Source organism: Macaca nemestrina, chromosome 6, assembly GCF_043159975.1.
Source record: "Macaca nemestrina isolate mMacNem1 chromosome 6, mMacNem.hap1, whole genome shotgun sequence".
In the NCBI taxonomy this organism is placed as follows: Eukaryota; Metazoa; Chordata; class Mammalia; order Primates; family Cercopithecidae; genus Macaca; species Macaca nemestrina.
Window position 1 is genome coordinate 137,596,449 of NC_092130.1, and position 71,867 is coordinate 137,668,315.

The 71,867-nt window shown below is 41.8% G+C and overlaps 1 protein-coding gene, 4 long non-coding RNA genes and 1 pseudogene across 5 annotated transcripts; 2 read left to right on the forward strand and 4 right to left on the reverse strand.

Annotated features, from left to right (window-relative positions):
* Positions 1-740: 740 nt before the first annotated feature.
* LOC105487479 (C-C motif chemokine ligand 28) lies at positions 741-33,628 on the forward strand. The gene is made up of 3 exons (XM_011750935.3): positions 741-880; positions 23,896-24,022; positions 30,668-33,628. Exons 1-3 carry the CDS (start codon positions 817-819, stop codon positions 30,858-30,860), a joined length of 384 nt encoding a protein of 127 aa, XP_011749237.1. The 5' UTR covers positions 741-816; the 3' UTR covers positions 30,861-33,628.
* On the reverse strand, positions 13,631-16,669 carry LOC105487478 (uncharacterized). The gene is made up of 3 exons (XR_011625034.1): positions 16,114-16,669; positions 15,718-16,006; positions 13,631-15,248 (listed from the first exon to the last, which is right to left on the reverse strand). It is a non-coding gene; the product is annotated as an uncharacterized lncRNA (long non-coding RNA).
* Positions 33,629-40,951: 7,323 nt separating the features above from the next.
* On the reverse strand, positions 40,952-45,631 carry LOC139363885 (uncharacterized). The gene is made up of 3 exons (XR_011625036.1): positions 45,494-45,631; positions 44,337-44,408; positions 40,952-41,091 (listed from the first exon to the last, which is right to left on the reverse strand). It is a non-coding gene; the product is annotated as an uncharacterized lncRNA (long non-coding RNA).
* A 2,508-nt stretch (positions 45,632-48,139) lies between these two features.
* On the reverse strand, positions 48,140-48,803 carry LOC105487480 (uncharacterized). The gene is made up of 2 exons (XR_011625035.1): positions 48,665-48,803; positions 48,140-48,498 (listed from the first exon to the last, which is right to left on the reverse strand). It is a non-coding gene; the product is annotated as an uncharacterized lncRNA (long non-coding RNA).
* LOC105487481 (uncharacterized) lies at positions 48,495-55,957 on the forward strand. The gene is made up of 3 exons (XR_011625037.1): positions 48,495-49,251; positions 53,696-53,911; positions 54,814-55,957. It is a non-coding gene; the product is annotated as an uncharacterized lncRNA (long non-coding RNA).
* An 8,778-nt stretch (positions 55,958-64,735) lies between these two features.
* On the reverse strand, positions 64,736-65,095 carry LOC105487482 (large ribosomal subunit protein P1 pseudogene; annotated as a pseudogene).
* Positions 65,096-71,867: the final 6,772 nt, after the last annotated feature.

The window sequence follows — 71,867 nt, forward strand, 5'->3', positions numbered from 1 at the left end:
GTTCCTGTGGGTAGACGTCAGGCTTGCTTTTTAGCACCAGGGTAACATAATACCCTCCCATAAGGTTGTAATTTCAATGGTGGTAATTTCATGAGTGCTTTAATCGTTTTGGTTCTATATGTTATAGCAACTGTCTTCTAGTAACCACTATCCAACCCACGATCCCGTTCTAGTGCCCCCAGGAAGCTGTGGATGAAAGGGAGAATGCTAACAACCCAAGGAGGAGTCCCTTTGCTTTCCAAGTCCCTGGATTAGCTGTGAACCAAGACCAGAATGGGCTTTAATAATTCCGTATCTTTCCACAAAGATAATTTTTTTATGACTTGTCACCCTTGTCCCCAGAAACTCATGGTTTCCATAAGCTACTTAAAAATTGATTATGCAATGGGCCTCAAGTGTCCATTACAATCACCTGTGGAGCTTTTACAAGCTTCAAATGACTGGTCTCCTACCCGAGAGTTCTGGTTTACAAATCAGGGAAAGGGGAGAGTCATGTAGACTGATTTTTTAAAAATGTTTCCCAAATGATTCTGTTGCACACCCCAACTCACAGTGACCCTGCCAGCTGCCAGATCTCCACTGACATCCCCTGACCCCCAGGCAGGGTGAACACAAGTTAGGAGCTTGATAAGTCGGGGAGGAGCTGGCCTTAAGGAAAGAAACATGAGAAACAGATACTCTGAACACCTCCCAGGGCGGGGCCACCTGGCTTACTTTTCCTCTACACTTTCTCTGTGCCCAAGGACACTTTTAGCCTCATTTCCTGATTGAACAGCCTTACTTGTGTTGCTGTCAGTACCAGTAGGGCAGGCAGGAATGCAGCAGACAGGACTTGCCATCATGGCCTTGGCTGTCTGTGCAGCCCTACATGCCTCAGAAGGTGAGTGGGGGCACTGGCCACTTAGGCCTCCACTGGAAGGGTGGTATCTCCCAAATCTGTGCTGGAAGGATTGAGGTGGGGCAAGAATAGCTATCTCTTCAAGCAGGAATTTCCAATTGATTTCTGATTACCTACCAGGGAATGACATAGGTTTAAATTCTAGATCTCCCATCAGTTTCAGGAAGGAACCTCATTCTAACAGGGCATACTAGAAATTTTTGCCACCTGCAGGATGAGGTCCTTCCATATAGGTGCAACTTCGGGCTATATTTCCTTTTCTGATGACGGTATCTTAGAAAATCCCCAGCTAGAAGCTGGAGTAAAGCTCCTACTATTCATCTGTCTTCCTCCACACCCCAACCTGCTAAATTGTCTGAACACAAGTGTGCACATTCCTGGAGGGAAAGACAGACTTGGCCAGCTGCATTCAAATTAGGTAAGTTGTAAATTTCCTGAGCAAAGTCAGCCCTATGGATACAAAAAACGTAAACTTCAGTCTGATCTTTAAAAAGGGAGGGCAGAGCTGAGCACAGTGGTGCATGCCTGTATTCCCAGCTACTCGGGAGGCTACAGCTGGAGGATAGCTTCAGGCCAGGAATTCGAGATTGCAGTGAGCTATGATCGCACTGTGGATTGCCACTGCACTCCAGCCTGGGCAACATAGTAAAGCCCCATCTCTTAAAAACAAAAAGAGGGGAGGGGAGGGGAGAGGGAAGGAAAGGAAGAAAGGAAAGAAAAGAAAGAAAAAGAAGGATGAGGGAGATTGAACCCTACAAATCATGTCAAAGAGAATTTAAATTGTGAGTTGCTAGCATGTATATGGAGACGGTAACTGCATTTGAACTAGAGGGAATCTCTTCTAAAGTAGCACTCACTACTATATTCAGGAAACCCTAAGTGTCAGTACTTAACACTTGACCAATGGCTCTTTTCCATTGTCATCTTTTCTTTAAGCTTTATCCTGAACAGATTCTCTAAGTCTAGAGCAAAGGCGGAATATAAGTCTTCTTTGGTCTGCTTTTTAAAAATTTGAGCCAACATTTCAAAACTGAAAGCTTTCTCATATACATATTCATACATACACACATACAAATTGGATTTTAAAGCTTCTCTTGAAAAATCAGATGTGGCAACAATGATTCCACCATACCGAGGCAAGAACTGGCTAAAGCAGATGAGCCTCTGAAGTTTGCTGTATTAACTGCCTAGTCCCTGCAGACATTTGCTTAGGGACTCCAATATAGTCCATCAATGTACTGGGCTTATACAAATAAGCAACAGAAAAAAACTGGACAGTCTCTTCTCAATTTCTACTAATCAATCTTATCAAGATAAAGACAAAAATTTGTCACTTTATGTTTCTGTAACATTTCTCAGAAAAATTCACCACTGAGATTTTGGGACTCATTTTCACTATTTCTGAAAGGTCTACCTGCTAAGGCTTCACTCCTAGTTCTGGTAATTCCACTAACTCAAATTTTTTACATAAAACTTTGAAATGTGTGCCTCTATCCAGCTTCCTGACCTACTCCCACCTGTCCCCGCAGCAGCAGCTCTCTTACAGGAAAGAAGGGAGGGAACAAGCGGGTCGAGGAGGCAGAGTGTAATGAGGAAGGCTCTGCCATACCCAGGACCCAAGTTCACATGGGACTGAGTCCTGGTAGAGACGGTGGAGTGGGAAGGCAAAATGCAGAGGCGTGTGAAAAGGTATGGTTGCTGGCGATAATAAAGAAAGGGAGCCGAGAGACCCAGCAATAGCCTTTTGGCTTAGTCTCGATGCTTTACCTAAGGCAGTTTAGGCCACAGGAAAATCACATTGTCTGAGAAGCTCCAACCTTCTGCCATTTAAAAAGAAGTGATACTGGGTAAAAATACACATGTAGTCCTGAGAACAGTTGTGGAACAGAGGGGCAACGCCACAGCTATTCTTAGCAAACTTCCACTCAAGTGTCCATGTAAGCCAGGTGCCCTGTGGGAGGCACTTAAGTGATTCTGGGTCCAGGGAAGGGGTGGAAAACCAAGTGAGGAGGGAGGAAGGTAGAGAACACTCAACAACTCAACAGTGCAGAGAAAAGGACAGGTGGCCTTGGCAAGGGGAATAGGGAAATGGCCTGTGCCAGTTTGGAACTTTGGGAAATATATTTTGTTTTCTTCAGGCAGAAAGCTGTTCCTTATCTTAATGGTGTCTTAAATGGCTAACTTGTTGTGATGGCTCAATAACTGGCATTCCCAAAGTGTTTTGCATAAATCAGGAAGCAGGTGACTTTATCTATAATTAAAAGCCTTGGATTCTGCCCAAAGGTAGGGCACACTCCACCTCTGCTGACGTGGCTGCCGGCTCCCAGAACTCAATACTGAATCCATAAACATGTCTTTCATCCTGTTTCAGTGGCCCTGAGCCCGATTATTTAAACCCACAATCTAGGGCTTTGTGGGCTTGGCTGTTTTATTGTACATTAAGATCAAGGCTCACTTGTGCCCAGCAGATTCAAGTTAGGAGGTTTTGCTGCAGTGAGGCCCAAATTGTCTTCCCACTGACAACCTTCTTTCTCAGAGTACAATGGCTACTGAATCACACCAATACTTGCTAGAGATTTGCTGCTTGCATCCTAAAATATTTACTTTTGTTTTAATCATAAGACACTGGCTAGGGAGGATTACCAGGAATACACATTTGTGACTCAGTGTTGTTCTGCACAACTGGGACTCTCCAATTGTGGTCCCTAAGAGGTCTGACATAGGTGGGACTACAGGTGCATGCCACCACACCTGGCTAATTTTTTGTTTGTTTTTGGAGATGGAGTTTGTTGCTCTTGTCGCCCAGGCCAGGCTGGAGTGCAATGGGGCAATCTTGGCTAACTGCAACCTCCGTCTCCTGGGTTCAAGCAATTCTCCTGCCTCATCCTCCTGAGTAGCTGGGATTAGAGGCTTGCACCATCACACCCAGCTAATTTTTGTATTTTTAGTAGAGACAGGGTTTCACCATGTTGCCCAGGCTGGTCTCAAACTCCTGACCTCAGGTGATCCACCCACCTTGGCCTCCCAAACTCCTGGGATTACAGGTGTGAGCCACCTGCCCAGCCACACCTGGCTAATTAAAAAAAAATTTTTTTTGTAGAGATAGAGTCTCACTATGTTGCCCAGACTGGTCTCGAACTCCTGGCCTTAAGTGATTCTCCTCCCTTGGCCTCCCTGCCTGTAATCCCAGCACTTTGGGAGACTGAGGCAGAAAGATTGCTTGAGCGCGGGAGTTCCAGGCTGCAGTGAGTCATGATCACACCACTGAACTCCAGCCTGGGTGACAGAGTGAGACTCTCTATAAAAAAAAAAAAAAAAAAAAAAAATGTAAAACTTTACCAAAAAAATAAAATTACCAAAAGGCACAAAAATTAAAGAATATATACTAATATTATGAAAGTTAGAAATACTTAGTGTATTTTTAAATATAAAAATATAAAGAATAAAAAAAGGAAAGTCCCACTTCATCATTCCTTTAATCCCTCTCCCCTGTCCAGAGGGTTCTGTATATCCTTCCAGAATTTCCTCTAGGCATTTAGCAACACAACCCACACATATATCCATACCAATATTTTTTTATCATTATTCTTTAAGATCTAGGGTACATGTGCACAATGTGCAGGTTTGTTACATATGCATACATGGGCCATGTTGGTGTGCTGCATCCATTAACTCGTCATTTACATTAGGTATATCTCCTAATGCTATCCCTCCCCCTCCCCCCAATCCACGACAGGCCCAAGTGTGTGATGTTCCCCACCCTGTGTCCAAGTGTTCTCATTGTTCAATTCCCACCTATGAGTGAGAACATGCAGTGTTTAGTTTTCTGTCCTTGCGATAGTTTGGTCAGAATGATGGTTTCCAGCTGCATCCATGTCCCTACAAAGGACACGAACTCATCCTTTTTTATGGCTGCATAGTATTCCATGGTGCATATGTGCCACATTTTCTTAATCCAGTTTATCATTGATGGACATTTGGCTTGGTTCCAAGTCTTTGCTATTGTGAATAGTGCTGCAATGAACATATGTGTGCATGTGCCTTTATAGCAGCATGATTTATAATCCTTTGGGTATATATCCAGTAATGGGATGGCTGGGTCAAATGGTATTTCTAGTTCTAGATCCTTGAGGAATCGCCACACTGTCTTCCACAATGGTTGAACTAGTTTACAGTCCCAACGAGAGTGTAAAAGCGTTCCTATTTTTCCACATCCTCTCCAGCACCAGTTGCTTCCTATGATCACCATTTTAATGATCACCAATTCTAACTGGTGTGAGAAGGTATCTCATTGTGTTGTTGATTTGCATTTCTCTGATGGCCAGTGATGATGAGCATTATTTCATGTGTCTGTTGGCTGCATAAATGTCTTCTTTTGAGAATTGTCTGTTCATATCCTTTGCCCACGTTTTGATGGGGTTGTTTGATTTTTTCTTGTAAATTTGTTTAAGTTCTTTGTAGATTCTGGATATTAGCCCTTTGTCAGATGGGTAGATTGTAAAAATTTTTCTCCCATTCTGTAGGTTGCCTGTTCACTCTGATGGTAGTTTCCTTTGCTGTGCAGAAGCTCTTTAGTTTAACTAGATCCCATTTGTCAATTTTGGCTTTTATTGCCATTGCTTTTGGCATTTTAGTAATGAAGTCCTTGCCCATGCCTATGGCCTGAATGGTATAGCTTGGTTTTCTTCTAGGGTTTTTATGGTTTTAGGTCTAACATTTAAGTCTTTAATCCATCTTGAATTAATTTTTGTATAAGGTGTAAGGAAGGGATCCAGTTTCAGCTTTCTACATATGGCTAGCTAGTTTTCCCAGAACCATTTATTAAATAGGGAATCCTTTCCCCATTTCTTGTTTTTGTCAGGTTTAGCAAAGATCAGATGGCTGTAGATGTGTGGTATTATTTCTGAGGGCTCTGTTCTGTTCCATTGGTCTATATATCTGTTTTGGTACTAGTACCGTGCTGTTGTGTTTACTGTAGCCTTGTAGTATCGTTTGAAGTCAGGTAGTGTGATGCCTCCAGCTTTGTTCTTTTTTGCTTAGGATTGCCTTGGCAATGTGGGGTCTTTTTGGTTCCATATGAAGTTTAAAGTAGATTTTTCCAATTCTGTGAAGAAACCCGTTGGCAGCTTGATGGGGATAGCACTGAATCTATAAATTACCTCGGGCAGTATGGCCATTTTCACATATAGATTCTTCACATCCATGAGCATGGAATGTTCTTCCATTTTTTTTGTGTCCTCTTTTATTTCATTGAACAGTGGTTTGTAGTTCTCCTTGAAGAGGTTCTTCATATCCTAGGTATTTTATTATCTTTGAAGCAATGTGAATGGGAGTTCACTCATGATTTGGCTCTCTGTTTATCTTTTATTAGTGTATAGGAATGCTTGTGATTTTTGCAAATTGATTTTGTATCCTGAGACTTTGCTGAAGTTGCTTATCAGCTTAAGGAGATTTTGGGCTGAGATGATGGGGTTTCCTAAATATACAATCATGTCATCTGCAAACAGGGACAGTTTGACTTCCTCTTTTCCTAATTGAACACCCTTTATTTCTTTCTCCTGCCTGATTGCCCTGGCCAGAACTTCCAACACTATGATGAATAGGAGTAGCAAAAGAGGGCATCCCTGTCTTGTGCCAGTTTTCAGAGGGAATGTTTCCAGTTTTTGCCCATTCAGTATGATATTGGCTATGGGTTTGTCATAAATAGCTCTTATTATTTTGAGATACATCCCATCAATACCTAGTTTATTGAGAGTTTTTAGCATGAAGGGCTGTTGAATTTTGTCGAAGGCCTTTTCTGCATCTGTTGAGATAGTCATGTAGTTTTTGTTTTTGGTTCTCTTTATATGATGGATTCTGTTTACTCATTTGCGTATGTTGAACCAGCCCTGCATCCCAAGGATGAAGCCGACTTGATTGTGGTGGATAAGCTTTTTGATGTGCTGCTGGATTCGGTTTGCCAGTATTTTACTGAGGATTTTTGCATCGATGTTCATCAGGGATATTGGTCTAAAATTCTCTTTTTTTTTGTTGTGTCTCTGCCAGGCTTTGGTATCAGGATGATGTTGGCCTCATAAAATGAGTTAGGGAGGATTTCTTCTTTTTCTATGGATTGGAATAGTTTCAGAAGGAATGGTACCAGCTCCTCTTTGTACCTCTGGTAGAATTCGGCTGTGAATCCGTCTGGTCCTGGACTTTTTTTGGATGGTAGGCTATTAATTATTGCCTCAATTTCAGAGCCTGTTATTGGTCTATTCAGGGATTCAACTTCTTCCTGATTTAGTCTTGGGAGGGTGTATGTGTCCAGGAATTTAGCCATGTATTCTAGATTTTCTAGCTTACGTGCATAGAGTTGTTTATAGTATTCTCTGATGCTAGTTTGTATTTCTGTGGGAATGGTGGTGATATCCCCTTTATCATTTTTTACTATGTCTCTTTGATTGTTGTCTCTTTTCTTCTTTATTAGTCTTGCTAGCAGTCTATCAATTTTGTTGATCTTTTCAAAAAAACAGCTCCTGGATTCATTTATATTTTGAAGGGTTTCTTGTGTCTCTATCCCCTCAGTTCTCCTCTGTTATTAGTTATTTCTTGCCTTCTGCTAGCTTTTGAATGTGTTTGCTCTTGCTTCTCTAGTTCTTTTAATTGTGATGCTAGGGTGTCAATTTAGATCTTTCCTGCTTTCTCTTGTGGGCATTTAGTGCTATAAATTTCCCTCTGCATACTGCTTTCAGTGTGTCCCAGAGATTCTGGTATGTTGTATCTTTGTTCTCATTGGTTTCAAAGAACATCTTTATTTCTGCCTTCGTTTCATTATGTACCCAGTGCTCATTCAGGAGCAGGTTGTTCAGTTTCCATGCAGTTGAGTGGTTTTTGAGTGAGTTTCTTAATCCTGAGTTCTAGTTTGATTGCACTGTGGTCTGAGAGACAGTTCGTTATAATTTGTGTTCTTTTACATTTGCTGAGGAGTGCTTTACTTCCAACTATGTGGTCAGTTTTGGAATAAGTGTGATGTGTTGCTGAGAAAAATTTACATTCTGTTGATTTGGGGTGGAGAGTTCCGTAGATGTCTATTAGGTCTGCTTGGTGCAGAGCTGAGTTCAATCCCTGAATATCCTTGTTAACTTTCTGTCTCATTGATCTGTCTAATGTTGACAGTGGGGTGTTAAAGTCTCCCATTATTACTGTGTGGGAGTCTGAGTCTCTTTGTAGGTCTCTAAGGACTTGCTTTATGAATCTGGGTGCTCCTGTGTTGGGTGTACATATATTTAGGATAGTTAGCTCTTCTTCTTGAATTGATCCCTTTACCATTATGTAACGGCCTTGTCTCTTTTGATCTTTGTTGGTTTAAAGTCTGTTTTATCAGAGACTAGGAATGCAACCCCTGCTTTTTGTTGTTGTTGTTTTCCATTTGCTTGGTAGATCTTCCTCCATCCCTTTATTTTGAGCCTATGTGTGTCTCTGCATGTGAGATGGGTCTCCTGAATACAGGAAACTGATGGGTCTTGACTCTTTATCCAATTTGCCAGTCTGTGTCTTTCAGTTGGAGCATTTAGCCCATTTACATTTATGGTTAATACTGTTATGTGTGAATTTGATCCTGTCATTATGACGTTAGCAGGTTATTTTGCTCGTTAGTTGATGCAGTTTCCTCCTAGCATAGAGGGTCTTTACAATTTGCCATGTTTTTGCAGTGGCTGGTACCGGTTGTTCCTTTCCATGTTTAGCGCTTCCTTCAGGAGCTCTTGTAAGGCAGGCCTGGTGGTGACAGAATCTCTCAGCATTTGTTTGTCTGTAAAGGATTTTATTTCTCCTTCACTTATGAAGCTTAATTTGGCTGGATATGAAATTCTGGGTTGAAAATTCTTTTCTTTAAGAATGTTGAATATTGGCCTCCACTGTCTTCTGGCTTCTAGAGTTTCTGCTGAGAGATCTGCTGTTAGTCTGATGGGTTTCCCTTTGTGGGTAACCTGACCTTTCTCTCTGGCTGCCCTTAACAATTTTTCTTTCATTTCAACTTTGGTGAATCTGACAATTATGTGTCTTGGAGTTGCTCTTCTTGAGGAGTATCTTTGTGGCATTCTCTGTATTTCCTGAGTTTGAATGTTGGCCTGCCTTGCTAGTTTGGGAAAGTTCTCCTGGATAATATTCTGAAGAGTGTTTTCTAACTTGGTTCCATTCTCCCCGTCACTTTCAGGTACACAAATCAGATGTAGATTTGGTCTTTTCACATAGTCCCGTATTTCTTGGAGGCTTTGTTCGTTTTTTTTTTTTACTCTTTTTTCTCTAAGCTTCTCTTCTCGCTTCATCTCATTCTTTTGATCTTCAATCACTGATACCCTTTCTTCCACTTGATTGAATCGGCTACTGAAGCTTGTGCATGCATCACATAGTTCTTGTGCCATGGTTTTCAGCTCCATCCGGTCCCTTAAGATCTTCTCTATGCTGTTTATTCTAGTTAGGCATTCATCTAATCTTTTTTCAAGGTTTTTAGCTTCTTTGCAATGTGTTCAAACATCCTCCTTTAGCTCAGAGAAGTTTGTTATTACCGATCATCTGAAGCCTTCTTCTCTCAACTCGTCACATTCATTCTCTGTCCAGCTTTGTTCCATTGCTGGTGAGGAGCTGCATTCCTTTGGAGGAGAAGAGGCACTCTGATTTTCAGAATTTTCAGCTTTTCTGCTCTGGTTTCTCCTCATCTTTGTGGTTTTATCTACCTTTGGTCTTTGATGATGGTGACGTACAGATGGGGTTTTGGTGTCGATGTCCTTTCTGTTGGTTAGTTTTCCTTCTAACAGTCAGGACTCTCAGCTGCAGGTCTGTTGGAGTTTGCTAGAGGTTCACTCCAGACCCTGTTTTCCTGGGGTATCACCAGTGGAGGCTGCAGAACAGCAAATATTGCAGAACAGAAAATGTTGCTGCCTGATCCTTCTGCTGGAAGCTTCGTCTCAGAGGGGCACCCGGCTGTATGAGGTGTCAGTCGGCCCCTACTGGGACAAGTGTCCCAGTTAGGCTACTCGGGGGGTCAAGGACCCACTTGAGGAGGCAATCTGTCTGTTCTCAGATCTCAAACTCCATGCTGGGAGAACCACTGCTCTCTTCAAAGCTGTCAGACAGGGACGTTTAAGTCTGCAGAAGTTTCTGCTGTCTTTTGTTCAGTTATGCCCTGCCCCCAGAGGTGAAGACTACAGAGGCAGGCAGGCCTCCTTGAGCTGTGGTGCGCTCCACCCAGTTCGAGCTTCCTGGCCGCTTTGTTTACCTACTCAAGCCTCAGTAATGGCGGACGCCCGTCCCCTAGCCTAGCTGCTGCCTTGCAGTTTGATCTCAGACTGCTGTGCTAGCAGTGAGCAAGGCTCCGTGGGAATGGGACCCTCTGAGCCAGGCACGGGATATAATCTACTGGTGTGCCGTTTGCTAAGACCATTGGAAAAGTGCAGTATTAGGGTGGGAGTGTCCTGATTTTCCAGGTACCATCTGTCACAGCTTCCTTTGGCTAGGAAAGGGAATTCCCTGACCCCTTGCACTTTCCTAGTGAGACAACACCCCACCCTGCTTTGGCTCACACTCCGTGGACTGCACCCACTGTCCAACAAGCCCCAGTGAGATGAACCCGGTACCTCAGTTGGAAATGCAGAAATCACCCATCTTCTGCATCGCTCACACTGAGAGCTGTAGACCGGAGCTGTTCCTATTCGGCCATGGAACCAGCACACACCAATTTTTTAAGACAGAAACAGGATGGCCGGTTGTGGTGGCTCGCACCTGTAATCTCAGCACTTTAGGAGACTGAGGTGGGTGGATCACGAGGTCATGAGATCGAGACCATCCTGGCTAACATGGTGAAACCCCGTCTCTACTAAAAATACAAAAAATTAGCCAGGTGTGGTGGTGGGTGCCTGTAGTCCCGGGCACTTGGGAGGCTGAGGCAGGAGAATGGCGTGAACCTGGGAAGTGGAGTTTGCAGTGAGCCAAGATCGCGCCACTGCACTCCAGCCTGGGCGACAGAGCAAAACTCCATCTCAGGAGAAAAATAAAAATACAAAATAAAAAAATTAAAAAAAAACAAAACAGAAACGGGATCACAATCTACATATTGTCTTAACATGTATTTTAATCATAGATAACAGTAAATCTATTCAACACAAAAATTCTGAAAATCTGCAGCTTCATCTTATATAAAACATTGAAACTTCTCAGAACAACTGGGAATGTTAATGTTTCATTTATTATTAATATCAATCAGGGTCCTATCAGGAGACAGAAACCAGATAATTTGAAAGTTTAATATGAACAAATTATTAACTATAACAATAAATAGGCTAGAAAGAAAGATAATTTTAAGGAATGTAGGAAAAGCAGATATTCCAAGGGCAAAAACAGATCACTCAAGGAAGAGTTCCTGCACCCTTACCCTCTCCAGCTGAGATCCAGCCATGGCTCACCAAATGGCAGAAAAGTCACCTGATCTGTACTGGCAGAATATGCTGGATATCCACCTTCTAGTTTGTAGGGGAAAGTCTGTCACAGGAAAGCATCTCACTGGAGGCACTGGGCTACAAACCTGCCTGTAGGGGTGCTACTAATTGCCATGCACTGAAGAAGCTAAAGCACTGCAGGAGCTGGGTCTACAGGAATCTGATGAGAGAACCCTGGAGCCAGGAAGGAAAACCCGCTCTTCCTGCAATGTCCCTTCAATATCTTCTACAGATAAAGTTTAACAACGTGCCAGCTAGCCAAGGAAAAATATTTAAGGGCCCATCTCAATTTCATAGAACAGGGTGAGTTTGAAACTGAGGGAAAATAAATAAACAAGTGGCACATTCCACAAACACTTAATGGGCACCTGTATACTTACTGAGCCAGGGACTGTACTGCATATTGGCCCACATATGTCCTTTTTGTTTCCGTTTATTGAGTGCTATCTGTTGTCACTCCTGTTCTAAGCACTTAAATATACAAACTCATGCAATCTTCACAATAACCCTGAGGTAGATGCTAGGACCACCCCCATATTACAGATAAAAGGATTGAGACACAGAGAATTAACTCACCCGAGGTCAGCTAGTAGGTAGCAGAAACAGAATTTAAACCTGGTAGTCTCCACATGTTTAAGTACCATGCTACAAAGCCTCTCAGGATGTTTTTATGGCACAAAATTATCCAAACCCCTTCAAGACTATCCCCTGACCACTCTAGTGTCTGTATCATGTTAAAGCAAAGAAAAATCCCCATCCACTCTCCATGCCCCCAAACATTATCCCAGGGTTCCAAAAAGTATCTTGGAGGACTTTACTTGGGAATAGCAGTTCCACATATCATGGATTATTGAGTCTTTCCTGCCCACTTAGTGACAGCAGGGGCCATCTGTCAGCACCCACCGCACGATCTGGCTACATTAAGGCGTGAGGTCCACGAGAATGGAGGGATGTGTTCTAACCACATTCTGAACATTATGTGTTGCCTTTTTTTTCTTTTTTTCGATGGAGTCTTGCTCTGTTGCCCAGGCTGGAGTGCAGTGGTGTGGTCTCTGCTTACCGCAACCTTTGCCTCCCAGGTTCAAGCAATTCTCCTGTCTCAGCCTCCTGAGTAGCTGGCATTACAGGCGCCTGCCACCACGTCCAGCTAATTTTTTGTATTTTTAGTAGAGACGGGGTTTCACCATGTTGGCCAGGCTGGTCTCGAACTCCTGACCTCATGATCCACCCACCTCGGCCTCCCAAAATGCTGGGATTACAGGTGTGAGCCACTGCACTCAGACTGCCCTTCTTAAATTGCAGTCAGTCTTGAGACACTGCTAGTAGCTAAGTGAATCTGTCATTTTTATCTTTAGTCTGCAAATCCTTTCTGCAATAATTGCATGTGCCTTTCTTTACTGTTTCTATTTTGCTGTGTTCTGTATACAGTACCAGTGCTTTTCAAACTGCATTTCTAATCAGCTCCCAGGTGATGCCATTGTTGTGGCTCTGGGTACCACACTTTGAGTAGTGAGATCCTATACAACTAAGCGAGGAAGCGGTTCACCTCTCTATAATAGCAGGATCCTTTCCTTAAAACCCAAAATCTGCCAGGCACGGTGGCTCATACCTGTAATCCCAGCACTTAGGGAGACAAAGGTGGGAGGATAGCTTGAGTCTAGGAGTTCGAGATCTGCCTGGGCAATAAAATGAGATACCGTTCTCCAACAACAACAAAACCCAGAATCTAATTTTTGTATCACAAATTTTATGTGCAGTGCCAACAGTTCTTGAGCACTGAGAGATCTTTACAGCCGTCTAGTGACCAAAACCGGATCATAGACAGAACCAAAACAGGGACTCACATTCCTGGAAAATCATCCATACACTTAATACTGGGAATAATAATGACAACAATCCAAAGCTAATAGAAATAACACCAGAATAAGGCGAGGTGCAGTGGCTCATGCCTATAATCCTTGCACTTTGGGAGGCTGAGGTGGGAGGATCGCTTGAGGCTAGGAGTTTGAGACCAGCCTGGGCAACACACAACACCCTGTTTCTGCAAAAATTTTTAAAAATTAGCCAGGCGTAGTGGGTGCACCTGTATTCCCAGCTACTTGGGCAGCTAAGGCAGGAGGATCACTTGAGCCTGGGCATTCAAGGCCACAGTGAGCCATGATTGCACCATTGTGCTCCAGCCGGGGCAACAGAGCAAGACCATCTCCCAAAAAAAAAGAAGAAGAAAAGAAAAAAGGAAAGAAAAGAAATAACACCATAATAAGACAAATAGGAATGCTTTTATTCAGATACTAAAAACATCTTTAAAATATTACACATAGTGAACAAATGATTTATTATATTTACTGACCCCTAATTACTTCAATGTGCAGGGATGGTACCTGCAAAGGATGGTACCTGAAAAGCACTGTGTAATTGTAGGTAATTTGGGACATAAGACCTTGACCAAAAACTGAAAATACTATTCCTAGAAAAAAAGCAAAAATATTTTATACATTAAAAGCCTTAAAACAAGATAAAAATGAAACACTGATAAGATCAGAGCTTAGTTCAGTCTAAGAAACTTACTTAGCACTAATACCAGACAATGTGCTATGTGGTGGGGGGTTACAAAGATGCCCTGTGGGAGTTTACAGTCAAAAGACAGTCATAGACTCTTAATTTCATACATGGTAAAGACAAAGATATAGGAAAGCACAAGGTACTGTGGGACTTCAGATTCAAATGGGGAAATGATATAATTGGAAAAAAGTAGACAACTGAGAGGTTCAGCAGTCCAGAAGCCAATTAATGAGGTCCTGAACTAAGAGTGGTAACAAGGATGAAGAGGAGACAGATGTGAAAAGCGTTAAGGAAAATACAATCTACAGGAGTTTGACTGGCCATGGGAGTGCAGAAGGAAGACAGAATTACACTTCGATAACAGTACAAAGTGATTAAATGAGATGAGAAAAGGAAAACAGAAGTAGATTTAAAGTGAGATGATGTCTTCAGTTGGGGCTCTGTTGAGTTTGGGGTGCCTGTGGGATATCCAAGTGCATGTTCAATAGCAGGTGGATATACATCAGAATATTTGGGTAGAGGTAAAAAACCCATTTTGAAGTTACCAACATAGTAAAAATTTTAAACATGAGATGTGGAAAGAAAAGAGCAGTAGGTTAGGGATGGAACTTTGAGAATGCTAACTATTGAGGAAAGGGCAAAGGAGGACGCATTCAAGAAGCAGAGAAAGTAATTTCTGGTTTTTGTTTTTGTTTTTTTTAATGAGATGGAGTCTCGCTCTGTCACCCAGGCTGAAGTGCAGTGGCGCAATCTCGACTTACTGCAACCTCCACCTCCCGGGTTCAAGCAATTCGCTGCCTCAGCCTCCTGAGTAGCTGGGATTACAGGCGTCTGCCACCACGCCCAGCTAATTTTTTGTATTTTTAGTAAAGATGGGGTTTCACCATCTTGGCCAGGCTGGTCTTGAACTTCTGATCTTGTGATCCACCTGCCTCAGCCTCCCAAAGTGCTGGGATTTCAGGCGTGAGCCACCGCGCCTGGCCATAGTTTCTCATTATTCAGAAAATTAGAAGAGACTGGTAATTAAGAATATGGAAATTTTCAAGGAAGGAATGGGCAAGTGTTAAATGCAGCAGAGATGTCTAATGAGATAATGTTAGAAAAATGTCTGCTCAGCCTGGGTACAAAGTGAGACCCCATCTCTACAAAAAAATAAAGAAAGTTAGCCAGGCATGGTGGTGTGCACCGGTGGTCCCAGCTACACGGGAGGCTGAGGCAAGATGATCACTTGAGCCCAGGAGGTGAAGACTGCAGTCAGCTGTGTTTGTACCACTGCACTCCAGCACTCTGGCTTGGGTGACAGAGCAAGATCCCACCTGAAGGAGAAAAAGAAAAAAAAAAGTCTGCTAATTGTAGGTGCCCTGAGAGTAGGTCTATGACTTATTAATTCTTATATACTCGGTGTCTGTTACAAAGACTGATACAATGTAGGCAGCACTCTATAAATGCTTCTAGAATTTTACTGACATGACTATCACTTTCATTAGTAAAATAACACACTTCTACGATTCAAAAAGAAACATGTCAGTACTAGATACTGCAGACATTTTCCCAAGGGAGATTTTTCTTGACTCAACTCAGGCTAAATTTTTAGTAGAAAAATATTAATAAAGGAAATATAGAAAATACCTTTCCAACAGAAAGAATAAAAAGCAAAGAAAAAGGATTTAAAATCGTAAAAAAGATAGAATAAATGAATACAAACCAAAAGATCAGTGTAGCAATGTCAATAACAGAAAAATACTATTTAAGCAAAAAGCTACAGTAGAAACAGAGGAATCTTACCGAAAGATAAAAAAGTTCACTTCACCGAAAAGCTATCTCTAGGGCCCAGACTCCTGTGAGGCAAGAGAGGTGATCGAGTCGTCAAAATGCAGTCAGATTTTTTTTTATTTAAAATTGCAGCATTTTACTAATCATAGACTTTTTTGCATTAATTTTTATTTTGAAAAATATTGCATCCAAATATTGCTCATCTTCATTACGGAGCTCTTTTGGCGGTTCCTTAAATTCTGCACCTGAGGCTCCTGCCTCATTCTAATCCTGGCTGTGGACCAGCAGTGTACTTAGGCGTCTGAAAACATAACCCCAAGTGTTATATCAGAAAAGTAGACAGAATTGCAAGGAAAAAAAAAAAAAAAAAAAAAAAGCTGGCACAATCCCAGTAACAGTTTAACATACCCGCATCAAAAACTGATCAATCAAAAAAAATACTAGTAAGGGTTAAGGAAATGCGTGCACAATACAACTAGATTTCTCCTGCAGCTCTGCGAAGGGCAGCCCGCGGTAGGCCAGGCCTGGTCCTGGGCGCCCCAGCCGGCTGCCCTGGGTCCAGGCGTGCGCTTGCGGGAGACGTGGGCGTCTCCGCGTCCGGCCGTCAAGCAATGCCTGGGACTCCACCCTACCCTTCGCGTAGTACTTGTTATACTTCGGCAGCTTCTTCACGCCCGGTCCTCTCCCCGCGCCGGTAGGAACCGTCCACGGCCTTAAAGAAACCTGCTCACCAGGTCAGGGGCGCCAACCAGGTTGCGCACGCGCAGAGGCCGCAAGGGCAGCTGGACGTCGCCCAGGTAGACGACGTCCCGCGCCACCGGTTTCTTGTTGCTGTCGCTCTGCACTTCCCACTCTCTTCCTTGGTCTCGGCTTCCGCTACCGCCCGCGGTTTTCCACTTCAGTCTCTCCTAGTCCGCAGTAGCCACGACTACAGATATCAGTAGCGCGACAGCCCCGAAGCGCCATAACGTCGTGCTTTTCTTTTTTTTTTTTTCTCGTGCTTTGTTTCTTCTGATTTTCCTTTTCCGGGTTTTTAGTTGAACACAAGTTTTTTCCGTATATGTGTTTTAAATAAATGCATTTAGGGCTAAATTTAACTGCATCCCACCCATTATAATAAATAGTACTTTCACTATTTTCCAGAATAAGATTTTGTGGTTTCCTCTTTAACCCATGAGTTGAATGCTTTGTTTCTCAGCAACTTACACTTGTAAGTTTATAAATATATATTATTATTTATATCCAAACATGTATTTATTATCAGAGACAAGGTCTCTGTCGCCCAGGCTGCAATGCAATTGTCAGAGGCGAGTGAACCAGAGCAACTCCATCTTAAAATAGGAGCTAGGTAAAATGAGGCAGAAACCTACTAAGCTGCCTTCCCATCTAAGTCACAGGATGAGATAGGTCAGCAAAAAATACAGGTCATAAAAGACCTTGCTAATAAAACAGGTTGCAGTGAAGAAGTCAGCTAAATCCTACCAAAACCAAAATGGCCCCAAGAGTAACTTCTGGTCGCTCTCACTACTACACTCCCATCAGCGCCATGACAGTTTACAAATGCCATGGCAACGTCAGGAGGTTACCCTATGGTCTAAAAAGGGCAGACATGGGCCGGGCACGGTGGTGGCTCACGCTTGTAATCCTAGCACTTAGGGAGGCCGAGGCGGGGGGATCACGAGGTCAGGAGATGAGACCATCCTGGCTAACACAAACCCCATCTCTACTAAAAATACAAAAAAAATTAGCCAGGTGTGCTGGTGGGGGCCTGTAGCCCAGCTACCGGGGAGGCTGAGCCAGGAGAATGGGGTGAACCCGGGAGGCAGAGCTTGCAGTGAGCAGAGATCGCTCCACTGCACTCCAGCCTGGGCCACAGAGGAGACTCCCTCTCAAAAAAAAAGGGGGGGAGGGGGAGGGGGAGGGCGTGAATAGTCCACTCCTTGTTTAGCATATCATCAAGAAATAACCATACAAATGAGCAACCAGTCGCCCTCAGGGCTGCTCTTTGAAGTAGCCATTCTTTTATTCCTTTGCTTTCTTAATAAACTTGCTTTCACTTTGCACTGCAGAGTTGCCCTAAATTCTTTCTTGCATGAAATCCAATAACCCTCTCTTGGGGTCTGGATGGGGACCCCTTTCCTATAACGCAGTGGCGGATCAAAGCCTCCAACTCCTGGGCTCAGGCGATCCCCCTGCCTTAGCCTCCGAGTAGGTGGGCCACAACGCCTGGCTAATCTTTTAAATTTTTTGTAGAGACAGGGTCTCACTATGTTGCCCAGGCTGGTCCTGAACTCCTGGCCTCAAGCAATCCTCCCACCTCAGTCTCCCAAAGTAGTGGGATTATAGGTATGAGCCACCACACCTGGCTCAAACTTTTAAACTGTTACTTTGCACAGGAAACTTCTCTTCAAACACTAAGAATTTAAAAAAAGAGTCATGACTGCAAATACAGTAAGATAAACCTATGAAATTTTGTGAGAATAAAGTAGAAATTATGGATAAAATGAATAATTTCTTGGAAAAATAATAAATATATATATGTAAATATATATATGTATTTATTTACACACACACACACAAGTTAGCCAATAACAAATCCAACTTAAATTTTATCTTTCCTCAGACACCAGGCCTAGATAGTTTTTGAAGTTTTACCAAAAATTGGAGGAACCGAAAATCTTTATCTTATACAAACTCTTTCAAAGGATGGAAGAACAGAGAAGAATACCCAATGCATTGTTGAGATTAACATACCCCTTAATACCCAAAACATGGAAGGATGGTAACAGGGTGTAAAAGTGTAGATGAATTTATGAACAGAGGTGCAAAAATATTAATAAATAGCAAATCTTATACAAGATATAAAAATTAATATGTTATGAATAAGTATGGTTTATCCCAGGAGGGCAAGGAAGAAAATAGATTGATCCACCACAGCAATTTAAAATTATGTGTTGAACTTTCAATGGGCTAGGCACTGTTCTAGGCATTTAGCAAAGTAACAGATTTTAAAAGAGAAAAAGCCTTTATTTCCTACACAGGAATTGAGAAAGAAAGAGATAAAAATGACGATTTACCTATAAAACTGGAATATCTATTCCAAACTATCACAAATAAAAAAATTCAGCAAGGTTGCTGGATACAAGAGCAACATTAAATAATCAATAGAATTCTTATACATAAAAATTAACTAATTAGAAAAAAGTATTTTTAAAAAGCTCATTCACAATACAACAAAATTTAAAAGGTACCTAAATATAGATCTAAGATATACAACATTATCTTATCATTCTTTTCTTTTTTTTTTTTTTTTTTTTTTTTTTTACAATTTTCAGTTATAATTTACTGTCTGTTATGGGAAAAATTACATGTTTCAGTAGACAGTTCGTCAAACTTTTCTTTTTTTAACTTATGTCTTCTAAAATACTATCTCAGTTTGTCTTCTCTCTATTCCCACCAGTTAAGGTTTTCACTGACCTCTGTGTTCTAAGACTTTTTTTTTTTTTAATTTAAGTTCTAGGGTACAATGTGCACAACGTGCAGGTTTGTTACATATGTATACATGTGCCATGTTGGTGTGCTGCACCCATTAACTCGTCATTTACATTAGGTATTCCTCCTAATGCTATCCCTCCCCCTCCCTCCCCACAATAGGACCCGGTGTGTGATGATCCCCTTCCTGTGTCCAAGTGTTCTCATTGTTCAGTTCCCACCTATGAGTGAGAACATGCGGTATTTGGTTTTCTGTTCTTGCAATAGTTTGCTGAGAATGATGGTTTCCAGCTGTACCCATGTCCCTACAAAGGACACAAACTCATCCTTTTTTAGGGCTGCATAGTATTCCATGGTGTATATGTGCCACATTTTCTTAATCCAGTCTGTCATGGACATTTGGGTTGATTCCAAGTCTTTGCTATTGTGAACAGTGCCACAATAAACATACGTGTGCATGTGTCCTTATAGCAGCATGACTTACTTATCGTTATTTTCGTAAAGATCTTGGAGGACCAGGAAAATCTGAATAGCTAGAGAGATAATTCCATATTTATGAATGGGAAGACAATATTTTTCAGATCTTAGTTGTAATAAAATAAATAAATAAATAAAGTGTAACCAAAAGGTCTAAAAAGTGCCAGAATGCATATATTCAAATTCCAGCCCCACCAGTTATTTCTTGGTCCTTTGATCTCCGGGAAGTTATGTAGTTTTTCTCTATATTATTACCCATTTGTAAAATGGTGATTAATATACTTCCTTCTATATATAGTTGCTGTGTAGATTATATAAATTAATTCACACATGGCAGTTACACTAGTGCCTGGCACAAAGTAAGAACTCAATAAATGTCTGTTATCATTAGGACGTTTGTTGTAGCCTTGCTTGTTACAGTAAAGTACTGGAAACAGTTACTTAAAAATAAGACTGAAGGCAAATATGGAAAAGATTTAACATTAATAACATTTGGGTGATGAGTATATAGGTGTTTTTATTATTCTTGGTAGTTCCTCTGTGTTGAAATATTTCACGAGGAAAGGAGAATAGTAGTAAAGTCATCATTTATTTATTCATATCTACATTTCCACAGAAGTATTAGTTTAGGTGAATTATCATGTCTTGATTTTTAAAGTTTCCATAGAAAGAGGTTACTGAACTTATGTTATTGGTATAAAATATAAAGCTGTCTGGTCTCAAAATGCTTTTCATGTCATCCTCCTACAACTTACATTCGTAAATTCTATATTCCAATCAAATTGGCATGAATCTGCCTTTTTCCACATTTGTATCTTTACACCCACTGTCTCCTCTATATTTACTGCCCTATTCATATTCTATCCATTTTCAAGTTTTCAGCTCAAATGCCACCACCTTGATAAAGATGAACCTAAGTCTCTATGTTATAATTTATTGCTTCTGCCTTTTAGTGTTCCAGATATCATTCTGTTTATCACATAGCCCTTGCCACATTTTCTCTTTTGTTAGAAATATTTTCCCCCTACTTTCTTTCACACACACTCTACAGAAGCACACCAGTATTTTTAATGAAGCAAAAGTTGATACAATCTCAAAAGTGCCAGAGCAAACGGATTCAAATATGATTTAAATACTGATTTCAATTCACTGCATAGACACATCAGATGCTGCCCATGGAACTCCTATACTCTGGGCTTCACTGGCTGGTGAGTAGAAATTGTGATGTTCCGGGTCCCCACTTTCTTGCCTGGCAGTAATTACAAAGTTGCTGCAGGATTTCTCAATCCAAATATTCTTGACAATTCTCAAATAGTGGGTTCCGGAGAGGGGTACTTTCCCTCTAAGAGTCTGGGGGAAGTTGGTCTGATACTGTAGGAGGGATGATTCCTTGCCTAATCAGAAACCTTACTCCCAGTTTTGTGGTTCCTCTGTTGGGCAGCTGCTCTGGATCCATTTGAAACCCACTGGTGGTTGCCCACTTCCTCCAGAGAGCTAACCTCAGTGCCTGCTTCTGAGGCCAGCTGGGAAACGCATCTGCTGATCTCACAAATCACTTTTCAGAGAAATTCCCAGGTGGATCTGCTGGACTTTGTCCTTCCCAAAGCAAAGGGAGCACCTCTAGGAGGGGTTAGAGAGGCAGTTGGGGGTGGATCAGGCAAAGTCTTGCAGCATACCTCCGATCCTTGCTCGTTCATACCTCTAGACTCCGTTGCTTTATCAAGCCCACTCTGCAAGACTTCTCTTATTTTCAGTAATAGTCACATATTTCTCTTCAAGGGAACCCCTTCTCCATCATACAGGTTTGTGTTTGTGTGAACTCCAATTCTGGAACATAAACTGATTATTTTCCATTATATTCCGACCAAGGTGGTTTTTGCAGACAGGTTTTGGCCTCCCTGATCTCTTAGCAGCTTGCCTCCCCAACAACCATTGTTCAGTATCATCTGAACAAAACTATGTAAATACTGAAGAAATGTCACATAATCATCTTTTTCAGCCTAATTGACACACCACAATCTCTACTATATGGAAATTCTAGAGTCATAATGGAAATAAACGGAAGTAGCTGATGGCTTTTTAAAAATGGAAATATTCTTTCTGACAGGAGGCTACAGGAGGGAACCTCTAGGGGGCGATGTTACCTAACAGAATTTTACAGTTGCCCTGTTCGGAACTACCCAGTTTACGTTCTCCATTGCCTAACTTCCCGTGTTCTCTCCAAGGTTGTTTATATTTTCTGCTTCCTCTGGAGGGCACTAGTTGCACCTACTAACATGTAATAAATGCTGGCCTGCTTCTTGCCTTTTTATAGTTAATCTGACTTAGATCAAGTGATCTCCAGCTGAGCCCATCCTACGTTTATATTAATATTTGAGAAATGCAATCCATTTTACTAAGTATATATATAGGTCCCTGGTACTCTTCGGGCTTAAGACTGTTTGAATTCATATCAGCACTCAGATAACTCAAATTCCTAAACACACAGATTTTCTTGTGATTCTTAATTGCTACCATGCTTCTGAAAGTACGTTTCCTATTAGAGTTGCTTGGGTCACAACTAATCTTTGAGGCTAGTAACTCTTCATCTTTCTACCTTCAGGGTCTAGCATAGTGATTCGCATATAGTGAGATGGGTGAATGAATGAATGGGTGGATACGTGGATAAACCCAACACCATGTTCAGGATATTAAGAGTTTGACTTAGGCAGCACAGCATAGCTAAATAAAGAAGCAATTAGTTTTAGGAAATAAATGCATTAATAAATGTAGGAACAACTGAATAAAATTCTCCATTTTAAAGTATAAAATTCAGTGGTCTTCAATATATTCACAGAACTGTGCGATTACCAATATCTCATTCCAGCACATTTTCATCACTCCAAAAAGAGATCTTGTACCTGTTCGCAGTCACTCCCTGTCCCCTCCTTTCATTCGTCCCTCTCCATCCCTTAGCCCCCCAGCCCCTGGCAACCACTAATCTACTTTCTGTCTTTATGGATTTGCCCATTCTGGATCTTTCATATAAAGGGAATCATACAGTATGGCCTTTTAAATCTGGCTTTTTTCATGTGTAATCCCATAACACTTTTAACATAACTCTTTAACACTTATTTTACTGTGTTGGGATTATTTGTTTATGGCCTGCCTCCCACTGCACTACTAAGCATCACAAGGACAGATTATGCCTTGTTTATTTCGACTTTGAATGTAGAGCTCAGGGCCTGTCACAGAATGGGCAATCAATAAATGTTTGCTGAACAATTGATGCTTTTCCAGCTCCAAAATGCATGAAACACTGTGCAGACCTAACTCCTTTCATCTTTGATCAGTTTGCAGTACCACCAGAATCCTTGTCTGTAACTCTTTTCATCTCTTTCACTTGTTTTATGTCTTTGCCTAAATTTACATTTTCTCTTTCACAAATATAGCTTAAATTCCAGAAAGTGGGGACATGTCCTGTGAAGGGGTGGCCTGCCCCTCCACACCTGTGGGTGTTTCTCGTAAGGTGGAACGAGAGACTTGAGAAAAGAAATAAGACACAGAGACAAAGTATAGAGAAAGAAAAGCGGGGGCCCAGGGGACCGGCGCTCAGCTTACAGAGGACCCACGCCGGCCCCGGTCTCTGAGTTCCCTTAGTATTTATTGATAATTATCTTTACCATCTTAAAGACAGGGGAGTGGCAGGACAATATAAACAAAGAAAAAAGAGGAAATCGGCAGTAAGACATATGAACAAACACCTCTGTGACATGAATAAGTTCAAAGGACAAAGCTGTGCCTTGAGATGCATATGCAAACATCTCCATAAACCTTTTGGCAGCATAGTTTCAGTCTATCACATGGGGAGAAACCTTAGACAATACCTAGCTTATCTAGGAACAAAGTCACACCCTGCACGCCCAAAATCCATTAAACCTTGAGTTACCACAGCACATGTCTCTTGCAAGGACAAGGTTGGGGGTAGGGTCACAGATTAACAGCATCTTAAATACAGAACAAAATGGAGTCTCTTATGTCTACTTCTTTCTATATAGACACAGTAACAGGCTGATCTCTTTCTTTTCCCCACATCCTGCCCCAAGTCTGTATTCACAAAGTCGTGTTTGCCCCTTGTTTGTGTGGATTAACATTCTGTTTCTCTGAAATCTTTAAAATGAGAACCATGCCAGTGTTCTATAAACTGTAAGATTTAACATTTTCTTTCTTTTCTTCTTTTAGCCATACTTCCCATTGCCTCCAGCTGTTGCACAGAGGTTTCACATCACATTTCCAGAAGGCTTCTGGAAAGAGTGAATACGTGTCGCATCCAGAGAGCTGATGGGGATTGTGACTTGGCTGCTGTCATGTGAGTGCTCTTCAGCCAGGAGGTCTAAACCTGCACAATGATTATTTCCCTGACCATCGAATAACAGGTTGGAAAGGCTTTGCTTGATTACAACATACAAACAGTCATCCAAACAAGGGAGGGAAGAGTAAATATTCTGTCCGTTAGGCCCCAGGCTCCCTGGAGTAAATTCATAGTCTCTGTGTCCGAAGATGTCCTGAGCCCCATACCAGTGCACCATCTACTTCCACCCTGTAGTGCTGTGGTTAGCACTAAACTCCCCCAGTCACCAAAAAGTGTTCATGACTTTCCTAAGCAAAACAAAACCCCAAATAAAAGATGACTCTGTTATATTTCATGGCTTTTAACCTTTTCCAGTGTATGGGTTGCTGTCATTTCTACTTTCTGAATTCATCAGGAGCATATTATAAGGTTCCAAAAGGTAGGCCGTGTGTGGTGGCTTATGCCTGTTATCCTAGCACTTTGGGAGGCCAAGGCAGGGGTTCGCTTGAGACCAGGTGTTCAAGACCAGCCTGGGAAACATGGCGAGACCTCATCTCTACAAAAAACTTTAAAACTAGCCAGGCGTGGTGGCATGCACCTGTAGTCCCAGCTATTCGGGAGGCTAAGATTGGAGGATCATTGAGCCCAGTTTGAGGCTGCAGTGAGCCGTGATCATGGCACTGCACCCCAACCTGGGTGACAGAGTTAAATCCTGTCTCAAAAAACCACCACCACCACAATAATAAAAAGGCAAAAACAGAAGAAAAGGTTCAAAAAGAAGTGTGTAAATATCTATACCTGTCACAGTGCTATATGCAATCCAATCACAAATGCCAATCCAATCTCTGCTTTTGATTCTGTGGTGTTGGCTCATGATGAAACTTCCCAGCCCTGCCCCTGGCTCAGTTATTAAAAGCTTTGTTTGTATATGTACTTAACATCTCTATGGAGGCTCCAACATCTGAACTGCATTGGTATTTAGTAAATCTGGATTCTGACAACAATGCTGTGAGGAAAGCATAAATGATCTCCCGATCACACACAGGAGAAAGCTGTGACTCAGGTTACACGGTTCACTTGTGTACAGCTCGTGAATTGCAGAAACGGGATGTGAACCCAGGTCTCTTAGTTCAGAACACTGTATACCTCCAATGTCATTCTAAAGCAGTGGTGGGACTAACCATAAAATGCCCTCTCCAAACTCTACTGCATCTGAGTATCAGGCATCTCCCTGGCATGCAGGTTTAAACACCATTTGTGGCTCCAGGTGATGCTAGTGAGTCATTTGGTGCTCCTTTCTTTGGGCTATAAATAAACGCGTTGCTTATCCCTGAGTTCCCGAGTCACTCAGAAACCTTATTCTTTCAGTGAATTCAACAAATATTAATGAATTAATGATTATGCGCCAGGCACTGTTCTATATGCTGGGGATGCAGTGGTGACAAAATGGGTTCTGTCTGCCTAGAGTCTCCAGGGGACTCTTTATCCAGCTGGGTTCTGCAGATCATCTTATGATTTAAGATGATCTCTGGAACTTGAAATGTATTTTACCCCCTTTCAGAGGGATTTATCTATTATTCAATTTTGAGGAAAAACTGCTCCAAGATAAGGGTTCTTAAAAGTTCAGAGGAAGAGTCTGTAAGATGTCTGTTGATAGACTTTCAACAGGTTAGGGGCTGAAATTTTTGTGTATGAACCTGTGAGCATTTGTAGAAGGTCCATAGGTTTTATAAGATTCTCAACGGTTCTGAGATCGAATAAAGTTTAAAGATCACACTCAGGGTCAGATGTAGGGGAGGAAACAATTCTTGATCCAAACTTGCATTAAGCATGAGTGTCTTTGTGGGAGAACGGAGAAGACTGATAATTTCCTCAGCATCTCAGTTCAAGCCACCACCTGGCTCCATTGGCTCAGGTGGTTTAGTCATTGGGAACCAGCATCACCTGTGATACTCCAGGGACTACATACCAGTGAGGATTCTGAGGGGTGCTCCAAGTTCCCAACTTCTTTGAAAAACTCCTTGGTATATGTGTGGCTGAGATTCTACCAGTCTTTTATTTAATCTTAAAGAATACTATTGATAATAGTTGGAGAGTAAAAAGTTCATAGACAATGCATGGATAGACAATGCATGGATAGACAATGCATGGATAGACAATGCTTTAGGTGGTTAGAAACAGCTGGATATTTGTGTCGAGTGGACACAGCTGCACTAAATCTGTCTGAACCTGCTCCAGTTGCTCTGAGAAATTCCAAATTTTCAGCTCCTCTCAATTCCTTCCACCTCATTGGCATATATCACCTCAGACTTGAAGCTTGAAGCTTGTAAGGGCTCCGATAGGACTCCCAGAAAGGCTTGGAGAAAAAAAAAACAGAGCAAGTTTCTGTGGGTGTATAAGACAGATTCTGGAGGTTATCCAGGGAAGCTATTGGTAACAGGATTTTCAGGGATGTTTCTCTGGGATAAGCAGGTGTCAGAGATCTGAAAGGCATAGGAATGGAAATGATGTTTTGCTGTGATAAGGCAAAATATAATCAGAAACATAAGTCTTCATTTTAAAAAGGACTCAATTTTAACTAAAGAGGTACTAGGAAGCCAATCACCTGGATCCAAAAATATTTACTTTATTCAAGCATAATTTGTAAATTGACCTCTGTGCTAACAAAGCTGAAAAATACAGAGTTGCTATGACCTAATCTCAAATAAAATTAAACTCTGTAGTATTTTTTAACCATAAGTTATGGATCCTCTCTGTTGTGTTTCCTGATGTTCAACATAGATAGATAAAGATTCTCTTGTTTTCAGATTAGTTTAGTATGGAGCATGTCTACATTATCTAAAATGTAGTCCCTTAACCCTGACTGGGTATAAAGACTTTAAGATTTGAGAAAGTATTTAAGATGCAGAAAGCATTGCTAACACTGGAAATATAATTCCCAAGTAGCATGTATTACTAATAACAATTAAGTAATATAAATCAACGTACAGTAAACTTATTAGGCTTTTTTTCTTTTCTGCCTAAAAATAGGTCCTTTGTTTTATACCTTATAAATGGTCATTGTAGTTTTTGATGCCTGAGACAGCAGTTTTCTTGTTCAAACTCCTCTACAGTGACTTCATTAATGAGCTTCTGGATGTTTCTGAACATAAATACAGTAAAAAGTTGTTTTTCATGGCCAGGTGCGGTGGCTTACACCTGTAATCCCAGCACATTGGGAGGCTGAGGCGGGCGGATCACGAGGTCAGGAGATCGAGACCATCCTGGCTAACACGGTGAAACCCCATCTCCACTAAAAATACAAAAAAATTAGCTGGGCGTGATGGCAGGCACCTGTAGTCCCAGCTACTCGGGAGGCTGAGGCAGGAGAATGGCGCGAACCCGGGAGGCGGAGCTTGCAGTGAGCCAAGATCGCGCCATTGCACTCCAGCCTGGGTGACAGAGCAAGACTCCGTCTCAAAAAAAAAAGTTGTTTATGTTGGGCAGAGGTCAGAGGATTCTTAATCAAACAGACATTTTTTGTTGTGAGAAAATGTGAGGTTTTTAAATAGAATTATCTGGAAGGCTTGAGTAGTTTTTCAGATGTGGTTGTGAGACGTTGTGTTTCGAGGAATGGGTAAAGAAATAAAGTTTAGGGGATATTAAAGGTATAATCTCTATGGCAGGGCCACCCCTTTACGTCCATCAGACTACCTCCAGCTATCCTCCTGTGGGTTAAGAAAAAAAAAAAATCAGGGATTGGCCTCATGATTTCTTACAGTCAAAACTCTCCACCTACAAACTCACCATTGGGAAGGTGGGGATTGGTGCCCATCAGAATACTATGGAATTGCGAGTAGGGGAAGGAATGTGGAATAGGCCAGCCCCCTTTCCAACATTACTTCATCTCTTTCTATCCTGGTGGAAAATACATGGGATCCAAGTAGAGATTTAAGAAGTTTTTAAACTTTAGGATTCTAAAACATCATAGGATCTCAGATTTGGGAGCTGTGTTCTGGTAGCTGATTTTTTTTCCTGGTTGAATTACATTGGGAGCTTGCGTCACCAGCAATCTTTGAAAAAGCCCACGTGCTAGTTGTTGCGTATTTTCCTATGGTCCTCCACCTCTGTGAATCCTCTGTCTATATCTCTTCCATCTGGTTCTCTCCTTCAGCCCCGGTGCCAATGCCCCTCCCTGAGTACCATCTCTCTTATTTTCATAATGGACTTGAATCCTAGCTCTTTCCTGTGTAACTTGTGGGCTTATCTGCATGTCACTGAAATCTTTTTTTTTTTTTTTTTTTTTGAGACAGAGTTTCCCTCTTGTTGCCCAGGCTGGAGTGCAGTGGCACGATCTCGGCTCACTGCAACCTCCGTCTCCCAGGTTCAAACAATTCTCCTACCTCAGCCTCCCAAGTAGCTGGGATTACAGGTGCATGCCACCATGCCCAGCTAATTTTTGTATTTTTAGTAGAGACAGGGTTTCACTATGTTGGCCAGGCTGGTCTCGATCACCCGACCTCAGGTGATCTGCCTGCCTCGGCCTCCCAAAGTGTTGGGATTATAGGCGTGAGCTACTGTGCCCGGCCTGCATGTCACTGAAATTTTTATCTGCTCAGTTTCTTTCTGACATCACAGGGAGAAGCAAGAGTTTTAGTCCTTTGGAAAGGGTAGGAGCTTCAATGCCAGTTTTTTGTTTGTTTGTTTGTTTGTTTGTTTGTTTTTGTTTCCTACGCAGCAGTGGTACAGCCATGTTTTCTCCTATGATAGCAAACCAACTGACCATAGTGAGAAATAGGTGGTGCTTTTTTTTTTTTTTGAAGTCTCTGTATCTAATACACATAGCGAATATATTGTTCTCTTATTAAGATGCTCTACTTCTTTCAAATTAATATTCCCCACGTGGTGGCTTTATTATGTTAAAGCTCATTGTTACTTTCCCCCCATTCTCCCCACTTTTCGCCCATTTCAGGAGTCCCTACATTAGCTGATAATGATTCAACTTAGGTCATCTAGAAAAACAGCAGCCTACTCTCTACTCCACCTCTGTTTTTTCCCTGAATAACAGGGTCAGGAGTTTCAATTTATCTGGACACAGAAATACTGTATATGTAGAGCCAGCAGGATTTGTAACATTTGGTAAGAGCTGATGACCCCTCGTGGGGAAATTAGAAGTCACCAATATCTTTTTCAACAAAAAATTCTTCTAGTTACCAGAAACTGTGCGTGCAAGGCCGGGCGCGGTGGCTCAAGCCTGTAATCCCAGCACTTTGGGAGGCCGAGACGGGCGGATCATGAGGTCAGGAGATCGAGACCATCCTGGCTAACAAGGTGAAACCCCATCTCTACTAAAAATACAAAAAAATTAGCCGGGCGTGGTGGCAGGCGCCTGTAGTCCCAGCTACTCAGGAGGCTGAGGCAGGAGAATGGCGTGAACCCGGGAGCTGGAGCTTGCAGTGAGCTGAGATCGCGCCACTGCACTCCAGCCTGGGCCACAGAGCCAGACTCGGTCTCAAAAAAAAAAAAAAAAAGAAAAAAGAAACTGTGCGTGCTGCCCTAGCATTCTCTCAACCCACTGTGAGAACTTCATATAGAAAAATGAAAATGAACCAGGCATGGTGGTCATGCCTGTAATTCTAGCACTTTGGGGGCTGAGGTGAGTGGATCACCTGAGTTCAGGAGTTCAAGACCAGCCTGGCCAACATGGTAAAACCCCGTCTCTACTAATAATACAAAAATTATCTGGGTGTGGTGGTGCACACCTGTAATCCCAGCTACTCGGGAGGCTGGGGCAGAAGAATCACTTGAACCTGGGAGGCAGAAGTTGCAGTGAGCCGAGATCACACCATTGCACTCCAGCCTGGGTGACAAGAGTGAAACTCCATCTAACCAAAAAAAAAGAAAAATGAAAATGAAAGCACATTCTGAACTGTGTCATAGATCTATATCATATTAAAATGTTAACGAATGCCTAGAATATCTTAGTTTTGTTTTGTTAATTTAAGTTTTAAATTGTTTAAGTTTTAAATTAAAGTTTTGAATAAGGCCTTTTCAAGAAACTTCTAGACTATTCCTCCTTCAAGGAACATATCTCCAGTAGGAGAGATGAGGTGAGTATTCAGATAAAAGACAGCATAAACTAAGTGCCAGAAAAGAGGTAAGTAACTCTCATTGTGGAGAATCAGAGGGGAAAAAGGACAGCATCTAGCTGAGAGAATCTACAAATCCTTACGGATCAGAAAAACCTCAAACAAACCTTAAGGATGTGTTTGAGATGGGCTGTGAGGATGAATTGGCTTTGTTGGGTGAAGCTTGAAGTCAAGGAAGATAATTGTTTTCACTTGGTTTTTATTATCTCTTTTCCTCCTTTCTTCTTCCTCTTTTTTCTCATTCCTTTTCTCCTTCTCCTGCTCCTCATCCAATTCCTTCTTCTCCTCCTCTTTCTTTTAATACTCTCTGCTGATATCTGAGGACCCACAGGCAGCAGTGCTTGTGAAGTCAAAATTGAACCTTGTGGTGCTCAACTTTAGAATTCACTTCATTTCTACACTGAATTCAGAAATTTAGTCTGAATTTAGTCTCTAGGAATACAGTGTCCCAAAGTGGGAGCTGCAGGTAAGTCACTTAGTGGTTATTTATATATATTTTCTATCAGTGACTTTCTTTTGCTTCCCTTTCTAACAGCCTTCATGTCAAGCGCAGAAGAATCTGTGTTAGCCCGCACAACCATACTGTTAAGCAGTGGATGAAAGTGCAAGCAGCCAAGAAAAATGGTAAAGGAAACGTTTGCCACAGGAAGAAACACCACAGCAAGAGGAACAGTAACAGGGCACATCAGGGGAAACACGAAACGTATGACCATAAAACTCCTTATTAGAGAGTCTACAAATGAATCTACAGAGACAATTCCTCAAGTGGACTTGGCCATGATTGGTTGTAAGTTTATCATCTGAATTCTCCTTATTGTAGACAACAGAACAAAACAAAATATTGTTTTTTAAAAAATGAACAATTGTGTGGTATGCAAATGTAGCCAATAATATACACAACTGGAAGATGAAATGAAAAGATAATGCTGGCTGGGTACGGTGGTTCACAGCTGTAATCCCAGCACTTCGGGATGCTGAGGCAGGAGGATCACTTGAGTCCCGGAGTTTGAGACCAGCCTGGGCAACATAGCAAGACCTCATTTCTACAAACAAAAAAACATAGGCATGGTAGTACTTGCCTATGATCCCAGCCACATGGGAGGCTGAGGTGGGAGGATCACCTGAGTCTGGGAGAGTTTGAGGTTGCAGTGAGCAGCGTGGTGACAGAATGAGACCCTGTCTCTAAAAATAATAATAATAATAATAGTGCTTATCTTCATATAATATTTTAAGAGGAGCATATAGATATAACTTCTCCCAACTTTTTAATTATAGTTTTCCAAACTTACAGAGAAGTTAAAAGAATGGTACAATGAACATCTATATATCTTTCACCTAGATTAATCATTGTTAATATTGTGTCACATTTGCTTTCTCTCTCCTCTCTTTGTATGTGTTGCTATATAAAATATTATAACTTTTAAAATATACCTTGTTTGCTAAACCATTTGAAAATAAGTTGCAAACATCATGGCACTTCACCCCTAGTTTCTTTTTGGTGTTATAACTTGACATACTCTAAAATAAAGACATTTTTCTACCTAATCACATTGTCAGTTTTATACCTAAAAAATTAACAATTTCATCTCATATATTCCATATTCAAATTTTCCCAACTATTTAGAGAGCATTTTATGTAGTTTTTTTTCAATCCAGTAAACAATCAAGGTTGACATACATACTGCAAATAATTGTTATTTTTCTTTAATGTCTTTCAATCTAATAAAGTTCCTCTGCCTTTTTTTTCAATTTTTAATATTATTTTGTTGAGGGAGGGTCTTGCTGTGTCTTCCAGGCTGGAGTGCAGTGGCACAATTTTGATTTTGGCTCACTGAAGCCTCAACATCTGGGGCTCAAGCAATCCTCCCACCTCAGCCTCCCGAGTGTCTGGAACTAGGTGCATACCCACCACACCTGGCTAATTTTGTTTATTTTTTGTAGAGACAGGGTCTCACTGTGTTGCCCAGGTTGGTCTCAACCTTCTGGGCTCAAGCGATCCTCCCACCTTAGCCTCCCAAAGAACTGGGATTATAGGTGTGAGCCACAGTGCCTGGCCTAATTATTTTCTTATAATCAAATTCAGGTTTAATGTTTTTGGTAAGAATTTCCTATGTGAATTTATATACTTATTTTGTCAGTTAGAGTTCATAAATATTAGAGGTTTTTTCTAAATAGAAAAGTGTAAACTAAATATAACTTCAAAACATCTAGTTTGAGTAGCTACCATTGTTTGAATTGAAATTTTCTCATACTGAAAAGAACAAAAAGCCTGCCTTGCTGTCCAGAACATTTTGCCTCCCGCAGTCAGTTCTTGGAGCAGCACTAGTTAGGGGCCCAGAGTTTGGTCCTCTGTGTGGTGATTTTACGCTCTGCCTAAACAAGGAGTCTGCATCTTTTAGCTCCTCTCCCACCCTTCTTACACGTTTTTGTTGTGTTTGGTTTTTTTTTTTTTTCTTTTTTTTTTTTTGAGACACTATCTCACTCTGTTGCCCAGGCTGGAGTGCGGTGGCACAATCTCAGCTCATTGCAACCTCCACCTCCCAGGTTCAAGTGATTCTCTTGCCTCAGCCTCCCAAGTAGCTGGTATTACAGGCGCCCAGCCACCACACCCCGCTGATTTATGTATTTTTAGTAGAGACGGGGTTTCCCCATGTTGGCCGGGCTGGTCTCAAACTCCTGACCTCAAGTGATCCACCCAACTCTGCCTGCCAAAGTGCTGGAATTACAGGCATGAGCCACTGCACCCGGCTCACATGTTTGAGTTGATACCATTGTGCCATTCCTCTTTTGGCCTCTTTTTTGTCCATAGAGGCTTTGAGATAGGTAAGAGCCCAGTGTTCACAAAAAGCCAATAGAAAGCAGGAGCCACTTTTTCAGGTGGCAGGTGTCCTGGGTCTCCCTGCTGGCTAGTCCCAGGCAGTGGTGTTGCCAGGATGTCTTGAAGGTGATAATGGGACACACAGAGGCACTGAGTCTCCATAGGTTAAAATGCCACCAAAACTGGCCTTTGCCTAATATCCTTCATTGACTATTTAGCATTTAACTTATTTATATTCCTGACATTTCTGCAAGCTTTTTATTTATATTTCCACTTTATGGATGAGGAAACTTGAGGCTCTTAGAGGTAAAATGACTTGCCCAGATCACACAGTAAGTGGCAGAGACAAGCCTTTTAAATAAGAAAAAAAATCATAAAATATAAGAGTAACTTAAAATAATAAACCACAATTTTAAATTAACCATAATAACCAACATTAATAAAAGTTGAGATACCAAAACACTGGTGTCTAATTCTTTCAACTAATAACTTTAATTATTTTCCATTTTGTTTCTTCTAGTTTGATCTACAATGCTACACAGTTGTTGGGTAGCTATGAATGACAGTAGGTTTACATGATATATTTTAAAAACTGATTTCTTTGCAATGCAAATAATTGAAACTTTGTCTGAAGATAGTGTGCCTCGGAAACCAGATTTTTTTTTTTTTTTTTTTTTTTTTTTTTGAGATGGAGTCTCGCTCTGTCACCAGGCTGGAATGCAGTGGTGCATCTCAGCTCACTGCAATCTCTGCCTCCTGGGTTCCAGCAATTCCCTTGCCTCAGCCTCCCAAGTAGCTGGAACTACAGGTGCGCACCACCATGTCTGGCTAATTTTTTGTATTTTAGTAGAGACAGGGTTTTACCATGTTGGCCAGGATGCTCTCAATCTCCTGACCTCGTGATCCACCCACCTCAGCCTCCCAAAGTGCTGGGATAACAGGCGTGAGCCACCGCGTCCGGCCAAAACCAGATTCTTAAAGAAATTACATTTTACAGGTTATTGCATGTGCTTAGTAAAACATTATCACTGTTACTGTACTATGCACTATTATTGTACTAAGAGTGAATACTGTTACTATATCATGAGTAAATCACCTGGTTAATCCTTTTAAGTTTTCTTTTTGAAAAGTTACATTTTTATTGAAGTCATATAGGTGTGTGATTAAAAAAATCAAAAGTACAGCAGAATTTATAATAAAAATAACATCCTCCCAGCCTATCCTCCCTATTCCTAGGCCTATCCTTGAGGCAACATCTTGTAATCTTTTTTTCTGAGACAGGGTCTTGCTCTTTTGCCCAGGCTGGAGAGCAGTGGAGCAATCTGGGCTCATTACAATCTTGACCTCTGAGTTCAAGCAATCCTTTTACCTCAGCCTGCCTAGTAGCTGGGACTACAGGCATGTGCCACCATGTCTGTCTATTTTTTTAAATTATTATTTTCTGTAGAGACAGGGTCTCACTATATTCCCCAGGCTGGTCTTGAACTCCTGGGCTCAAGCGATCCTCCCATCTCACCCTCCCAAAGTGTTAGGATTACAGGCATGAGCCACCTCACCTGGCTTTCTTAATCCTTTTAAAAGTTTAAGTTCTAGTGGTTACTTCTGTGATTTCAAATGAAATGCTTAAAGTATCATTTTTTTGCTTATCTCTTCCCTTCTTTCTCCTCATCCTAGTGCTTGATGTTTCATTACAATTATTTTTCTTTATCTCTGTAACTTTCAATAATATACTTGTCTTCCATTTATTAGTCTTTTTTAAATACTGTTTTCTTTTTTCTTTTCTTTTTTTTGATACAGAGTCTCACTCTGTCACACAGGCTGGAGGGCAGTGGCGCGATCTCAGTACACTCCAAGCTTTGCCTCACAGGTTCAAGGGATTCTCGTGCCTCAGCCTCCCGAGTAGCTGGGATTACAGGTGTGTGTCAGTACGCCTGGCTAGTTTTAGTATTTTCTGTTACAGGCAGGGTTTCATCATGTTGGCTGGGCTGGTCTCAAGCTTCTGATCTCAAGTGATCCATCTGCCTTGGTCTCCCAAAGTGCTGGGATTACAGGCATGAGCCATCACGCCTGGCTTATGTATTAGTCTTTATGTAAGATGTACATAATACTCCATACTCCTTTCCTTTTCCTCCCATTGAAACTGTCCCTATAAACTTTATGAAATAAATCAGGGAAGAAGAGAGGATGAGAAACAAGTAAATAATCCAAGCTTGCAGCACATTCAGCATTAGTCATTAGGTCAGTTTGCTCGCTGACCCCTTCCTCATAGTTGTTTGCCTATTGCCTCAGAATTACGTGGAGTCTGTTACAAGATTATAGTTCCCCTTAACTGCTCTATAGATAACAGCTTGAACATTATGAAATGTTAAGTTTTCCCTTTGAGACATTCTTTCGGGTCCTGCATACTGATGTCAGCTGGTCTGAAGGACCCTACCAGAAGCTAAATCATCAAAGAATGCAATTTCCATATCCTAATGATTTAATCTCCCTTACCCTGACCAATCAGTGACCCAAATTTTCCAGCCCCTTGCCTTCCATGATCTTTTTAAAAACTCCAGCCCAGAACTCTTCAGAGATTTAGGAATCTTCTCCTACTTCCTGACTCAGCACCATGTAATCATTAAACTCTCTCTGCTGCAAACTCTGCTGTCTCAATATATCAGTCTGTTACTGCACAGTGGGTATATGAACCTCTTGGTCTTATGACACTATCCTCCTGTGTTTCTTCTTGTGTCACATCAGCTATACTTTTACATTTACATGACTGATGTTGATAATTCTAACTCTGCACTGTAATAATTGTCTTTCCTGTTTTGCTTAGGGCAGGGTTTCACAATCCTGGCACTACTGACATCTTGGGCTAACAATTCTTTGTTGTGGGGTGTTCTCCCATATACTGTAGGTGGGTTAGTAGTATCTCTGGCCTCTACCCACCAGATGACATCCAAAAATGTCTCAAGATATTGTCTCCTGGGTAGGAGTATAAAAATCTCCTCTAACCCCAGTTGAAAACAACTGGTCTAGAATCTAAGGTAGATTTCAAAATTGAAAACCAATGTAGTCGGAAAAATTCTGAGATGACCCCTAAATTTTCTGCCCTGGTATAGACATACCTCCCAAGCACCAATCTAGGTGCTGCAGTGAAGGTATTTTGCAAATGTAATTAAGATCACAAATCAGTTGACCTTAACATAGGGAAATTATCCATGCGATAGTGACTTAATCACAGGTGCCCTTTCAATTTTTTGAGAGAGAGTTTCGCTCTTATTGCCCAGGCTAGAGTGCAATGGCACAATCTCGGCTCACCACAACCTCCGCTTCCCAGGCTCAAGCGATTCTCCTACCTCAGCCTCCCAAGTAGTTGGGATTACAGGCACACACCACCACACCCGGCTAATTTTTTATATTTTTGGTAGAGATGGGGTCCACCCACCTCAGCCTCCCAAAGTGCTGGGATTACAGGCATGAGTCACCATCCCTGGCCCCAAGTTCTTCATATAGCCTACTATTCTTGCCTTTATCAATTACTCGAAATCTTGAGATAACCACTTGCGCATTTGAAGTTGTTTATAGTTCTAAGATTTTTAAGTAACAGCATTCATGTCAACTGCATTGCTGGGGAGGGCTGTGCCCTTCAAAATGAGTGCAAAATGTCTGTCTCCAGATCCCTAAAAGTGGGCAATGACTTTTTCTATCAGTTAACAATGGCTTTTTTTTTTTTTTTTTTTTTTTTTTTTTTTAGCTTTCTTTCTGTTTCTGATGAGTGCTTCTGTTTCTGGCTACCTTGGGTTGGTAGATGAGTTTTTACTCCTTTTAATAGGAGGACTATTGGCCGTACACAGTGGCTCACGCCTGTAATCCCAGCACTTTGGGAGACTGAGGTGGGTGGATCACGAGGTCAGAAGTTTGAGACCAGCCTGGACAACATGGCGAAACACCCTCTCTACTAAAAATACAAAAAATTAGCTGGGCGTGGTGGCAGGCACCTGTAATCCCAGCTACTCGGGAGGCTGAGGCAGGAGAATTGCTTGAACCTGGGAGGTGGAGGTTGCAGTGAGCTGAGACCACACTATTGCACTCCAGCCTGGGCAACAGAGCAAGAGTCCATCTCAAAAAAAAAAAAAGAAAAGAAAAAGACTATTGTAGCTTTCAATTTAATCTGAATTGAAAAAGATCTTCCAGGCCAGGCACAGTAGCTCAAGTCTGTAATCCCAGCACTTTGGGAGGGCAAGGCGGGTGGATCACCTGAGGCTGGGAGTTCGAGACCAACCTGACTAACATGGAGAAACTCCGTCTCTACTAAAAATACAAAATTAGCTGGGCATGGTGGTGCATGCCTGTAGTCCCAGCTACTGGGGAGGCTGAGGCAGGAGAATCACTTGAACCCAGGAGGCAGAGGTTGCAGTGAGCCAAGATCGCACCATTGCACTCCAGCCTGGGCAACAAGAGCAAAGCTCCGTCTCAAAAAAAAAAAGAAAAGAAAAAGATCTTTCATTTTGTAGAAAATGGATTTTCTGGGTAATGCCATTAAACTTCACTATTTCAATCCAAATTGGGATGGCTAGCAGACAATCTAAAATGCTTCATTCACTCATTCTATGAAGCATAACTACAGAATGAGAGAAAGAGGACAAAGATGACCTAAATGTGGTATTAGTACGCATCCCTGTGAGATCTGAATTGTTTTTTTGTATTTTTGTTTTTTTATTTTTTTGTTTTTGAGACAGAGTCTCACTCTTTCACCCAGGCTGGATTGCAGTGGCTCGATCTCAGCTCACTGCAAACTTCACCTCCTAGGTTCAAGCGATTCTCCTGCCTCAGCTTCCTGAGTAGCTGGGATTACAGACTTGCACCACCACACCCGGCTAATTTTTGTATTTTTAGTAGAAATGAGGTTTCACCATGTTGGTCAGGCTGGTCTTGAACTTCTGACCTCGTGATCCACCCACCTGGGCCTCCCAAAGTGCTGGAATTACAGGTGTGAGCCACTGCACGCGGCCTTGAATTTTTATACTATCACAGAATAAATAGAACTATGACATATGTTTCACAATTACATAGCTAATTCGATGTTCTTTTGACAATTCTAGCACATTTCTTTTACAATGATAAAATCATTGTTTCCCTCTGGTAAATGTGGGTGACTCCAAGTTCATTCCATCCTAATGCCATGCTTATGCTCTTCCTCACTATTCCTGACAGATAATTGATTAACTGGCATATTGAAGCCTCTATATATTCTTGCCATTCTACCTCTATATAAACTTATCAAAACAATACAGCATCTCCTTTCTTCATCCAGGGTCTAGCATATAGTAAGACCTCAGTAAATATTTATTGATAAATGTATGTAGGCAAATGACATCTTATTTGCTCAATTACAATGAAAACAAAACACCACAGAGCAGTCATGCACTCTTGAGATGACCAACTTCTACAGAAAAATGAGAAGGCTACTGAGGGTTAAATTCTGCCAAGACCTGGCCTAGGAAACTATGTTAAATTAAGCCGGTGTGACTGGGCTCCAGTGTTTCCAAGCTGTTCCTAATATCAGACGTTTCATGCCCTCAGTCTGTCTATAAGACAGACTTATCTCTATTTCTGCTCATTTTTCTCCCAGGCCATAATTAAATGCATCAGTGAGTTACAAAACCTTTGCACAGTAGGTAGGACAGGAGAAATGGCTTCTGGAAGCCCAACTTTGCTAAACGCAGGTCACAGTGAAGACAAGTGGCACAATCTGTGAGAAAAGTCAGTTTTGGAAAGAATGTGGGAACACAGTGGCCTTGGAGATTATAAAAGATGAAGAAAAGAGGTGATGCCCTGTTGATTCTTTATTTGGAGAGTTACCCTGGATCAATCAGAAGGGCTAAAATTTAAAAGATAAAAATATCAAGTGTTAGTCCGGGCGTGGTGGCTCATGCCTGTTATCTCAGCACTCTGGGAGGCCGAGGCAGGTGGATCACCTGAGGTTGGGAGTTCAAGACCAGCCTGACTAACATGGAGAAACCCCATCTCTACTAAAAATACAGAATTAGCCGGGCATGGTGGCGCATGCCTGTAATCCCAGCTACTCGGGAGGCTGAGGCAGGAGAATTGCTTGAACCAGGGAAGCGGAGGTTGCAGTGAGCCGAGATTGCACCACTGAACTCCAACCTGGGCAAAAGAGCGAGACATCATCTCACCAAAGAAAAATAGTAATAATAAAAATAAAAATTAAGAAAATCAAGTGTTAGCAAGGATGTGAAGCAACTAGAACTTTTATATGCGTGAGAGGAGGTGCAAATTAATAAAATCATTTTGGAGAACTCTCTATCACTATCTAGTCATATACCTATGCTATGACCCAGAAATTCCACACGTGGGTATTAATAATATCCAGTTAAGTGAATATGTTCGTCAAAACACATGTATAAGAATGTTCAGGCTGGGCATGGTGGCTCACACCTGTAATCTCAGCACTTTGGGAGGCCAAGGTGGGTGGATCACCTGAGGTCAGGAGTTCAAGACCAGCCTGGCCAACATGGTGAAACCCCATCTCTGCTAAAAATATAAAAATTAGCTGGGCATGGTGGTGAGTGCACCTGTAATCCCAGCTTCTCAGGAGGCTGAAGTAGGAGAATCACTTGTATCTGGGAGGCTGAGTTTGCAGTGAGGAAAGATCACACCACTGCACTCCAGCGTGGGCAACAGAGCAAGACTCTGTCTCAAAAAATAAAATAAAAATAAAATAGAATGGATAAATTCAAAATATTATATGCATATAGTGAATATAACATTTGGCTGGGCATGGTGGCTCACCCTTGTAATCCTAGCATTTTGGGAGGCCAAGTTGGGTGAATCAGTTGAGGTCAGGAGTTTGAGACCAACCTGACCAACATGGAGAAACCCCGTCTCTACTGAAAATACAAAAATTAGCTGGGCATGGTGGCACACACCTGTAATCCCTACTACTCGGGAGACTGAAGCAGGAGAATCTCTTGAACCTGGGAGGCAGAATTTGCAGTGAGCTGAGATTGCCCCACTGCACTCCAGCCTGGGTGTCAAAGCAAGACTCTGTCTCAAGCAAACAAACAAACAAAACAAAAAGAATATAATATTTGTGTCAATGAGAAAGGACATCTAAAGGATACAAGTACTCTTCAAGGACTCATGAAACAATACAGATGTATCTCACAAGCATAATGATTATAGAACAAGACCAGATACAAATAAGCCAGTATTAGTTATTGCTACAGTTAGCTATGTTTGTCCTCCAAAGCTCATATTGCAATTAGATCCCCAATATTGGAAGAGGGGCCCAATGGGAGGTGTTTGAGTCATTAGGGCAGATCCTTCATGAATGGCCTTGTGGTATTGAATAAGTTCCCACGCTACTACTAATCTGGAAAGCAGGTTGTTAAAAAAAGAGCCTGGCACCTCCCCCACTCTCTTGCTTCCTCTCTTACCATGTGATCTGCACACACTGGCTCTCCTTTGCCCTCCACCATGAATGGAAGCAGCCTGAAATCCTCAACAGAAGCAGATGCTTGTGCTCTTGTACCGCCTGCGGAATGGTGAGCCAACTAAACCTCTTTTCTTTATAAATTACTCAGCCTCAGCTATTCCTTTATAATATAAATAGACTGAGATAGTTATCCATTAACATATAACAAGTTACCCCAAAACTTAGTGACTTAAAACAACACATATTTATTATCTCATAGTGTCTGTGGATAAGGAATTTGGGAGTGGCTCAGCTGGATGGTTTTGGCTCAGGATCTCTCATGAAGTTGCAGTCACAATGTCCACAGGGGCAGCAGGCATCTGAAGACTTGACTGGGGCTGGAGGATTCCCTTCTCAGATGGCTCACTCACATATTGTTAGAAGGAGGCCTCATGTGGGTCTCTCCATGAGCTGTCTGAGTATTCTCACAACACAGCATCTGAATCCCTCAGAGAAAGTGATCCAAGAGACAGAACAAGGAGAAAGCCTCAGTGTTTTTATGACCTAGCATTGGAAGTGATTCATCCTGTCTCTGTAGGTTATACAGACCAAATCTGATACCATGTGGGTGGGGACTACACAATGGCGTGAACACCAGAAGTCAAGGATCACTGGGGACAATTTTGGAGGCTGGAATCATCCATTCCACACGTTTCTGTAAAGTACAAAAGCAGGTGAAACTAAGCTATGCTGTTGGTTAAAATAATGGTTACTCTGGGGAGAGGGCAGTGACTGGAAGGAGGGAAGAGATGGGCACTTGGGAGTGCTAGTAATGTTCTGTTGCTTGACATAGGTGTAGTTATATGACTAAATTCATCAGGCTGTAACTTATATGTTCCTCCATGTATATTAAACTTTGATAACTTAAGCAGATTAAGAAAAAGGAGAAAAGAAAGAGAGAAAGAAGCTGGGCATGGCGGCTCACTCCTGTAATTCCAGCATTTTGGGAGGCCAAAGGGGGCAGATCAATTGAGACAAGAGTTTGAGACCAGCCTGGCCAACGTGGTGAAACCCCATCTCTACTAAAAATACAAAAATTAGCTGGTTGTGGTGGCAGATGCCTGTAATCCCAGCTACTCAGAAGGCTGAGGCAAGAGAATCACTTGAACCCAGGAGTCAGAATTTGCAGTGAGCTGAGGTCACGCCACTGCACTCCAGCATGAGCAACAAAGCGAGACTCTGTATCAAAAAAAAAAAAGAGAGAGAGAGAGAGAGAGAAAGAGAGACAAAGGAAGAGAGAAAAAGAACTCTGGAATACATCCAGAGGACATGGGATTCATATTCTATGAATGGAAAATCAGACCTTCTCAAGAAGGTGCTTAGCCCAGTGGCCCAGTGACCCAGTGCAACATAACTCAGAAGGAGAAGGGAGGTCCTGATCCATTTGACTGATCTAGGACACAATACATTGGCAGCTGTCTTATTATTAACACAGGTGCCATAACTTCTTGAGTATATAAACAGGTAAAGATATTAGAGGAAGCAGGAGTAATAAAATTTAGATGTCTGCAATATTGCTCCATTCCTGGGTGTATCATGCCAACCACCAAGAGACAACAGATTGTCTGTGCATTGATATGCATAGTCATGATCTCATAAGACTGTTGAGAGATTAAGCTATATGATGTGTGAGAAAGTAGTAGGAGAATAGCATGGAGGAGGCACTGAACACATTTATGTATTCGTTAACTAGTATTTGAATTATATATTGCCATCTAACTCACCATCTTAAAATTTGGTGGTTTTAAACAACAATAATTTATTATTTCTCACAATTTTCTGGGTTAGCTGGGGCTCAGTTGGACAGTTCTTACACTAGTCTCACTTGAAATCTTTCATATGGGTACAGTCAGATGGTTGAGACTGGAAAGTCCAAGATGGCTGCACTCCCATATCTAGCACTTTGTGGGGATGACAGGGAAGCCGAGCCCCACAGGGTGATGGGATTGCAGGATCTAGTCTTTCTCCATAGTCTCAGAGTCTTTCCCTCTCCATGTGGTCTCTTCCCATACTATCTCTAGCACAGTAGCCAAACTTTTTTCATGGTGACTCAGGGTTCCCAAAAGTACAAACATGGAAGCTGCCAGGTCTTGTGCCACATTCAGTTAATTAAAACAAGTTGGCAGATTCCATTTGGGAAGGGACTGTATACCAGGAGATATGATTCATTGGAGGTCATCTTTGGAGTCTAGCTGCCACATGTGAACACTTAAAATATATATCAAGGCCAGGTGCAGTGGTGCACCTGTAATCCCAGCATTTTGGGAGGCCAAGGCGGGTGGATCACTTGAGATCAGGAGTTCAAGACCAGCCTGGCCAACATGGTGAAACCCCATCTCTACTAAAAATACAAAAATTAGCCTGGTGTGGTGGCACACACCTGTAATCCCAGCTACTTGGGAGGCTGAGGTAGGAGAATCGCTTTAACCTGGGAGGTGGAGGTTGCAGTGAGCCAAGATCCCACCACTGCACTCCAGCCTGGGTAACAGAGAGAGAATCCATCTCAAAAAAAGAAAAGAAATAAAATTTTTTAAATAAAATAAAATACATATCAGGAAATAACAATTTTGTTTATTTTAAGAATGTACTTTCTCAATTTGTTTCTACTTTTTGTCTCAATTTTTTAAGATCAGCTTTAGGTACACTAGAAATTAAAAAACTAATGAGTCTGGTGGGTAATTTTCTAAAATGGTTCCCAATCATCCCTACCTTCTAGTATTCATGCCCTTAAGCAATCCCCTTCCCTTGAGTGTGGGCTGAACCTAGTGATTTGCTTCTAACAAATAAAATACATCAAAAGTAAGGGGATGTCAGTTTTTTAATGAATTATAAAAGATCGTGACTTTGTCTTACCGGTTCTCTCTCTCTCTTTCTTTCTTTCCCCCCGACCCCTGCCCCACCTCTCAAAGACACTCTCCTGTCTTCTTGGCTTATTTGCTATATGAGTTTGCTAGGGTTGCCATAACAAAGTACCACAAACTAGGTGGCTTAACAACAGAAATTTACTGTCTCACGGTTTCAGAGTCTAGAAGTCTGAAGGTATCAGCAGGGTTGGTTTCTTCTGAGGGCTGTGAGGGAAGGTTCTGTCCCATGCCCCTCTCCTTGGTTTGTAGACGGCTGATAGTCAGCTTCTCCCAGTGTCCCTTCACATCATCTTCTTTCTACATGTGCCCATTTCTGTGTCCAAAATTCCCCTTTATATGAAGACCTCAGTCATACTGGCTTAGGTCCCACCCTAATGACGTTATTTTAGCGTAGCTAATTAAATCTATAACAACTCTCTTTCCAAATAAAGTCATACCCTCAGGTAGTAGGGGTTAGGTAGGACTTTAACAATTCAACCCTAACAGGGAGGATGAGTGCTGTGGGAATGGGAAAGGAAATGTTGTTTTCTTTAAAGTACATGACTCAGAGGTTGCATATAGCGCCTCCCCTCATATGCCATTGGCCAGCAGTTAGCCACATGGCCACATGACCATGCAACCTCAAGAGAAAAAGGAAATACAGTTTTTAGCTGGTGGCCACCTGCCAGCCAAAACTGTTGTTGTTTTATTATTAGAGGAAGATGGGGAGAAAGGATATTGGGGGCAACTAGCAGCTTCAGATACATTATAGTTTGCAAAAATTTTGTGAAGGAGAAAACTACCTCCTTCAAACTGCAATAATAATTGCTCTTTTGTTGCAACTACCAACCTACCATACCAGAAATCTTATAATTAGTCCTCACAATAACCCTGAGAGTCATTTTTCCTCCCATGTATTACAAAAGGAAAAATCAAAGTTCAGAGAGATTAAGCAATTTGGTCAGAGCCACACCTTTTAAGTGGTGGAGGCTGGAATCCAACAGAGGATTCTGTCTGGTGTTAAAGCCTAACCATTTCACTGTACCCCATCACATACCCTAGCAAGCAGCACTCCATCAGGTCTACCTTATTTGTACTCCTTAACTTCATGGCAGTTCTGGGTAGTGACCTGAAAATTTGTATGGGAAACATCAGAAATGCCCATTTCTAGATTTGATGGGCTAACAAAGTGAGAGACAATCAAAATTCCTATATAAAACATACACTGGTAGTTGGAGGCAAGATAGACATAGCTAAATAGGAGCAGCTCTGGCCTGCAGCTCCCAGCAAGATCAATGCTGAAAGCAGGTGATTTCTGCATTTCCAACTGAGGTACCCAGCTCATCTCACTGGGACTGGTTAGACAGTGGGTGCAGCCTACAGAGGGTGAGCCAAAGCAGGGTGGGGCATTGCCTCACCTGGGAAGCATAAGGGGTTGGGGAACTCCCTTCCCTAACCAAGGGAAGCCGTGAGGGACTGTGCCATGAGAAACGGTGCACTCTGGCCCAGATAACTACGCTTTTCCCGCAGTCTTCGCAGCCTGCAGACCAGGAGATTGCCTTTGGTGCTCATGTCACCAGGGCCCTGGGCTTCAAGCACAAAACTGGGCGGCCATTTGGGCAAACACCAAGCTAGCTGCAGGACTTTTTTTTTCAAACCCCATTGACACCTGGAATACCAGTGAGACAGAACTGTTCACTCCCCTGGAAAAGAGGCTGAAGCCAGGGGGCCAAGTGGTCTAGCTCAGCAGATCCCAGTCCCACAGAGCCCAGCAAGCTAAGATCCACTGGCTTGAAATTCTTGCTGCCAGAACAGCAGTCTGAAAGTGTAAACACAAACACAGTGTAAACAAAGCCACTGGGAAGTTCGAACTGGGTGGAACCCACAGCAGCTCAGCAAAACTGCTATAGCCAGACTGCCTCTCTAGGTTCCTCCTCTCTGGCAGGACATCTCCAAAAGAAAGGCAGCAGCCCATAGTCAGGGGCTTATAAATAAAACTCCCATCTCCCTGGGACAGAGCACCTGAGGGAAGGGGTGGCTGTGGGTGCAGCTTCAGCAGACTTAAACTTTCCTGCCTGCCGGCTCTGAAGAGAGCAGCAGATCTCCCAGCATAGCACTCGAGCTTTGCTAAGGGACAGACTGCCTCCTCAAGTGGGTCCCTGACCCCCATGCCTCATGACTGGGAGACACCTCCCAGCAAAGGATGACAGACACCTCATACAGGAGAGCTCCGGCTGGCATCTGGCAGGTGCTCTTCTGGGATGAAGCTTCCAGAGGAAGAAACAGGCAGGAATCTTTGCTGCTCTGCAGCCTCCGCTGGTGATACCCAGGCAAACAGGGTCTGGAGTGGACCTCCAGCAAACTCCAGCAGACCTACAGAATAGGGGTCTGACTGTTAGAAGGAAAACTAACAAAGAGAAAGGAATAGCATCAACATTAACAAAAAGGACGTCCACACAGAAACCCCATCAAAGGTCACCAACATCAAAGACCAAAGGTAGATAAATCCATGAGGATGAGGAAAAAACAGCACAAAAAGGCTGAAAATTCCAAAAACCAAAACGCCTCTTCTCCTCCAAAGGATCACAATTCCTCATAAGCAAGGCAACAAAACTGGAGGGAGAATGAGTTTCATGAATTGACAGAAGTAGGCTTCAGAAGGTGGGTAATAACAAACTCCTCCGAGCTAAAGGAGCATGTTCCAACCCAAGGCAAGGAAGCTAAGAACCTTGAAAAAAGGTTAGAGGAATTGCTAATTAGAATAACCAGTTTAGAGAAGAACATAAATGACCTAAAGGAGCTGAAAAACACAGCACAAGAACTTCGTGAAATATACACAAGTATCAACAGCCAAATCAATCAAGCAGAAGGAAAAAAGGATATCAGAGGTTGAAGATCCACTTAATGAAATAAATGTGAAGATAAGATTAGAGAAAAAAGATTGAAAAGGAACGAACAAAGCTTCCAAGAAATATGGGACTATGTGAAAAGACCAAACCTATGTTTGATTGGTGTACCTGAAAGTAACGGGGAGAATAGAACCAAGTTGGAAAACACCCTTCAGGATATTATCCAGGAGAACTTCCCCAACCTAGCAAGACAGGCCAACATTCAAGTTCAGGGAATACAGAAAACACCAGAAAGATACTCTTTGAGAAGAGCAATCCCAAGATATATAATCGTCAGATTCATCAAAGTTGAAATGAAGGAAAAAATGTTAAGGGCAGCCAGAGAGAAAGGTCAGGTTACTCACAAAGGGAAGCCCATTAAACTAACAGTGGATGTCTCTGCAGAAACCCTACAAGTCAGAAGAGAATGGGAGCCAATATTCAACATTCTTAAAGAAAGGAATTTTCAACCCCGAATTTCGTATCGAGCCAAACTAAGCTTCATAAGCAAAGGAGAAACAAAATCCTTTACAGACAAGCAAATGCTGAGAGATTTTTGTCACCACCAAGCCTGCCTTACAAGAGCTCCTGAAGGAAGCATTAAATATGAAAAAAAAAAAAAAAACAATACCAGCCACTGCAAAAACATACCAAATTGTAAAGACCATCGACATTATGAAGAAACTGCATCAACTAACAGGCAAAATAACCAGCTAGCATCATAATGACAGGATCAAATTCACACTTAACAATATTAACCTTAAATGTAAACAGGCTAAATGCCCCAATTAAAAGACACAGACTGGCAAATTGGATGAAGAGTCAAGACCACTGGGCACAGTGGTTTATGCCTGTAAGCCCAGCACTTTGAGAAGCTGAGGCGGGTGGATCATGAGGCCAGGAGATCAAGACCATCCTGGCTAACATGGTGAAACCCCATCTCTACTAAAAACACACAAATTAGCTGGATATGGTGGCACATGTCTGTAATCCCAGTTACTTGGGAGGCTGAGGCAGGAGAATCGCTTGAACCAGGGAATTGGAGGTTGCAGTGAGCCAGGATCACACTGCTATACTCCAGCCTGGCGACAGAGCAAGACGCCATCTCAAAAAAAAAAAACAAAAAAGAGTCAAGACCCATCAGTGTGCTGTATCCAGGAGACCCATCTCACATGCAAAGACACACATAGGTTCAAAATAAAGGGATGGGGGAATATTTACCAAGCAAATTGAAAACAAAAAAAAGCAGGGATTGCAATCCTAGTCTCTGTTAAAATAGGCTTTAAACCAACAAAGATTAAAAAAAAAAAATACAAAGAAAAGCATTACATAATGATAAAGGGATCAATGCAACGAGAAGAGCTAACTATCCTAAATATATATGCACTCAATACAGGAGCACCCAGATTCATAAAGCAAGTTCTCAGAGACCTACAAAGAGACTTAGATTCCCACACAATAATGGTGGGAGATTTTAACACCTCACTGTCAATATTAGATCAATGAGACAATAAATTAACATGTGTTTTTTTTTAGAACTGAAATAATTGCATTCTATGATAAAATTATTTTGAGATTAATATACCATAAGGCTGCCAGAAATCTATATCTTTACACAAATTGATATACTTTTTAGAAAATTTCTTATTTTTATCAACACATTGTAATTATATATATTTATGGGGTACAATTTGATGTTTTGATATATATGTTATATAATGATCAAATCAGGGTACTTAGCATACTCAAAAAAATGCAGTGGTATAAACATATAAAACACTCTACACAATACGCATACATATACACATGTGTACATGTACATACACACACACACACACACACACATAGTTTTGCTTTTGTGGAAAATTACTGTCCTTTCTTTTTTCGTCCAAGAACATCACTCTGCTCTGTGTTGCTCTAGTTTTAAAAAAATCACAATGTTTATCAGGAAATAAGGTTTGTAGTCTGCCTATGGAGCAGCCATTCTTATATTCCTTTACTTTGCTAGTAAACTTGCTTTCACTTTTTAAAAAGTAGAAAAAGAAAAGATCTATACATAAGATTTTGCTGAAGTTGAGCAGAGAGTTTTATCCCTGTCCCTCTCCCAAATCTGATGGCAGGTTATTGTTTCACTTATCTTAGACACTTTTGCTTTTTCTCGAGGCAGAGGCAGGGAGTCAATTGGGGATGATGATTCACTAGTCTCAATTGCTCTGTGAAGGCTTTCTTGAGTGGCTTCTATTTCCTTGTGTAAAGCCAAAGGTTGCAATAAGATGATCCTCTCCCCCTTTATGGGTTAGCAGCAGTTTCTTCCACTAATCTATGAAAATTCTGGAAAAGAGGTATGTAGGTTACATCAGAGAGCCAGAACTTTTTGGGAAAGAGGTACCAGCACTCTAATCTGATCTACTGAAATTGGAGATAGGATAATCTGTCAGGGTAAACCCCTGAAGTCAGCCAGCAGGCAAGGCACCAACTGCCACAAAGGGAAACTCACCTGAAGAGCAAGTGCATTCTCAGTTGGTCCCTCGGGCTTGACACCAGGGTCTCAGTGCTTGGGCATGGAGGTGGATTCTTTCTACTTCAGTGAGTGGTTAGGAGCCAAAATGCTCAAGACCTTACCACTCAGGGTATGGAATCTGAGCCTATGTGTTTCCCAGGACAGCTGCAGCTATGGAGCCCAATTCTGGAGCAAATGAAGCTGGTCCATGTCTGGTCCAGTAAGGACATCATCATCTACTGAACTGTGGTATTAGAAAAGCCCCATGAGGGCAGAGCCATGTCTAATGTGTTCCCTGTTCTATTCCTGGTGCCTAGCCCACTATCCTGTATGTGGAAGGTGCTCCGTGAATATTTCATCATAAAAGACACTAAATAAAGAATTCAGGATCTAGAATTCAGTAACATAACACTGTGGTAGCAACCACAGCAACCATAGCAACCATGCTGGTAGACTGAAATTTCTCTCTCTGCCTCATATCTGGAAAACAAAAGTGCCCTGCTTTAGACTGAATTCTTGGACTATTCAGGTGGAGGATATAAAGAGACCTTGAAAAGGAAATACTCTAGTTCTTGTAAATAAAGGTAAATTGATTTCCAATGAATTGACTGGAAAAATAAATGTTAGTGTATGTGCACCCCAAGTAAGTAGAACAAATCATACTGGTTGCATAAGATATTATTTCAGGTATCTGAATCATGTAGATCACGGGTGACAACTGCAAGGTTCTGATTCCCTGAAAGGACATGCCTGAACAAATCTTATTTTAGTTGGATGAACCACTCAGTACGTATATATATCAATCTTTTATGTCAGAAATAGCTCCTCACTCCAAAATGGGCTCAGGTTACTTTTCAGGTGTAAAATGAGAAACTCAGCATTTCTAATTCTCCAAATCAAATGTTAAAATCAGGTCAATTACTCCATATTGCTGTATAAGAAATCAGAAGTAGTGAAGACACAACAGATTTTATTTCTGGAGCAAACATATTCACAATGACTGCTATGTAAATAATTCAAGTAAAACATTAGTTTTAATAATCTTGCATGCATTTTCATAGAGTTAGCAATTATTATTTAAAACATACACACAACTTAGTAGCTGAAAGTGAGTCTGTTTTTTTATAAACTATATATACCTGAAAACTATGGGGTAAATAATATTTTTATAACTATAATGAAATTGTAAATGAAGTAGAAAGGTTTTGCAGATGACATGATTCTTTATCCAGAAAACCCCATAGTCTTGGCCCAAAAGCTTCTTATGCTGATAAACAACTTCAGCAGTTTCAGGACACATAATCAACATACAGAAATCACTAGCATTCCTATACACCAAAAACAACCAAGCTGTGAGCCAAATCAGAAATGTAATCCCATTCATAGTTGCAACAAAAATAATAAAATACCTGGGAGTACAGCTAACAAGGGAGGTGAAAGATCTCTACAATGAGAATTACAAAACACAGGTCAAAGAAATCAGAGATGACACAAACAAGTGGAAAACATTCCATGCTCATGGTTAGAAAGAATGAATATCATTAAAATGGTCATACTGCCCAAACCAATTTACAGATTCAATGTTATTTCTATCAAACTACCAATGACATTCTTCACAGAACTAGAAAAAACTATTTTAAAATTCATATGGAACCAAAAAAGAGCCTGAATAGCCAAGGCAATCCTAAGCAAAAAGAACAAAGCTGCAGGCATCACTTTACCAGACTTTGAACTATACTGTAGGACTACAATAACCGAAACAGCATAGTACTGGTACCAAAAAAAAGACACATAGATCAATGTAACAGAATAGAGAGCCCAGAAATAAGGCCACATATCTACAACTATCTGATCTTCAACAAAGCTGACAAAAATAAGCAATGAGGAAGGGATCCCTGTTGACATCCTATTTATTGAATCCCTATTCAATAAATAGTGCTGGATAACTGGCTAGCCATATACAGAAGATTGAAACTAGACCCCTTCTTTACACCATGTATAAAAATCAACTCAAGATGGATTAAGACTTAAATGTAAAACCCAAAACTGTAAAAACCCTGGAAGACAACCTAGGCAATGCCATTCTGGACATAAAAACTGGCAAAGATTTCATGATGAAGATGCCAAAAGCAATTGCAATAAAAGCAAAATTGATAAATAGGGTCTAATTAAACTAAAGAGCTTCTGCACAGGAAAAGAAACTATCAACAGAGTAAATAGACAACCTACAGAATGAGAGAAAATATTTACAAACTATGCATGCAACAAAGGTCTCATATTGAAATGCAAATCAAAACCACAATGAAATAACCATCTCACTCCAGACAGAATGGCTATCAAAGGAATGTAAGTCATTCTGTTATAAAGTTACATATATGTGCATGTTCATTGTAGCCCTATTCACAATAGCAAAGACATGGAATCAGCCTAAATGCCCATCAATGATAGACTGGATAAAGAAAATGTAGTACATATACACCATGAAATACTATGCAGCCATAAAAAGGAGCAAGATCATGTCCTTTGCAGGGACATGGATGGATTTGGAGGCTATTATTCTTAGCAAACTAACACAGGTCTAGAAAACCAAACACTGCATATTCTTACTTATAAGTGGGAGCTGAATGATGAGAACACATGGGGAGGAAGAACACACACTGGGTCCTGTCAGGAGATGCCAGGGGAGGGAGAGCAGGAGGAAAAATAGTTAATGGATGCTGAGCTTAATAACTAGGTGATGGGATGATCTGTGCGTCAAACCACATGCCAAACATGGCATGTGTTTACTTATATAACAAACCTGCACATCCTGCACATGTACCCCTGAACTTAAAATAAAAGTTGAAGATAAAAAGTATCATATCCAGAATCTATAAGAAACTTAAACAAATTTATAATAAAAAGAACCATTAGAAAGTGGGCAAAGGACATGAACAGACACTTTTCAAAAGAAGACATACATGTGGCCAACAGGCATATGAAAAAAGAGCTTAATATCACTAATCATTAGAAAAATGCAAATCATTTTGCATTTAGTACATATACACCATGAAATACTATGTCATGAAAAAAAGGAGATTATGTCCTTTGCATGGACATGGATGAAGCTGGAGGCCATTATCCTTAGCAAACTAATGCAGGAACAGAAAACCAAATACCACATGTTCTCATTTTTAAGTGGGAGCTAAATGATGTAAACATATAGACACAAAGAGGGAAACAACAGCCATGGGAGCCTACCTGAGGGTAGAGGGTGGGTAGAAGGAAAGGAGCAGATAAAATAACTATTGGGTATGAGGCTTAGTACCTGGCTGACAAAATAATCTGTACAACAAACACCCGTGACACGAGTTTACGTATATAACAAACCTGCGCTTGAACCTAAAATTTAAAAAAAATTCCCAAAAAATCACGTGATAAAAATGAATATTATTATTATTTCATTTTTTTACATGGGTCTGGGGACCAAGGGAGAATATTATTTCATAAAGCCAATGTTGACATTTGAGTTTTCATTTGTGCGGCATTACCTGGTAGTGTAATTGCCCACAAGGGTCTCCTTGTCTGCTGCATGGATAAACCAATTCACTGAGACAGCATTATGCAGTAAAGAGTTTAGTTTACACAAGGCCAGCCAGGTGGGAGGGCAGGAGTTCTTTATTACTCAAATCAGCCTCCCTGAAAACCCTGAATCCTGAGTTTTTATGGATAATTTGGTGGGCAGAGGATTAGGGAATGGGTGCTGCTGATTAGTTGGGGATGAAATCATAGGGATGTGGAAAATGGTCCTCATGCATTGAATCTGCCTCTAGGTAGGGGCCATGGGACTGATTTTGAGTCATAAGTCACAGAACTGGGGGGGGGTGTCATTCAGTTGCCAAAATGCAAAAGTCAGAAAAAAAATCTCAAAAGACTAGTCTTAGGTCTTACAATAGTGATGTTATGTATAGGAGCAATTGAGGAAGTTACAAATCTTGTGATCTCTGGCCACATGACTCCTGAGCAGTAAGGTATTATACAAAAACAATCTAGGTGAACAATGGCTGCTTATTGTTGGGAACAGGCTCCCAAATCTGGCCATAAACTGGCCCCAAAACTGGCCATAAACAAAATCTCTGCAGCACTGTGACATGTTCCTGATGGCCATGACGCCCACGCTGAAGGCTGTGGGTTTACTAGAATGAGGGCAAGGAACACCTGGCCCACCCAGGGCAGAAACCGCTTAAAGGTGTTCCTAAGCCACAAACAATAGCATGAGCGATCTGTGCCTTAATGACATGTTCCTGCTGCAGATAACTAGCCAGAGCCCATCCCTTTGTTTCCCATAAGGAATACTTTTAGTTGATCTATAATCTATAGAAACAATGCTTATCACTGGCTAGCCGTTAATAAATATGTGGGTAAATCTCTGTTCGGGGATCTCAGCTCTGAAGGCTATGGGTCACCTAATTCCCACACCATACTATATTTCTGTGTCTTTGTCTTAATTCCTCTAGCACCACTGGGTTAGGGTCTTCACAACCGAGCTGGTCTCAGCAACTTATCATTTAGCTATACCTACATTTTAGCAGAATGCAGGCCCCTTTCATAATCCTAATCTTGTGGCCTTTCATTAGTCTTACAAACATGGTTTCAGTCCCTGAACAATGAGGGGATCAGTTTTAGGAAGGGATTATTATTATTCTGACTTTATAACTAAACTATAAATTAAATTCTTCTTATAGTTAGCTTGGCTTTTGCCCAGGAGTGAGTGAGGACAGTCAGCCTGTGAAGCTAGAAGCAAGACAGAGTCAGGCATACTAGACCTCTCTTGCTGTCATAATCTTTGCAAAAATGATTTTAGTAGAAAAAGTATGGGACTATTTTGGTCAGACAGCCCTTGATTAAAATCCTTGTAATTACCATTGGTCTGTTGATCTATAAATAGATATTTTTAAAAACTTGCTTAAAAGGTTGTGAGGATTTAATATAAAGCACAGTGCTTGATATAAGCATTGCTCAGTAACTATTACCTCTGTTTTGCTGAAGACCTAATTCCCAGCAGTTGCTGCATAAAATTTATTGAAGGCCAATGGTTTGGACTGATCTCCTGCACAAGGTCCAACAGATCAAACCAAAATGAAGTTACTTTTGCTGAAGTTCCACACCACCAAATAGAAACTAAGTTGTTTATCTGACCTTCCAACAAATGAGAAGAGAGAAAGATAGCCAAATCTTCAAACAGGCCAGTTTTGGCTGACATAAGTAAGTCCCCTCTGCCTTAACCTTTATAAGGAAAGTAAGTTTGAAATGACCAATCTGCTTTTTGTTCTCTGTTTTTGCTTTTTTATGACCTTTTCTGTCTATAAAGCCAGTTTCCTCTGTTCAGCTCATGGCAACACTCATTCTACTTTATACAATGAGGTGTTGCCTGATTCTAGAATTCCAAACAAAAGCCAATTAAGATATTTCAACTAAATTTTTTGTAATTTGTCATTTGACACACTTGAGCACCTATTAAATATTACAGCTTTGCCTCAGCCATGCTGTGGAAGTTGGGGAAGGGACTGTATTGTGCTTCAGAACGAATTGCTGAGAGGAGCTGTATCTTCACAAGGCCTGAGTGGTGACATTAGGGGCTGTCACTAATAGAACAGAAGACATCTGTGCCTCTAAAAGCAGCAAGTTCGTGTGGGTCATTAGTAGCTGAGGTAGTGACAGGGCAGCAGAAACAAGGCCTGTCCCTGAGCACAGTTGGGGCAATACCCTTGGGCCCTAGGTGGAGGTGGGAGTGTCACACTGAAGAAAGGAAATTTTTGAGTGAGTTTGGTGGAATTACAAGATACCTTAACTGAACATCAAAATAACGTGCCCCTGTCTTGCAGTCACATCAATTATTTTTTTCACTGCATGAAATTAGCTCCTGTTTCATTGATTTAGACTGGATTTTGGAGAAGTGTGAGAAAATGTAGCCTACACTTCCCACCCCACCTTTTTTTTTTCCTTTCCTTCAGGAACATCAGAGACCTGGGTGGGTTAGAGTAAGAGAAAGAGCACAAGAGTAAAAAATAAAGTATAGCCACAGCTTTTGGAAATAAGAAGAATTTGGGAGCTTGATCATGTTTTTGCTTTTGTTGTTTTCCCCTTCTGCTTCACATTCCACCAAGCCTACTTCCCCAATGCCATGGCGAAAGATCAGTGACAAGAGCTCTTACTCTCTTCTGACTGGCTTCACTATCCTGAATGGTGTCAAAGAAGTGGTTCTTCCCTGCACTGAAATTGGAGTCTATTATGATGGTCTATCGTATACTGAATCATTGGCCCCAGTTTTTTGTCCTTCCCTGTATGCACACCCTTTGCCAAGTGGCTTTGCAGTTCCTCCCACAAAAAATTTCTTATCGCCTTGACTTTGGAATTGAGCGCATGACTAACTTTGGCATGTTAGCAGTTGTGATGCAAAGGGGGGCTTGAAGAGTATTTGTGCAGTGGTGCTTGCCCTCTTACACTCTGTCACTGCCATAAGAACCCTCCATTCTGGGTAGCAACTCCCTCCATTCTGGGTCCTAGAATGAAAACACCCCAGCACAGATCTAAACTGGCCAGACCCATACATTGAACAGAGCCATTTGGCTGAACCCACTCTGGATCAGCTGACCCCTTGCTAACCTGCAGAGGTGAGCAAATAAATGATTGCTGTTTTAAATCATTGAGCTTTGGGGTGTTTTATAATAGTAGCTGACTTGTTTTATAGTAGTAGCTGACTAATGCCATATTTCTATAGAAGGGAGGTAGAGAGAAATGTATACTTTTTTCATAGGAATTCATCTGTCACAGGGGAAATCCTGCTACATCGGGGAATGGAAGAGAGGAGGAGAAGTGATAGGGCCAGAGTGATAATGAGGTTGTGAGAAAAACAAGATAAATCTGGGGGATATTACAAATTAAAGTCAGTTTGGCATGGTGGCTCACACCTGTAATCCCGGCTTGGGCAACATAGTGCGATCCATCCCTAAAAAGAAAAAATAGGCCATGCACAGTGGCCCATGCATGTAATCTCAGCACTTGGCAAGGGGCCAAGGTGGGTGAATCACCTGAGGTCAGGAGTTCAAGACCAGCCTGACCAACATGGTGAAATCCCATCTCTACTAAAAATACAAAAAGTTGGCCAGGCGTGGTGGCAGATGCCTATAATCCCAGCTACTTGGGAGGCTGAGGCAGGAAAATCACTTGAACCCAGGAGGCAGAAGTTGCAGTCAGCCGAGATCGTGCCACTGCACTCCAGCCTTGGCAACAAAGACTCTGTCTCAAAAAAAAAAAAAAAAAGCTGGGTTTGGTGGCACATACCTGTAGTCCCAGCTATGTGGGGTGGGGGCAGGGAGGTTAGGGCTGAGGCAGGAGGATCTCTTGAGCCTAGGAGTTCAAGGCTGCAGTGAGCCTTGATCATACTGCTGTACTGCAGCCTGGGTGACAGAGCAAGACCCCTGTCTATAAATAAATAAATAAGTCAGAGGTGTACCGCCCTTAAAGTATGGGCTGAGCACAGTGATTCCCTTTTAAGGAACACAGTATAGAAAGTGGGAAAAGAGTAACTTTATAGTGGAAAACTCTGATAAACATTGCCTCAGTCAGATGATCAAGGTTAACATCAACCGCAATAAGTCATGTTGATAGTATGTACCCTTGGTATGATTTAATGAGAATGGCACTTTAAACTCGGGGTCTTCCTCCAGAAAACCTATAACCCCAGTCTTGCCATGAGAAAAACATTAGACAAACCCCAATTAAGGAACATTCTACAAAATAGTTGACTAGCATTTCTCAAAACTGCCAAGGTCATCAAATACAAGGAAAGCCTGAGAAATCGCCACAGCCTAAGGTGATATAATAATGTGGTGTTATGTGGTATCCTGGAGGGGATCCTGAACAGAAAGAAAACACTAGGTAAAAACAGAGGAAATCTGCATAAAAGCATAGAATTTAGTTAATTCTAAATGTGTCAGTATTGGTTCATTAGTTATGACAAATGCACGGCATGTAAGACATTAACAACTGGGGAAATGGGGTGTGGAATATATGGGAACCCCATATAACATTCGTAATTTTGCTGTAAACCTAGAACTACTCTAAAATTAAAAGTGTATTTTAAAAAATCAGAAGAATACTTTATTTAATCCAATTCTCACATCCCCAAGAAGTCTTTTTTTGTTTTGATTTCACTCATTGATACATTCTCCATCTCTTTCTTCAAGACCTGGAAATTCCAGTTCACCTGTTCTTTTCAAGACAGTACCTTCAATTCTCTCTCTGTCTCTCTTTCTCTCGCTCACTCTCTTTGGTTTTTTTTGTTTTGCTTTGTTTTGTTTTGTTTGAGACAGGATCTGGCTCTGTCAGCCAGGCTGGAGTGCAGTGGCATGATCATGGCTCACTGCAACCTCCAGCTCCTGGGCTCAGGTGATCCTTCCACTTCAGCCTCCCGAGTAGTGAGGACCATAAAACATGCCAGCATGCCTGGCTAATTTTTGTATTTTTATTTTCAATTTTTATATATTTTTAAATTTTTGTATAATAGTAGAGACAGGGTTTCACCATGTTGCCCAGGCTAGTCTCGAACTGATGTGCTTAGGCAATCAACTTGCCTCAGCCTCCCAAAGTCCTGGGATTACAAGCATGAGCCACCATGCTCAGTCCCTTTAATTCTTTTCCTTCCCTTCATTTGTTCACATGTCACCTGTAATCATTCTTGTAGGCAAGCTGCCCCAGGCAAAGCAAAACAGGGCAGGACAGGGTAGGGCAGTCCTACCAGTCCCACCTACTTACTATCACCTCAACAATTCAAACAGTTGGATAAAATACCATGTCTCTGCTCTGTTGTGGGAAGTCAGAGAACCCTAATGGAGGGACTGGCTGAAGCCATGGCAGAAGAACATAAATTGTGAAGATTTCATGGACATTTATTAGTTCCCCAAATTAATACTTTCATAATTTCTTATGCCTGTCTTTACTGCAATCTCTGAACATAAATTGTGAAGAGTTCATGGACATTTATCACTTCCCCAATCAATACTCTTGTGATTTCCTATGCCTGTCTTTACTTTAATCTCTTAATCCCCTCATCTTCGTAAACTGAGGATGTATGTCACCTCAGGACCCTGTGATGATTTCATTAACTGCACAAATTGTTTAAACAATATGAAATCTGGGCATCTTGAAAAAAGAACAGGATAACAGCGATGTTCAGGGAACAAGGGAGATAACTATTAGGTCTGGCTGCCTGAGAGCTGGTTGGAACAGAACCATATTTCTCTTCTTTCAAAAGTAAATAGGAGAAATATCGCTGAATTCTTTTTCTCAGCAAGGAACAGCCCTGAGAAACAGAATGTGTTCCAAGGGGGAGGTCTCTGAAACGGCTGCTCTGGGAATATCTGTCTTTTACGTAGATAAGGAATGAAATAAACCCCAGTCTCCCATACTGCTCCCAGGCTTATTAGGATGAGGAAATTCCTGCCTAATAAATTTTGGTCAGACTGGTTGTCTGCTCTCAAACCCTGTCTCCTGATAAGATATTATCAATGACAATGCATGCCTGAAACTTCATTAGCAATTTTAATTTCACCCCAGTCCTGTGATCTCGCCCTGCCTCCATTTGCCTTGTAATATTTTATTACCTTGTGAAACATGTGATCTCTGTGACCTACACCCTATTCGTACACTCCCTCCCCTTTGAAAATCACTAATAAAAACTTGCTGGTTTTGTGGCTTGGGGGGCATCACGGAACTTGCCAACATGTGATGTCTCCCCTGGACACCCAGCTTTAAAATGTCTCTCTTTTGTACTCTTTCCCTTTATTTCTCAGACCGGCTGACACTTAGGGAAATAGAAAAGAACCTGTGTGAAATAACGTTGAATTATGAGGGGCTGGTTTTCCTCAGAATAAAATTACTTTGGAACTGTGAAAACAAGGGGCATTCTTATTTTAGATATTGAAAAATCATAGAACTTAAGAATGTGGCAAGTACTTGGAAAATCTCTCATTTTAAAGATGAAGAGGATAAGAGCCAGAAAAGGTAAGGTTGAAAAGGGTAGGCTCAAATCCATGGTTCTTGCTTTAGAGATCATATGTGCAGTTTATCACACATAATTTTTAGGGAAATAATTACCCAGATCAACTATATTTATTTAAGAAAATATTTAAGCGTCTACTTTGGGCAAGGCGTTGTGCTAGATGCTGAAGACAATAGAAACATGGGCAAGAATAACACCTGTCCCCAAGGAGCTTCCAATGTAGGGATGGGAGGGAAATAACACCAATATGTGGAATAACTATAATGTAAGCAAGAGTAGCATATGTGCCATAAGAGGTAGTGAGAAAGGTGACATGACATCCAGGCAAAGATATCAAGAAAAGATTCATGGGTGGGGTATCATTTGCAGTGGGTTTTGAAGGATGGGTGAGACTTTGGTGGGTAGAGATGGGGTGGCAAGGCATTCTAGACAGAAGAAGAGCAAAAGTCAAGTCAGAAATGTGGGAATATATAGATTGAAGTTGAGGAAGAGCAAATAATTTGGTTTGGTAAGAAAATTCTGCAAGAATAGGCCAGGATACTATGAACAAAGGACTTTGGATGGCTGTAGCTTTGGTATTTAATTCCCTAAGAAATGGGGAATGCCTGGTTTGTGCCACTAGCAGAGAAGATGTGGGACCTTTACCTGGCTTGGTGTTCTCCAGGTCAGAATGGTGAGAAGGTAGAGCCATCCTTTACCCACAGTGTAGAGGCAGCACATAAGCTAGATTGGAGGAAGGCATGTACCTTGAATGAGGTGGGAACACACTGGGAAATCCAAAGTGGTCTTTGAGAATGTGGGGCTGAAGCAGTACAACATAAGCATAGCCAAAAGAATACTTAAATGTGAGCCAAGAGGTATGAGACATGCATAGGGGTTAGGCCATAACTGCAGAACTTGCAGCCAGTTTAAGAACAAAGAAGGCCAGGAGATGTCCTGAGCAGTGAGTTATGGAGCAAGAGGATGGTGAGCTAGGAACTTCAGGAAACTCTACAAACAGGAGGCCCATTAGTTTGGAATACTCTCTTATCCTGATCATCAAGATAGTACATATGGAAATTAACTTAGTATGATAAGTATAAAGTTCCAAAGTGAGTGTCAGAATGAGATGCAGATTTTCTTTTTTTTTTTTTAAGAGGTAAATAAAAGTAACTTTAAATCATTTGAAAAACATGATGTTTATTTGTCCAATACAGACTCAAGCTTAAATGCTATGGTTATAATTTCCAAACTTCTGCAAAATTAACTTTTATATATACATATGGGTTTTGTTTACAGAACTGTATTTTGCAATCAACAAGTTTTAGAGAACAATATATCTGGTTGCAGTTCCACATATTTGTAGTAAAGACAAAGTCACATAATGTTCATGATGTTAAATCTGGCTCTAAATAACTTAAGGTACAAAATTTTGACCAAATATCAAAATTATAATAATCCAACCTTAAAAGTTCAACCCATATGAAATTACTTTTCAGAGATTAAATGTGCTGTTCAATAATTATTTCAATAACCCTTTCTTTTTATGAGTATTTGCAAACTGATCCTTTTTTTAAATCTTCATGACTCACCAATATTTTAAAGAGACCTCTTTTCTTCCATGTTACCATTTCAGTACCCAGAGGTTTCTGAGGCAGCATAAATTTGACTTCATAAAAACAGTAGATACCTTAACAGTGACAGTTTTGAAATCTGTAAACTCAATAATCACATTAGTTAGTTCAGCAACTATAAAAACATTGAGATTGTGGCACTGCAAACCAGAATCTCTTTGTGCTTTTAAAATTAAGCTGCATTTACATCTTTTTGGTATTTATCAGCCATCTGTATTTCCCCTTATAATAATAAAAGAATATATTTACAATAAATTTTAAGGTTAAATATACTGGGGGGCTTATCTACACATTTTTTTAAAACACGGTATAAATCAATTATCTTTTTTCCTTCAGTATTTGGAAGAGCAAAAATTATTTCTGGTCCCTCTTTAGATCAATCAACACCACTTTTCATGACATATAACACTGAAATTTACAGACATCCCTGAAATGTTTTTAAGTAAACGAGTGAATCACAGTGGAGTCTCCATCAGTTAACAGTGCAGATCCATTGTTTTTTTAAAAAAACTGAATATTAAAAGAAAATCTTCAAGCTAAAAACAAAAACAAAACCCGCCAAAGAACTAAAGTCGAGTGTGTGTTGTCAATGATTCAATACTTTTATCCCATGACTGATTTAGACTCCTCCTCATATTCTAAGACATGTTTGCTGAAATCTTCACGCCAAGCTTTTGGGACGCCTGGGTGAAGAGGCTATGCTACTGTAGCATCTAAGGGAATAGTGGCAATGTTTCTTCCCTAATAGATTTCATATCCAAAGATGAGCAATGAGTCTCACTCCCCTGCATTCACCAGCATCTTATCAGGAGATAATACTTGCTGTGCAAATTGATAACAGCTGATCTTCCAACCCCATGCCACCCCTTCACCCCCTACTGTCAATGTGAGGTTATCATCAGTTTGTCATTATATGCACTGGCCTTTCACTCTTTCAATCAGAAAAGCTGTGGCTTACTCTAAAAGGTGGGGGAGGGACAGGGAGAAATGAAAAACCAAGAGTCTGAAGGCATAAAGTCGCATAGCTGCTCTAGTTGGAGTTTGTAAACAGAGAATAGGTTGAATTTAGATAATCCCAATCTATGAGAATAAAAGGGCCCCCACAGCAGGCTTTTATCCAGCCAGCTTCTTTGAGACCCTTCATGGGTTTTGAGGTCTACAAGGTATGCACTAAAATCCCATACTTCAAAAAGCAATAAGGCAAATAGTATAATCATTATTCCAAAAGTTACAATGGTAGTGTAGGCATACATAGTATAATTTAGTTACAATGTGTGGTACTGTTTCTATTGTGTAACCATATTAACTGTTTATTTCCTACATAATTATAAATTCAGCTGGGTTTCAGTTGAACACAAAACCATCCTTGTATCACCATTGATAGTTGGCAACAGCTCTTTGATAGCAGTTTTTATTCTGCTGTAGAAATTATCCTTGAACTGAAAAAAGCCCACAATTCAATATCCAGTCATTAAACACTATCATGTTTGTGAAGAGCTTCTTCCAACTTCTGGATCACTTTTTGGAAAAATATTATTTGTTGTAAGAAATGCTGGAGATGCAAATTTTCAAAGGAAATGCTCAAGCATTGGTTTGGATTCACAATTCTAAAAACACCCAACTCATAATAAGGGTATGATGGTTAGTTTTATGGGTTGACTTGGCTAGGCTACTCTACAGTTCTCAGTTATTCAATCAAACATTAATCTAGGTGTTGCTGAGAAGGAATTTGGTAGACATAAAGTTCATAGCAGTTGACATTAGGGTCATCATCTAGATAATCTGGATGGGCTGGATTCAACCAGTTGAAAAGCCTGAAAAGCAAAGCTGAGACTTCCCTGAAGAAAAAGCAATTCCACATGTGGAGTGCAGCTGCAGCTGTTGCTTGAAGTTCCAGCCTGCCATTCCTGATGGCTTGCTTTCCAGATCTGACTAGCCAGTCCCCACAATTGCATAAGTCAATTGCTTGCAGTAAATCTTTGACTATGTATCTCCTGTTGGTTCGGTTTCTCTGGTTGAACCCTGAATGAGTTGAAAGAGGAGTGCTCAAGAGACAAGTTAGTGAGGAAGGTTTCTTTGGAGAGAGGTATGCTTTGATTTTTTTTCCCCTCAAATGAGATGGGGCTTCCATGGGACTCTTAAGAATGTGACATGTGCTCTATGAAGTTGGAGGCAGCATGGACTGATAACAGTTTCTGAGGATGAGAGCAGGTGGGCTACCTCCTTTAGCAGATGAGCCACCTAAAACCAGGACAGAGAATTCCAAGTAAAATATGAATTGAATATACATTGAGATTTGCTCACTTGTGAAAACTGACTGAAATGATAGTACATGGACTTTGTAAAAAATCATAAGAATAGGAAGCCAAAGAGAGGAAACAACAGGAGCAAGATTTTCTTGGGAAGGAAATAAAAGAGGGATTGAAAAATCTAGCAGAACCTATCAGTATCGTCTGAGTATGTAACCAGCTATTGGAAGAAAAAAATTCTCAATATTCCTTATGGGAACAACAGAAAATACAAAAATTCAACTCCAGATTCCCAAAAGAGGCCGTTGGGTAAGCACAGACGTTCACTACTTTAGTGCTGGATTATTCTGAATTTTCAAAAGTGGATGTTAGTGTCAGAAGATACAATTAATTTAATAGTACCATAAGAAAAAGCCAAATCAATATCTAGGGGTATTGGTTATGGGTTTGTTTCCTCTCAGCTCCAAATTCACTCTGAATTTCCCTGCCCTGTGAAAACAGTTCTGGAACCTTCAAAGGTTTTTCCTTTGCCAGCTGGCACGATGTTAAACTTTGTCAGTGGAAGAGTTCTAGAAAGACATTACAAGAGGCAAAAAGGGGTTTTGCTTTCTGATTCCCCATGCTCCTCTCAGCAGGCTCCTGCAAGAATTTAGTGTATGGGATGTGGGATGAGGCAGTAGCCCTCAGAGGCCAGCAGACCTCCCCTTCCCAACACCAGCCCCTGGTCTTGAGCAGCTTTGTAGCCTTTGTAGCCCAATGCCTCTGGTGAACTCCAACAATTTTCCCCAGCACCCTGGAGGATAAATTTCCACAAATTTCAGAGGACATGCCACCATAGTGACTTCTGTGCCTTTCCGTGAGCCACAGCCAAGTTCTCTCCAACAAAGTCTGGCTCTCAGCCCAGTGTAGGGGCTTTTCCTTGGATGCTCCATCTCACCTAACAGACCTAGGGATAGTGGTTGCTCCTTATATCTGCTATTCCTGTATTCTTTAGAATTCACTCTTGACTAGTCAATCCAGGTACACCAATCTCATCATTTAATGCATGATTCTTTATATTAAACCTTTCCTGTTTAAATTACTATGTGTTTCCTCTATCCTGGAAAGAGGAATTCAGATTCAGACAAGAAGAAAAAAGTAGCAAACTAGATATACATTAAATTTTCAGAATTTTACTTTTTTGTTTTGTTTTTTGATTTTGAGATGGAGTCTCCCTCTGTCACCTAGGCTGGAGTGCAATGGTGCAATCTTAGCTCACTGCAACCTCCGCCTCCCAGGTTCAAGTGATTCTCCTGCCTCAGCCTCCCAAGTAGCTGGGACTACAGGTGCGTGCCACCATGGCCAGCTAATTTTTATATTTTCAGTAGAGACGGGGTTTCACCATGTTGGCCAGGCTGGTCTTAAACTCCTGGCCTCAAGCGATCCACCCCACTCGGCCTCCCAAAGTGCTGGGGTTACATGGTGAACCACCGTGCCTAGCCTAGAATTTTACTTTGAAAGTACAAATAGAATAATTTGTATAAATCCATTTGAGTCTGCCAGTGCTACATTTAAAAACTGTCCTCTTCTCCTGTCAAGTTCTTAAAAGGTTGCTGAGTGAGACCAAAGTATTGCCTATATTCCTGCTAAGAGTCAAAGTAAAGGACATGGTCCAGGTGTGTACAGTATCAGTGGGCTTCCTAACGCTAAACCTCTGAATTGCAGACTCACCCTCCCAGGCACAGGCAAGGGTGCACCAGGACAAGCCTCTTTCAGAAGGACAGGGCTGGTACTCCAAGCTTACTACATGGTAAGGGAAACACAGCCTGGCGGTGGCTCCCAAGACAGAGGGGAATGGGCTGGGCCACAACTTCCTGGTTTCTTCTTCCAACCCTTAAATTAGGTAAATAAGTCTTTCCTCTTGGAAAAGGAGGGAGTAAGTGGGTATGGAAAGGCCAGGAGTATTTTACAATGATGCTCTCCATGTGCCACTCCCTTCAACAAGGTCCAAGCCATATTTATATTACTTTTCTGGATTTCACAAGGATGGATAAAAAAACACAGGTATAGTTGGATTATAACACATATCAATTAAAATTCTGTGTTCATAATCTCCTAGGCCTATATGGGTCAAGAAATAACATTAGAGTTTTTTTTTTTTTTTAAGAGTTTGGTTTTTTATTGAACATGTTACAAAAGAGATTTCATCAACAAAAGACCGAAGCCCCTACATCATCAGACTCCTTGGATTCTTCTTTCTTTGATTCCACTTCCTTCTCTTCAGCTTGGGCTACAGTGGTGGAGAAAGTAGACCTCCCACTGGTGCAGCACCAGGTGCTGGAAAAGGTCCACCAGCGTCTCCATCACATATGAGGCTCCTGATGTTGATATTGTCCAGGGCCTCTGCAAACAAGCCAGGCCAGAAACATTCAACATTTCCACCAGCTACTTTAATGATGGTATTTATCTTATCTTCCATGATGGTCACCTCATCATGCAGAATGGGGCCTGGGTAGATGCAGGTGAGCTCAGAGACAGAGTCCATCGTGCAGGTGAGTATGGGGCTGATGCTGCTGGGAGTGGTGCTCATTGTCAGATCAAGTGAGGGCCTCACTCCAAGTCAGCTTTAGCTTCCTTGGAAGAACTGAGGACCTTGGCAGCAGATGACAAAAGGATTTTTGTTCATTCATTTGCATGTTTTTTTAACATAAAATTATGTACAGAAATTTCAAAAGGTGCAACCATAGACATAGTTAGACATGGTTAGACAGTCATTGTATCAGACACCAATTCCAGCTTGTTTAAACAGAAAAAGGATTTATGAAAATGATACTGGGCATCTCAGAATTTCTAAGAAGGCTGAAGAACCAGGTCTAGAAAATGGGCAGAAAGGAAGGGTTGCAGGTCATTCAGCACAGCAGCTGTCCTGATAATTATGCCAGTCAGGAAAGACCCAACCCCTCTGCAGGATACTGGTGCTGTGGCTTGCACCACTGGTCCTGAATACTCTCTTGGCCTTTGCCCCTAGATAACAGACAGGGCAGACAGAGCAGCCATGGCAACCATTGCCAGAAAAAACTGTCCACTTAGCTTGCTTCTTTCCAACACTAGCGTCAGATTCAAAGTTCCGCTTAGGCACATCTGACTGGCTGAACCCAGGTCATGTGCTTTCTTTCCAACTGTTAGGTGATCTGGGAAAGTGATTATCTGTCACTCCCATCTTCTTATTGTGGAAGAAAGACAGCAAGAAATGTTCATAGGGAATTCTCTAAATATAGAAAAGAGATCCACATACTAAGAAGTCAAGAGAAGGCCGGGCGCGGTGGCTCAAGCCTGTAATCCCAGCACTTTGGGAGGCCGAGACGGGCGGATCACGAGGTCAGGAGATCGAGACCATCCTGGCTAACACGGTGAAACCCTGTCTCTACTAAAAAATACAAAAAACTAGCCGGGTGAGGTGGCGGGCGCCTGTAGTCCCAGCTACTCAGGAGGCTGAGGCAGGAGAATGGCGTGAACCCGGGAGGCGGAGCTTGCAGTGAGCTGAGATCCGGCCACAGCACTCCAGCCTGGGTGACAGAGCGAGACTCCGTCTCAAAAAAAAAAAAAAAAAAGAAGTCAAGAGAAAAAAGGGCAAATGTGCACTACACCTATTTGTGGCTTTAGTGCAAGTAGCCACATGTTTGCACAGATTCAACAGGTCATACCGGCCCGGTGTGGTGGCTCAGCCTGTAATCCGGGTACATTGGGAGGCCGAGGGGGGCAGATCACTTGAGATCAGGAGTTTGAGACCAGTCTGGCCAACATGGGGAAACCCCATCTCTACTAAAAATACAAAAATTAGCCAGGTGTGATGGCAGGCACCTTGTGGCAGCCTCAGGGGTGAGAAATCAGAACCCACCCAGTGCGAGGAATAACCCAAGCTCTCAGTAACGTGAAAAAAAATAAACTGGCCAGCAACCTAGTTTAAAGGATTCTCACATACTGCAGCGAAGATTCTGTGCAGAAACCAAGGAAGGAGAAGCCGTGGCAGCTGTAAAGTATTTCCTTGGTGGTTGGGACCAAGAAAACCACAGTGGGGCAGTGAAGTACTCCTTGGTCGGGGTGGTTTAGAGGTTACAAAGAGTTGAGACATCCCTATTGTGGGGGATTGAACCTCACACAAACCTCCAGTAGTAGAAAAGGCAAGAGATTTCCAGTGGGAGAAATTGAGCCTCACCCCAAAAGACAAGAAATTTCCAGTGGGGGAATTTGAGCCTCACAAAAGGCAAGAAATTTCCAATGGGGGAAATTGAGCCTCACCCCAAAAGGTGGTATAATTCATAGGGCTGCTATGGTAGTTCGGGAAGGTGAGCACCCTCCCAGTGAAAACGTTCCTACCACGGACCAGAAATTCCCCACCTGAGACCCCCGATGGGACAATAACAATGCAGATCACCAGGAAAATATGCAGGACCTAAGGGAGATGATAATAAAAGGAATTTGGGAATCAGTACCCCAAACCCAAAATCTTTCCAAAGCACTCGATATACAACAGGAAAAGGAGGAAGGGCCTATGAGATTCCTAGACAGACTGAGGGAGCAAATGAGGCAATACTCAGGCCTCAATTTGGATGATCCCATTGGACAAGGAATGTCGAAACTCCAATTTGTCACTAAATTGGAGTGAGTCTGTTGGCCAGACGTTTCAAAAAAGTTTCAAAAGATAGACAATTGGGAAGATTTCCCCCTAAATGAGCTTCTCAGGGGAGCTCAGAAAGTATACATGAAAAGGGATGAAGAAAAACAGAAACAAAAGACAAAACCTATATTTTCACCTTCCAACAAATGACTCCAAACCCAGGTACTTCTAGACAGAGCTTCCAGGGAGCCAGAAACTATAAAGGGTCCAAACCCTCTTTTAAAGGAGCCCAGCTTCCATCTGGAGGATCAAGGTCCTTGTCTACCAGGCCCCCTAAAGAGTATGGGGGAACAGGGTTAAAGTATCCTAGAATTAAGAGGGAGGAAGGACAAGATAGGTGCTATAGATGTGGAAGAACAGGCCACTTCAAGAGAAGATGTCCTGAATTAAGAAAGGAGAAAGAAGCCCTTCCACTCATAACTTTCAAGGAAGAATAGGGGGGTCAGGGGCTCTGTCTCTTTTATCTTGAGTCCCACCAGGAGCCCTTGATAAATTTGGAGGTGGGACCTAAACATGAGCTTATCACCTTTTTAGTCAATTCAGGGGCTGCTCGCTCTTCTGTTTGTTTCCTTGCATCTAATGTTGTCCCCTCCTCAGAGGAACTTTTAGTCTCCAGGGTTAAAGGGGAAGGATTTAGAGCAAAAATTTTATAAAGCACAGAAGTTAGATACCAGGATCACTCAGCTTATATTCAGTTATTATTAATCCCTGAAGCAGGAATTAATTTACTGGGGAAGGATTTAATGTTAAAGTTGGGCATAGGTCTACAAGTCAGCCCAAGAGGATTCCTCACCTCATTAAATCTACTCACTGTCAGGTCTCTGAGCCAAAGCTCAGCCATTGTAACCCCGGTAACCTGCACATATACGTCCAGGTGGCCTGCAGGAGTCAAGAAGTCTGGGGCAACCCAAAACTACTAAAGAAGTGAAACAGCAAGCTCCTGTCTCAACTGATTGACCAACCTTATGACATTCCATTATGACTTGTTCCTGCCCTGTCCCAACTGATCGATCGACCTCATGACATTCTTCTGGACAATGAGTCTTATGATCTCCCCACCATACAGGTTGTGACCCCCTCCTCTGCGGACAATAGATAACCACCTTTAACTGTAACTTTCCACTGCTTACCCCAGTCCTGTAAAACTGCCCCACCCCTATCTCCCTTTGCTGACTCTCTTTTTGGACTCAGCCCACTTACACTGAAGTGAAATAGACAGTCTTGTTGCTCACACAAAGCCTGCTGGTGGACTCTCTTCACACAGACGTGCTTGACATTTGGTGCCATGACTCGGATCAGGGGACCTCCCTTGGGAGATCAATCCTGTCTTCCTGCTCTTTGCTCCATGAGAAAATCCACCTATGAACTCAGATCCTCAGACTGGCCCAAGAAACACCTCACCAACTTTAAATTGGGTAAAAGGCCTCTTTTTACTCTCTTCCCCAACCTCTCTCACTATCCCTCAACCTCTTTCTCCTTCAATTTCAGTGCCATCCTCAATCTCGCCCTTCCCTTAATTTCAGTTCCTTTCCTTTTCTGGTAGAGACAGAGGAGATGCACTTTATTTGTGAATCCAAAGCTCCAGTTCCAGTCAAGGACTCATGAAGACAGTCTTCCCTTGGTGTCTAATCACAATGGGGATGCCTGCCTGATTATTTACCCTCATTCCAGAGGTGTTAGATCACCGCAGGCATACCTGCGTTGATCCTCCACCTTGATGGCAAGTGCCACCTCCTCTGGGTTTCAAGGACCACCCCCCTCTCTCCGTGTCTCTATCCCTCTTTTCTCTAAACTTACCTTTTTACTATAGGCAACCTTCTGCCCTCCATTTCTCCTTCTTCCCCCTTAGCCTGTGTCCTTAAAAACTTGAAACCTCTTCAACTCTCACCTGATCTAAAACCTAAGTGACTTATTTTCTTCTGCAACACAGTTTGGCCCCAATATAAACTTGATAATGGCTCTAAATGGCCAGAAAACAGCACTTTTGATTTCTCCATCCTACAAGATCTAGATAATTTTGTCGAAAAATGGGCAAACGGTCTGAGGGGACTGACATTCAGGCATTTCTTTTACACATTGGTCCCTCCCTAGTCCCTGCTCCCAATGCGACTCATCCCAAATCTTTCTTCTTTCTCTCCTGTCTGTTCCTTCAGTCTCCACCCCAAGCTCTGAGTCCTTTAAATCTTCCTTTCCTATGGGCCCACCTGACCTCTCCCCTCCTCCCCAGGCTGCTCCTCGCCAGGCCAAGCCAGGTCCCAATTCCTTGTCAACCTCTGCTCCCTTACCCTGTAATCCTTCTCTGACCTCCCCTCTACACCTGGTCTGGCTTACAGTTTCATTCCGTGACAAGCCATCCCCCACCTGCCCAACAATTTCCTCTTAGAGAGGTGGCTGGAACTGAAGGCATAGTCAAGGTTAATGCTCCTTTTACTTCATGTGACCTCTCCCAGATCAGTTAGCATTTAGGCTCTTTTTCATCAAATATAAAAACCCAGCCCAGTTCATTGCCCATTTGGCAACAACCCTTAGAGGCTTTACCACCCTAGACCCAGAGAGGCCAGAAGGCTGTCTTATTCTCAATATGAATTTTATTATCCAATCTCCTCCTGACATTAGAAAAAGCTCCAAAAATTGGATTCTGGCCCTCAAACTCCACAACAGGACTTAATTAACCTCGCCTTCAAGAGGTACAATAATAAAAAAGATGCAGCCAAATGGTAACATATTTCTGAGTTGCAGTTACTTGCCTCTGCTATGAGAGAAACCCTAGCTACATCTCCAGCATGCAAGAACTTCAAAACACCTAAACCACAGTGGTCAGGCATTCCTCCAGGACCTCCTCCCCAAGGATCTTGCTTCAAGTGCCGAAAATCTGGCCACTGGGCCAAGGAATGCCGGCGGCTTGAGATTCCTCCTAACCCAAGTCCCATCTGTGTGGGAGCCCGCTGGAAATTGGACTGTCCAACTCACCCAGCAGCCACTCCCAGAACCCCTAGAACTCTGGCCCAAGGCTCTCTGACTGACTCCTTCCCAGATCTTCTTGGCTTAGCGGCTGAAGACTACCATTGCCTGATCACCTAGGAAGGCTCCTGGACCATCCCAGACACTTTGGGTAACTCTTACAGTGGAGGGCAAATCCGTCGTCCCCTTCTTAATCAATATGGAGGCTACCCATCCACATTGCCTTCTTTTCAAGGGCCTGTTTCCATGCCTCCATAACTGTTCTGGATATTGACAGCCAGGCTTCTAAACCTCTTAAAACTCCCCAACTTTGGCGCCAACTTGGACAACATTCTTTTATGCACCTCTTTTTAGTTATCCCCATGTGCCCAGTTCCCTTATTAGGTCAAAATGTTTTAACAAAATTATCCACTGTCCTGATTATTCCTGGACTACAGTCACATCTCATTGCTGCCCTTCTTCCCAACCCAAATCCTCCGTCGCATCTTCCTCTTGTATACCCCCACCTTAACCCACAGGTACAGGACACCTCTACTCCCTCCCTGGCAACCGATCACACACCCATTACTATCCCATTAAAACCTAATCACCCTTAACCTACTCAATGCCAGTATCCCATCTCACAACAGGCTTTAAGGGGGTAAAAGCATGTTATAACTCGCTGGTTACAGCATGGGCTTCTAAAGTGTACAAAATCTCCTTACAATTCCCCCATTTTACCTGTCCAAAATCCAGACAAGTCTTACAGGTTGGTTCAGGATCTGCACCTTATCAACCAAATTGTTTTGCCTATCCAACCTGTGTTGCCCAACCTGTACACTCTTTTGTCCTCGATACCTCCCTCCACAACTCACTATTCCATTCTTGATCTTAAAGATGCTTTTTCACTATTCCCCTGCACCCCTCATCCCAGCCTCTGTTTGCTTTTACCTGGACTGACCCTGACACCCATCAGTCCCAGCAGCTTACCTGGGCTGTACTGCTGCAAGGCTTCCTACTTACTCTCCCACTGAAGTTTCCACCTATCAATCCCTCCCCACTCAAGGCAAATGGTTCTTAGACCAAGGAAAATACCTCCTTCCAGCTTCACAGGCTCATTCCATTCTATCGTCCTTTCATAACCTCTTCCATGTAAGTTACAAGCCATTAGCCCACCTCTTAAAACTTCTCATTTCTGGCCAGGCGTGGTGGCTCACACCTGTAATCCCAGCACTTTGGGAGGCCGAGGCGGGTGGATCATGAGATCAGGAGATCGAGATCATCCTGGCTAACACAGTGAAACCCCATCTCTACTAAAAAAAAGAAAAATACAAAAAATTAGTCAGGCATGATGGCAGGGGCCTGTAGTCCCAGCTACTCAGGAGGCTGAGGCAGGAGAATGGCATGGACCTGGGAGGCAGAGCTTATAGAGAGCCAAGACCACATCACTGCACTCCATCCTGGGTGACAGAGTGAGACTCCGTCTCAAAAGAAGAAAAACAACAACAACCAAAAAAAAAAAAAAAACTTCTCATTTCCTTCAAGACATTACCCTGCACTGAGGTCCGTTCCAAGATGACCAAATAGGAACAGCTCTAGTCTGCAGCTCCCAGCATGATTGACGTAGAAGACAGGTGATTTCTGCATTTCCAACTGAGGTACCTTGTTCATCTCACTGAGACTGGTTGGACAGTGGGTG

Coding starts and splice junctions, on each gene's coding strand:
- LOC105487479 (XM_011750935.3), top strand. CDS start 817: ATGCAGCAGACAGGACTTGCCATCATGGCCTTGGCTGTCTGTGCAGCC. Junction 881..23,895: donor AGCCCTACATGCCTCAGAAG/GTGAGTGGGGGC, acceptor TTCTTCTTTTAG/CCATACTTCCCATTGCCTCC. Junction 24,023..30,667: donor TGTGACTTGGCTGCTGTCAT/GTGAGTGCTCTT, acceptor CCTTTCTAACAG/CCTTCATGTCAAGCGCAGAA.